Source organism: Pieris rapae, chromosome 4 (genome assembly GCF_905147795.1).
Source record: "Pieris rapae chromosome 4, ilPieRapa1.1, whole genome shotgun sequence".
Classification (NCBI taxonomy): Eukaryota; Metazoa; Arthropoda; class Insecta; order Lepidoptera; family Pieridae; genus Pieris; species Pieris rapae.
The window spans coordinates 7784663-7856751 of NC_059512.1; the positions used below are offsets into that span (position 1 = coordinate 7784663).

General features: G+C 35.2%; 8 protein-coding genes across 9 annotated transcripts in view; 4 read left to right on the forward strand and 4 right to left on the reverse strand.

Annotated features, from left to right (window-relative positions):
- Positions 1 to 15690: 15690 nt before the first annotated feature.
- Positions 15691 to 17430, reverse strand: LOC111003052 (putative inactive cysteine synthase 2). The gene has a single exon (XM_022273404.2). The coding sequence runs from the start codon at positions 17363 to 17365 to the stop codon at positions 16388 to 16390; it is 978 nt and encodes a 325-aa protein (XP_022129096.2). The 5' UTR covers positions 17366 to 17430; the 3' UTR covers positions 15691 to 16387.
- A 3285-nt stretch (positions 17431 to 20715) lies between these two features.
- On the forward strand, positions 20716 to 24733 carry LOC123689155. Of its 2 annotated transcripts, none has more exons than XM_045628081.1 (3): positions 20716 to 21394; positions 21876 to 21970; positions 22062 to 23687. In XM_045628081.1, the coding sequence occupies exon 3, from the start codon at positions 22120 to 22122 to the stop codon at positions 23068 to 23070; it is 951 nt and encodes a 316-aa protein (XP_045484037.1). In that variant the 5' UTR covers positions 20716 to 21394; positions 21876 to 21970; positions 22062 to 22119; the 3' UTR covers positions 23071 to 23687. The 2 variants fall into 2 exon arrangements, with proteins under 2 accessions (XP_045484037.1, XP_045484036.1); XM_045628080.1 differs by having other exon boundaries at positions 20730 to 21394; positions 22062 to 24733.
- A 2344-nt stretch (positions 24734 to 27077) lies between these two features.
- On the reverse strand, positions 27078 to 31015 carry LOC111003050 (juvenile hormone esterase). The gene is made up of 4 exons (XM_022273403.2): positions 30920 to 31015; positions 30580 to 30783; positions 29165 to 30456; positions 27078 to 28303 (listed from the first exon to the last, which is right to left on the reverse strand). Exons 2-4 carry the CDS (start codon positions 30712 to 30714, stop codon positions 28135 to 28137), a joined length of 1596 nt encoding a protein of 531 aa, XP_022129095.2. The 5' UTR covers positions 30715 to 30783; positions 30920 to 31015; the 3' UTR covers positions 27078 to 28134.
- A 4707-nt stretch (positions 31016 to 35722) lies between these two features.
- LOC111003075 (10 kDa heat shock protein, mitochondrial) lies at positions 35723 to 36348 on the forward strand. Its single transcript, XM_022273436.2, has one exon. It carries the CDS (start codon positions 35882 to 35884, stop codon positions 36191 to 36193), a length of 312 nt encoding a protein of 103 aa, XP_022129128.1. The 5' UTR covers positions 35723 to 35881; the 3' UTR covers positions 36194 to 36348.
- Positions 36349 to 36475: 127 nt separating this feature from the next.
- LOC111003074 (glucose-fructose oxidoreductase domain-containing protein 1) lies at positions 36476 to 38033 on the reverse strand. The gene has a single exon (XM_022273435.2). It carries the CDS (start codon positions 37893 to 37895, stop codon positions 36693 to 36695), a length of 1203 nt encoding a protein of 400 aa, XP_022129127.2. The 5' UTR covers positions 37896 to 38033; the 3' UTR covers positions 36476 to 36692.
- Positions 38034 to 41351: 3318 nt separating this feature from the next.
- Positions 41352 to 48026, forward strand: LOC111003048 (transcription factor 23). Its single transcript, XM_022273401.2, has 4 exons — positions 41352 to 41532; positions 42222 to 42309; positions 42911 to 43058; positions 47266 to 48026. Exons 1-4 carry the CDS (start codon positions 41439 to 41441, stop codon positions 47536 to 47538), a joined length of 603 nt encoding a protein of 200 aa, XP_022129093.2. The 5' UTR covers positions 41352 to 41438; the 3' UTR covers positions 47539 to 48026.
- A 4658-nt stretch (positions 48027 to 52684) lies between these two features.
- On the reverse strand, positions 52685 to 69468 carry LOC111003037 (arf-GAP with dual PH domain-containing protein 1). The gene is made up of 7 exons (XM_022273386.2): positions 69229 to 69468; positions 59881 to 60106; positions 58833 to 59006; positions 56631 to 56807; positions 55492 to 55727; positions 54942 to 55136; positions 52685 to 53996 (listed from the first exon to the last, which is right to left on the reverse strand). The coding sequence occupies exons 1-7, from the start codon at positions 69308 to 69310 to the stop codon at positions 53932 to 53934; spliced, it is 1155 nt and encodes a 384-aa protein (XP_022129078.1). The 5' UTR covers positions 69311 to 69468; the 3' UTR covers positions 52685 to 53931.
- A 1027-nt stretch (positions 69469 to 70495) lies between these two features.
- LOC111003090 (WW domain-binding protein 11) overlaps positions 70496 to 72089 on the forward strand; it is a 7094-nt gene continuing 5500 nt past the window's right edge. Inside the window, exons 1-5 of the mRNA XM_022273453.2 lie at positions 70496 to 70692; positions 70763 to 70888; positions 71147 to 71244; positions 71470 to 71616; positions 72066 to 72089. The exon at positions 72066 to 72089 is cut by the window's right edge and continues 90 nt beyond it. Coding sequence (XP_022129145.2) covers positions 70629 to 70692; positions 70763 to 70888; positions 71147 to 71244; positions 71470 to 71616; positions 72066 to 72089 — 459 coding nt within the window. The 5' untranslated portion in view covers positions 70496 to 70628. The remainder of the gene's footprint in view (positions 70693 to 70762; positions 70889 to 71146; positions 71245 to 71469; positions 71617 to 72065) is intronic.

Here is a 72089-nt window from a genome sequence, read left to right on the forward strand (position 1 = left end):
ATCGCAAATAAAAACTTGAATGATTTAATAAAGCCTTGGATCTCTAATGTAACAAAAAATTAAGGTCAACTACCTTCATCGCATAACGTGACGCTTCCTTCTTCCTTTATACAAGAAAATCTGTCCTTTGAGCAGTATGATAGATTTCAATTCCAATAACAAGATATAACTTACATGTTTTAAATTATTTTTTTTACATTAATTGCAATATTTTTGCCACGTCGATACATGTATGTGTGCGGTTTTTGGCAATTATTTTGTTTTGTGTACCACTTATAAAACCGGTAAAGAATTTAGTTATACATATATTTATATTGAAATGTTTAATGATTGCTGCCTATGTTTGCCTCTACTCTTTAGTTAATAATTCCTAATTCCATCACAAACGTAATATACCTTTGATTTAAAACTGTCAGCAAATATAAATTTAGAACTGTTATCTTTACTGGCGTTCATAAGTGTACGTTGTACCATAATAAATGATATTTTTATTGGCTTTATTGATCGTACCTGATTTTTTATTTACCAAACTAGAATTCTCCGAATATTTTATCTTGAAATGTGGCAATGATAACTAAGTTTCGATTTATAAACATGCTGCATGATTTGGCATATTTTAATAAAATATAATTTAAAAAAAATATTATCTATGGCTCACCTTACCTAACCTTCCTATATTCACCGTGGCTATAGTGATGCAATCTGATAAAATTTGGCTTAATTGTGTAGTTTCCGATTTTTTCATAAAATTAAAAACTGCGTTTTTACCAAATCGTTCGGAGACCTTTGTTGCCGGCATGAATGGTCCTTTTGATTTGTTACGAACTGGGAAGTGATCAATTTCGAAATAAAAATAACAAAGTGATTTATTTGACAATTATTTACGGAATATATACGGTATAGTATAAATTTAGAATTTACATGTTAAGAAATTCAACATTCGTGTGTTAAGAATTAGTTTTTTACGTTTAGGCTGTAATAAAATCATTAAATTACTCTAACTGAGACAGCCCTGTATCAAGTAGTTTGTAATAATTACAGAATGAAGTCTCTAACACGATTCTAATAGGAAACGCCTCGGAATGGCCGCACGCCATCTGCTGTGTTGCTCCAATCACAACTATGCACCTTTCCTAACATTACAGTACCTACAATTTCATTCATTTAGTTCACTAATTTATGCAATGACTCAGCCGCAGAGATTTCAATAATCAATGAATAGTGGCAATGAGTAAAGATCCATACCTCCAAGGCTGATACTCTTTCGTCTGTTTCATTTTTAACATTTATTCGAAATATTTTTGGTATTACATATATGGATTTTATTTAGCTGCAGCTTTGAAGAACTAGGCATATTGAAGAAAATCAAGCAAAAGTTGAAAAATCTACTGATGAATACCTACTAGATGAGAAACTGTGTATGAATGTATTGGAATTAAATGTTTTTGAAAATCGTATGGCTGAGACTTTCAGATCTGTTCAATTTGCTTATTTATTTTATGGTGGGAATATCTTAACGAAGTAGGTTTTTCTAATAACTCAAATCACGTTTTGTTTGCTCTACACTTTAACAGTCTCAGTCCTAATTTACATAAATTATTTATTACATACTAGTGTTTCACTCGCAAAAATACCGATCTGGAAAGTCTACTAAGTTGAAGTAAGTATAGATATATTTTTATTATCATAAAAGTTTTATTTTCCTTAGTTTTCTTAGTTTTTAATTATGTACTTCCTTTTAGATTATTAGATACACTCATTCACAATCTAATCAATATACCATGTACGAATATATTATATGCAATACATTTTTCAATGCGTAACAAAATTTACGTAGACTATCCGACTATTAGTAAATTTAAGAATAGTCTATAGGTATTGAAAAAATCAAAAGGTAAAACATTTTTCATAATATTTAGAAGAGATTTATTTATAGAACTTCAGTGACTTTAGAAAATCCCTATGTCCTACGTTTGACGTAGATTTGTTTTGTGGCAGCAAAATGATTTCATGTTTTGGAGTTCCGATTCGGCCAACATACTATATTGCTCATGGATAAAACATTATTTTTGTAGATATTGATCTTTTCTATTAATTCTACAGCGCACGCAATGACAGACTTTTCATGGATAATTTTACCACACCTTGGGACTTAGTTACCTTTTATTAAAAAATAAATTTTAAATTGTTGTAATATTAAACATTAAAATGTAGTCGAATAAATAAATAAATAAATATTTGATTTAGGGAAGTGCCTGGCACACAATTTTGGGTTAAGACCACTCAGTTTCATCAAGATTACACACAAAGAATTAAAACACTATTGATCACTTCGTGAACGCTGCTTCTTGATTTTCGGTTAGGTTTTGTAATTAAAAGAAATTGATTTCTTTCATATTTGTATTATATATTCCTGTATGTCATGTTTGCGTATAAGTGCTGCTCACTTTAAAAATTGTGGGTCTTTTACCAATGTATAAATGTGCCGAGCGTTAGCAAGCTTTAATCAATATAAAAAAGTCGAGGCAAGTATATACCATATAAAACAGACAGCAGTGTCGGCCAAGTGGCTTGAAAGTGTGACTCACTTACCTGAGGTCTCGACTTGTAATTGTTACATCCTCCCTCGCAAGGGGGATGTTTAAACCCGTTCGAGTATGGGTCTCTATCGGGTGGATTGTTTGTTCGCGCCCTGCTGATACAGGGCGGTACGGGGGCGGGCTAATAGCCCTTGGTGGGGGCTGCTGCGCGCGAGGAACAATGGCTCGACTCGCTGCGCGCAGCCGATGGGGTCTTGTCCGGGGTGTCAATCCGGTGGTAGTGTGGGGTCAAGGAGTAATCTCGACTTGACCCTGGTGTCGTGGTCGGTGGTATCGGGCAGCGCGCTGCGCGGCTCGCGGTCAAGCTCCGCCGGGTGAGACCCCCGGTAGCCCCGGGGGAGGCCCAGCGAGGCGACCAGCGGTCGAAGCCGCGGCTGCTGCCCTGGTGTCATGTCCGGTGGTATCGGCATCCGCGGAGAGTAGCTCACGCGGATACCGCAGGCGATCTGGCGGCCTGGAGTGCCATGGCGCGATGTTTTGGAGATGGGGATGCTGAGAGCCATCCGCTCGATCGAACATCCCCTTCGCGAGTCGCGCGACGAACTCGTCGATGGACTCCATCCGCAGGTCTCGCGCTATGGTGGCGTTTCTCACGTAGCGGGGGGCCCCCACTGCGCGCCTCAGGCATGTGTTCTGCACGGCGCGCAGTCTCTGCCGGTGGGCCTCCTTAGTGTAGGAGTACCACGCCGGCGCCGCGTACGTGAGATGTGGGCGCACGTACTGCTTGTACAGCGCGAGCTTAGTACGGATGGGTATGTTGCCGGTGAATAGGGGGCGGAGTTTGCTCGACACCCCCTTCGCTCTTCCTACGATCCTCTTGACGTGGTGCCGCATGGTCAGATTCCGGTCGATGGTGACCCCTAAGTAGGTGACCGGCGTCTTCCACGGCACGTCCTGGTCCAGGAATCGCAGGGGCGGCGGCAACCAACTCCGGCCGAAGGCGATCGCCTGTGTCTTGGTAGTGTTGGCGGCTAGTCTCCACTTGTTCAGCCACTCTGGCAGGAGGTCCAGAGCGCGTTGGAGCTTCGCCGCTGCTGCCTTGGTGTTGAGCGAGGTGGCCACGTACGCCGTGTCGTCGGCGAAGAGGGCCAGGCTACACCCGCTCGGGCAGGGGACGTCGTCCGTGTAAGTAGTGTACAGCAGCGGCGATAGCACGCTGCCCTGTGGGACGCCCGCCGTGATGGGTCGCGGCCTCGACGCAGCCTCTCCCGTCGCAACGTAGAACGTGCGGTCGGTGAGAAAGGCGCGGAGCACGGCGACTATACGGCGGGGCAGTGGAGACTCGGCGAGCTTCAGCACGAGGCCATCGTGCCAGACACGGTCGAAGGCCTTCTCCATGTCCAGCATCACGGCGGCGGCCCCTTCCTTCTTGTTGAGGGCCGCGGCTGCAGTGAAGAGCACCTTCGTCAGCTGCAGCGTGGTGCTGTGCTCGCCGCGGAAGCCGAACTGCTCGGGCCTCGGCTGCAGGTATTTGTAGGTCCTCTGCAGCAACAGCCTCTCGAACAGCTTCGACTGAGTTGAGAGCAAGGTGATAGGCCGGTAGCTCTCCGGTCGGGTGTAATCCTTTCCGGGCTTCGGCAGTAGGATCACCTTGCCCTCTTTCCAGGTACTGGGGAAGTGTAGGGACCGGATGATCCCCGTGAAGAGGCGCGCCAGCGCGACTATCCACCTCATGGGTAGGTGGCGCAGCGCCTGGTGGGTGATGCCGTCCGGTCCCGGCGCCTTCTTCAGTGGCAGCCGGAGTATCGCCTTCCGCACTTGTGAAGGCGAAAAGGCAATGGGGTCGTCATCGGGTGGGATCGGGCGAGCTAGCCAGCCCTCGACAGCGCTCTCGACCTCGGCCACGCGCGCTGGGCATGCCGCGGCGTTCGGTGAGAATTGGCGCTGGAGGTGCTCGGCGAAGATTTCGGCCCGATCGTTGTCGTCATAGGTGATGGCGCCGTTGCCGTCGCGTAGCGGACGCTTCGGCTCTGGAGTCCTATAGAGGCGGCGGCAGAGTTGGTGGAGGCGTGTGGGCTCGGTGGTCGCCTCCCCCAGCGCTTGCTCCCAGGAGCGCTGGGCGTGGGCGGCCAACTCTTTCTTGACCCGTTCGGCGAGGCGGTTCAGCTTTGTCTTCAGCACGGGGCAGCGATTGTGCTGCCACTGCCTCCTGAGCGCGCGCTTCTGTCTGATCAGCCTCAGCACGAACGGGGCTAGGTCCTCGCGTATGACCTCCGGCGGACGCGTGGTCGTTGCTTCCGCCAGAGCTGCCTGGAGTTGCCGCGTCATGGACTCCGCCATGTCGTCAACGGCGCCTGGTGTCGTGTCCGGTGGGCCTGGCGCGGTGGCGCCTTCGAGTATCGATTCGAAGGCGTTCCAGTCGGTGACCCTCCAGCTGCGTGCGGGCGGGGATGGTGCCCCCGCGAGAAGGCACAGCACTGGTTGGTGGTCCGACTGGTACTCATCCATCAGGACCTCCTGCGCCAGGTAGAGATCAGGCCGGTTATGCACCACCAAATCGATAATGTCCGGCCTGTGGGTGTTGTTTCTCGGGTAGTGGGTGGCGGCATCTGGTCCGCACACCTGGTAGCCGCGAGCCTCGGCATGCTGCAGGAGCCGGTTGCCCCGCGAGCTGCTGGAGTGGGATTGCCAGCTGATATGCTTGGCATTCCAGTCGCCCGCGAGGAGCGTCGGCTTCCGGCTGAGCGCGGCCTCCAGCTCGGCCGGTGCGAAGTTGGAGCCGGGGGGAGCGTAGACAGCTAGCACGTCTGTGGGCTGCCCGCCCAGTTCTAGCTCGACCCCCAGCGTCAGGATTTTGTCGCCGTTGACCGGCGGGATTGCGCGGTGAGCGATCCGTCGCCGTATCATCACCGCCAGTCCGCGAAAGGGCGCCCCGTTGGCCGCCTGGTGCTCTGCGCGGTAGACGTAGTAGCCCGCGGCACGCAGTCGGTCGGTGGGGCGCAGGTGCGTCTCGGAAATGAGCGCCACATCCACGTCCTGTGTGCGTAGGATGTGACGCAAGTGGTGGCCTTTATCCCGAAGGCCGTCGGCGTTCCAGTGCAGGAGGCGTAAGTTCATTTTCGTTGCCTCACGCCTCGACTGCGCGACCGGCGTCCTCCGTAGGTCGGTTCAGACGGGGTCGGGTATAGGGCGCCCAGCAATGCGGTGACCGCCCTGTCAACCGCCTCAGCGATCGCCGTCTCGCTGGGGAGCGTCTGGCCCCTCAGTGGGCCCCCGCTGCGGGGGCGTGCGGCGCGCTGGTCAGCGGCTCTGGTAGCTCCAGCAACTGGAGCGGAGTCGGCGGCGGCCCTACTGGGGCCAGCCTCGGCGTGCGCGGCAGGTTCCGCGCGCGGGGGGGCGGGGGGTTGTACCCCCCCGCGTCCTCTTCTTTTCCCCCCTCTGCGGCGTCGGCGTTGGCTGGGAGGCTCCGCGGGGTAGGTGACCATCTCTACCTCCTGCGGCTGCGAGTAGTACTGCCCATGGGCACGCGGGTCAGCCTGCGCGTGTTCGCGCGGCTCGTCCCTCCGCCGTGTTTGGGCAGCTGATGTAGGCGCTGGAGTGGTGGCGCCATGTGTGCCGCGAGCGCCAGGTGCGCCAGGTGCGCCAGATGGTCCCCGCGCGTCGCGGACGCCAAGTGCGCCATGGGCGCCATGTGAGCTAGGCGCGCCAGGTGCGCCAGGTGCGCCATGTGCGCCGCGGGCGCCAAATACGCCCTGCGCGCCACGTCCGCCGCCAGCGCCGGGCGCGCCATGTGCGCCATGTGCGCCGCGCGCGCCGCGACCGCCGCGACCACCGCGACGTCGACCGCGCGCCTCGGAGGCGCCCATGCCCCGTGCTGCAAGTGCCACCGTGCCAGCGCGCTTGTTGCGCGCCTCCTCCTTCAGCACCGGACACGTGCTGTGGTTGGCCGGATGCGCCCCCTTGCAATTGGCGCATCTCGGCGTGGCCCCCTTAGGTAGGGGGCAGTCGGCGGTACGGTGGCCCTCCCCGCACTTCACACAGGCCAGGGCCCGGTGGCATTGGTGCGAGGAGTGTCTAAATCCCTGACATCTATGACATTGTGCGGGGCCCCTTTTGCCCCGCCAGGACTCGATGGTCACCCCCGGAATGCACAACAGCTCTGTTATGCCGTAGATCGCGGGGGTGATGTCTGGAGTGCGGCGGAGTATGACCAGGAAGATACACCCCGGTCTTCCCTTCCTGGCTCTAATGGGCTGGGCGTGTTCAGGCTCGTACCCGAGGTCTCGCAGCTCTGACATGATGGCCTCGGGTTCCGTGTCCGCCGGAATGCCTCTTACCGCCACCTTCAGCTGCCGCTCTGCTGGTAGGGAGTAGGAGAAGTATACCACGTTAACTCCGCTGGTCTCCAACTCCCCAAGGTACCGCTGCACCAGGCGGTACTCCTCCTCGTCCTCTGGTGTTATTTTGAGCCCCTGTCCATAGGCACGCGCGTTCACCGTACGCCCCAGTCTCTTTTTCATCTCCCTGACATGGGTGGTCCAGTCAGGGAGGGATTCTATTACAAATGGCGGGTATTTCGGTGTCTGAGGCGCGGCGGGCAGGGGCGCGAGTGGTGGCCGACGGGCCACCGTCGGCGACGCGGTCATCGCGGCGTATGACGCCGCGTTTAAATTTGTAGTCGCCGCGTCTTGCGGCGTTGGTTGAGCCGTCGCAAGGGCCGCGCGGGGCGCGGGGTGGGCGGAGGGGGGCGCACTCGTCGACGCCGTTGCCATGGTTGTATCCTCAAAACGGCGGCGGCGCGGGTCCCTCTGGGAGAGCGGCGCCGGTTGCGCATGTTGAGAAGGCTGTTGATGTGGTTGATTGACGCCAGGGGGCGTCGTCTGCGCGCATACGCGCTTAGGCGCCGACCCGGCGGCGTCCTCGTCTGAGTCCGGCGGCGGCGGGCGGCGTAGAGCTTGATGCGCTCGTTTCACTTTAACGAGCGCATCGTGTTCGTCGCTCGAGAGCGGCGAAGTTAGGAGGCCCTCGTTTAAAAGGCGCCTGCGCGTCTGCGATAGGTACTCGCACATTGCGCGCGCGAGTCCGTCCGTTGCGAACCGGCCTATGAGTGTCTGCGCAACAAACAGCGCATCCGACTCATAGCCGGCACGGGGCGACACGGGCTGCGCCGGGCGCAGGTCGCCTTCTAAGAAGGCCAGCAGCTCAGCCGGGTCTTGCCCATGAGCGATGTTTTCCTCCTCTTGAATAGATAGAATAGGCGGACTCACCGTTGGGTGCATTTCATCGGGTGGCGCCATCAATGAGGGGCGTGGCCTGTGTGGTGTTGCGGTGAGGGCGCTCTCGCCATCGCTATACCGCGACGAGAGCTGCGGCCTCACATCACTTTCACTTAACACATTTAAAAGGTCCTGCGTGTCACTGTCACTATAACCCGCGAGGGGGGCTCGAGCGCCAGCCGGGCGCGAGTCACCAGCGACCTCGGGGTCATTCGGCGACGCGGTGTACCGCGTTAAAGTTTTTTCCGCGGGGGCGGGGTTGTGGGGGGCCGATACGGCGGGGTATACAGTCGAAGTATACCGCGACGAGAGCTGTTTCTTAAAAACGGCTGTCTCGCCCGGTTCTTCGGCTCCTGGTCCCGGGGCTCGATCGCTACGCGAGCGAGAGCCGCTCAGGGACCGGTCAGCCATGCGCGACGCGGGAGCACTGCATTCATATGATGACGACGGCGGCGGCGGCGCGGCTCCACCGCGCGAGCGGGAGCGTTCATTGGCGCGCGGGCCAGATACGTCGCGACGGGATTTTCGCTCCATGGCGGGAGCTGGAGTCTGCCAGGCACAGCCTGGACACCTTAGCGCCTCCCGCGCATGCGCATCCCCCGGTGAGACCCTCTGGTGGGAAGCCGGGATAGACGCAGCGCGTTCGTTGCTTCGGTGTCGGCGTGAAACGGGTGCAGGCGGCTACTCAAATGGTTTCTGCATATATGTTTTATAATTAAAACAATAGCAGTGATGAAACGCGTATAGGCTCGTGTGCACAAGTAGGCAGACGACCGTACCTTACCTGAGGTCGAAGGTGTAGACCCCTAGCTGTGCACGAATTGACTTTTCTATATATGTGCGGGTTTAACGCGTGTAATATAAAGAAAAATATCGTGATTAAACTGGCATTCCTTAAACTAAAAAAACGACGTACCGAAGGTTGATCACTTACTTACCTATTAGTATTATTATAGTATTTTAACCACGATACAAATAGTGAAACAGAGGCAAGGGTTGTAGCGAGACAGATTTTAAATGGTATAAAATTAAGGGCAATAGATATTTAATTATCTTTTACCGAAAGTAAACAAAAAGATGAAAGAGCTTAAGATGCGATGAAAGTTAGATATGCAAGAGGCCACCTGTGCAAACGTAGGATACTCTGTGTTCGTAGTCAATATTGACATAGATCGTGATTCTCATCTGTGGAATAAAAATATTATTTTAAAGAGGTAAAAAGTTTCCATGAAATTTAAACATACAGTTTGTGCCTATATTAATAAAATTTCCTTATCTATGACCGCAGACTACGATATTAAATGATGTACAAGGCCCTTGACCAAAGGCCCCAGTTGCTAAGGCCGATGAAGTTGTATATATTTGTTGGCGTGATTCAGGATATGACGTTATCGTACTGGTGAGTGAGAAAAAGAAAGCCAGCACAAAAAAATACACATTTTACAACTAACATTTTATTTTTAATATTTTTAATAGATTCCTACAAGTCCGGGGAAAAATTGAAACGATAAATCGGCATATGGCAGTCAAGACCGAAGACAATTTTGACAAGCCTATATATTTTTTTAAAGAAATTGGAATCTGAATTGAAAGAGGAAATTTGTAATTTTAATGCCTATATTTACGGATGCTAGTCACTAAGGAGAATTTTCAGAACATAATATATGTAATATTATAAATTAATATATAATTACGTAATAATAAAAATAATACCTACGATAACAGAAAAAATTCGATAACCAAATATCAGCTATAACGTCTAGTCATAATGAGTTAGCAAATATCAATTTAAGATTAAATATATTATTATTTAATAAGATAACTATAAACAATTTGTATGTACGCTGACAAAAAATATTCCTTGTTAAATATATTAAGTTAGTCTTACACACAAATTCTTGGTTGAATTAAACAGTGGATATCGAATAGAGTCACTTCTTCTAGTCACAGCATAAAGACAAAATTATGAGCCACACGTTATTAAGTTTGAAAACACGATCACCTCTTACCGGGGTCGCGCTGACTTTATACGGTATATAGCTACTATAATGGCATTTATTTAAATAATTAAATCACAATGTCTTAAAGGATGGATTCAATACTATATTGTAATTGCCGACTGGGTACTGGGTTTAATTGTGATTTATTTAAATACTCAAACGACACTTTGAACATCTATAAAATGAAGAATCCTATTATAAAATTAAAATTATATAGCGATAATATTTATTTACTACCTGACCTGCCAATTATATCATATAAAATTGCCATGAAAAAATAGGGATTAGTCATAGTCATAGTCATAATATCTTTATTCATTTAGGTAAACATGTACACTTATGAACGTCAAGAAAAACAAAATTAATTAATCGTAAATTTACATTTACCACCAGTTCGCAAGTCAAGGGCGTAGAGCGGGTAAGAAGAACTGGCAAGAAACTTTCCGCCACTCATTTCAATCGCCAAGTTTTTAATACAAATTGTTTGAACTGGAGCAAATCAATCCCAAGGATTAGGATCATTTAGGTGTTCGTCACATGTATAAAAGGCTTTATTAATTAATTTACTTTTAACAAGGGCTTTGAATTTATTTAGTGACAGTTCTCTAATTTCGCTTGGGAGTTTGTTGTAAAAACGAATACAATTTCCATATAAGGAGTGGTTTATCTTCTGGAGCCTGGTTGGTCGCACACTCAAATTAGTTCTATTACGCGTATTATACTGGTGAAAGTCACCATTTGTTTAAAAAATCGTTTAAGTTTGATTGTAGAGGGTTGAAAATTTAGGGTTGTATGTATTTTTTAATGCGGTAAATACAGTTGATAAAAACATTAAATTTATTTATTATTATTTATTTCACTTCATTGAATTACATAAAAGAAAAAAAATTAAACATACTTTGATGAAAAGGCGGCCTTATCGCTTTGGAGCGATTTCTTCCAGGCAATCACTGATAATTTATCTAAAAATTAAAAAAATATTTAGGGGTGGACTACCCTTAACATTTAGGGGGATGAAAAATAGATGTTGTCCGATTCTCAGACATACAAAATTTCATGAGAATTGGTCACGCCTTTTCGGGGGAGTTTAACCACAAACACCGCGACACAAGAATTTTATATATAATATTTTTATTTATAGTAGGTTATATTTTTTTTTCATTTATTTAATTTATTATTCTCCACATAAGGTACATCATCGTGTTATATACAGAAAGCATACATAAGAGTTAATGACTAATATATTTAAGTAATAAATGTGTTTTATAAAACAAAAATGAAAAATTATCACTAAACATTACTGCCAGTGGGTTCAAACTTTTTAAATGTACTATAATTCTATGTATAGACTTAAAATTGTATATACTGTATGTGTGGTGGATATAATGCAATTTTTGCATTATATCCACCACACATACAATATGTAAAAATAATATAATATACGTACACAACGTAGAAAGCACGTTATCGCATTTATTTTAATGTAAGAGTATAGATGTCGTATATATATTTTTGTAACAGTATAAGGAAAATGTAATTAACAAAAAACATATTTTCACATTCAAAGAAATTGAGATACAGTCGATAAATTTAACACCATTTCATACAGAGGCCGAAAACGGCAGGCAGCATTGGCGTGCTAGGTCGATTGGATAAAAAGAATACCCACGACCGAGATGTAAATACTTTTAAAAATCTTCTATATAAACATTTCCTAACCTCAGGTCCTGATCAACCGTGACCTGTTTAATTCTTGTATCTCCTCTTCTTTTGTATTACATCGCTATTAGCTATTCATGTATATATATATATATATATATACATATACATATTTATATAACATCTGGTTATGCACTCCTTGCACTCATCATTTTTATTTATTTATTTATTTTCTTACTAGGGTTGCCTGGAAGATCGCTTGTGAGCGATAAGGCCGCCCGTTGCATCCCTTGTAATTTTTATATATTGTGTTATTTGTGTTTCTTTGCAACGAAGTGTGAATAAATAAATCCAATATAATATATAAAGTGAATTTAAGCGATCAAGTTAGTTTTGACAGATCAACATCTCTCTGATCTGGTAACGATCTTACATGAGAGATAAGGTCTAGGTTATCAAACTTCTTTTTCTATTCAAGGTGTCTTCTGTTACGACGCTGGGTTAGGTTTACCCACTGAACTGGCTCTGGTGGTTCCTTAAAGGGAGCGTTAGAAAGGCTCTGAGGTCGCTATCGTATTCTACCTTTTGAACCTAGATCTATCGACTTCAATAGATATACAAAAATTATCTGATATAGGTACCTAATTGGTTTAGGAAGTTCAGATCTTAACTCCAAATCTTCATCTTATTGATTGTGCTTGCAATATGTTTATACTGAGATTCCCTTCAAAAGCTATAACAAAGCTCCGAAGACGCTAAATCACGGTGTGATGTGGAGAGCACGTCTTCAAATAATTGGTCAATCTTCGCAAATGCAAACTCCATTAGAGATCACTTGTGTACTGAACGTGGGGGATGTTGTGCTAAAGCTTCATTTACACATTCCAAATGGATACACATTCAGTCAGTGCGATATCACAAATAATTAATCATAATCAGAAAATAAAATTGTTGTCATCATATTTCAGAGCTTAACGGGTAATGTTTTAACATTTAAATATGCATTAGTGAACGAAGAAATTAGCTTCAATATAATACTTACGAAATTATATATATGAATGAAAATATAGGATTATCAATTTAATGCCGCGGCCGAGCAACCGAGCGCCCGAGCCGAGAGTTTTTCGATTTGCTCATAGGTCCCTCATTCGTTTACCGCGCGTACTCTGAAGTCTGAAGGCTCGGGCTTACCGCGCGAGGAATTTGCCTCGCGAGGAGGGTGCTCGCTCTGTGTGGACCCGCGTTATGACGTACGATCGAAAATAAAAATAAAAAATCTACAAACTGTACATAAATTCTAGTATTATTTTAATACTAGACGATAAATAACATTTTGGAATAGGATGTTTACGTAACCTTGGAAAAGAACCTCAAAAAATAGGAATCTAATGCGATTTTCACATCTCGTATTTTATATTTGTTTCTTGTCTTTGGATTACAAGACCAAACAATAGAAACATTGTTTTTTATACTTTTTAGTGTATTTTGGAGTTCATTTTACAGAAATTTATACGTAAAATTATTGCGACCTTCAATTATTTTACCTTAGTTTAATTGAATAAAAACGAAAGTTCTACTCGTATAGCAATCAATCTATACACGAAGGTTTCTGGTAAATTGATTTATGTAAAAACTATCCGTGACCTGTTTCGAGCCTTGTTTGAGCTGCATGGCCTCTATAAACGGACATACAAAAACATTTCAGTTTGAACTAGCAGTTACAGCCTCAAATTCGAGACCTTTATTCAGTCTGTTAGAATAATGAAAGTCGCATATCTTGAACACGTTTTGCGTCATCATCGATACGACTTTTTGCAACTTATAATGACGGGCAAATATCCAAAACACAGGCTAGTAGAATAAAAAGTCATAGTTGCGTAACAACGTACGGAAGTGGACCGGCATCACATCCGCCGAAGAGATGCTTAAACTAGCGCAAGGTATCCGGCAATTTATTGTTAACAACCTTTGGTAATAAAGTGGCACCTGTAAAAGAGAAGATGAATTTATGCAAATATCTTTAGATGCCTTTGTCTTAAGCCACAATAAAGCTGCCTTTGAACATAGTGGCTGGTTAAGACCGCTAATAACCGATGTCTTCGCTAGTAGTATATAAATAATTTTTCATTGGTTATCATTACTTTTACTTTAATATGGATTCTTGCACCCTCTGTGTTACTTATAATAGCGATACCAACAACTATCCCGATCTCAACAATGATTTTTGGTACAGCGCGATCTCAAAGCGATATGAGCTCTACAGATATTCAGAAAACTATATGGAAAATCCAACAAAGTCTGTCTTAAGTCTCAATATGGCCAGCTTAGTTATAACTATTGGGAGTTAGAATACCGTCGAGTATACCACTACCTTAGGAACGCACATGCAAACCTGGTGCCGCAGTTGTCCAAGGCGGCGATAATTACTTAAGTATTAGTGACCCGCCTACTAGTTAAAAAAATAATTTTGTCATAATTAGCATGCCATATACACGCGAAATATCTTATATACTCTGTGATGTCTAGATTTAAACACATAACTTGGCGAATAAAAAGAGTGGTAGAGACTTTATTGCCAGTTCTTCTCTTCCGTTCTACGCTCTTGATTTGAAAACTGGCAGGAAATGTAAAATTAGAAGCATTTCATATATTCTGTTTTTGAGGTTCATAAGTGTATAATGTGTCAACTATATGAATAAATGATTTTGAATTTAAATTAAAATACAAATTTGAAATATTAAACAATTTGCACATAAAAATGTGTTCCGAATTTTATAATTTAGACCTTAGCAAAGTGTGTCTTTGTTTTCCGGACTCGCGGCCTGTACGACTTTACAGGGCAGGCCATATACGTGTAGATTCTAAAATATTTTAGAAATAAAGATATCAATCACTCAGGAATAATGTGAACATTTTACATATTCTTTAATATACAAAAATACAAATCGTATGAGTATGCCCTATGTATGTTATAGATAAGAAGATGAATAGATAAGAGATATAAACGGTTTTATATATCCCAAGATAAGCCACTTGTTATATGAGTGACAGTTGACACTGAACTTCGTTTCCTATTGAAAAGTAGAAACTGAACACTGAAAAGACTATTACATAACGTAGTACTCTGACTCTATTTCCATTATTTAAATAATAAATAAATATATTATGTACTTGGGAAGATTTACCGTGAAAGTCTTTGGAGCTAGACGTTTACCCACAGGCTCGTGTTACATAGATAGAATATTGCAAAATATGCCAAAAAATTTATAATGTAATATAGTAATGTGTTTGTTACATATAAATTAAGACATACGTAACACTGGCCTGTAACCATTTTGGTGCCGGGCCATTTTAGACCTGATTTTAAGCATGTCTTACATGTAAAATGTAATCGATTTTTTTCTAGCAGCTTTAGTTTCCGAGATAAAAAATATAAAAAAAAATTTCATAATAATTACTTATATAATTTCATGGCGTCAAACATTTTTGGCAATTTCTTGTGCCTTTAGAGCGATTTTCTTGAATTAAATTGACTAGGACAATCTTGCATGATTCCCCACAGTCGGCCATAATATGAGTTACCCATCTTCCTTGGTATCTATTCTACATTGTTTTCATGTCTCTGTGAAAACGTTCTCCTCATTTCCGAATTTGTGTTGGAATTGATCTAGATGACTATTGTGATTGTGTTACAGCCTAAATTGTTGAATCAAACCAGCATACTACATACTAAACATACTAATTATATAGTTGACAGCCTTATGATTTCCGAGGAATATACAAATAAATACAACTGCTACAAAAGATTTCCGCGCAAGCCGTTTTACATCACTCTTAGAAGTCTTAAATTTAGTGGTATCTTTTACTACTAATTCACGTTTTTAATGCCCAACAAAGAAACCTGATTTTAGTTGCTACTAATAATCAAAATATGTTGGTACTAATTATAATTGGATACAGCAACTTATTCTATTCAGCCATGTGTTTCATTAAAATCCAATTTTAAACATTTGACTGACTTCGTTGTATCTTCTTCGTAGGATACGTCACAAATCAAGGAGGCCCTATAATTAGATGGATGTAAAAAGTGCTCATGCCTAGAGCGATACGAACACCGATTAGTGTCATTATAAAAATCGGCAAATGGTCAAAAACAAGCGAAACCATGCAAAAAACACCTGCAGGACGGCCATTGTTGTGAAATAAACGAAATTAGACGTTTGACGGTGTCTTTCATGTTTATTGATACATTTGTTATTTAAAGAGGACATAATTACATCATATAAGAGAAATTGTTTCACATCTTAATGAATACTTTAAATGAAACAGGGCAATATTTTATTATTTGCTAGAGCTGTTACCGAATATTTGCTTCTTTTTCCAAACACTAAGCTATGTAGTAAGATTTATATTAAAATAATATCATAGTACATACAGCAATGTACCGCTACTACAACTAAGCAACAAAGATGATTTTATTGTATTGCTACAGGTATTATATTACGTTACACTACTTCTGTCAGACGATAATAAACAACTAAAAATGTATTTATTACCTATTTACCTGAATAATTACCGTTATGAGTTAATAATATCATAATTATGATTAAAATAATTTAAGTATTAACGAGAATTGTATTAATCATTTTAATTTATAAAACGTTACAAAGGATTAGACAATTCAATTGTACATCTGTTTTAAGTTTTTATTAAAACAAATTCTATAAAATAAAGTATTTGGTATCATCACCAAAGCTTATAGGAAGTAACAAATAATATTTTATCTTTCGATGAGGCGTTCTGTAAATATAATTTAATCAAAAATTTAGTACTTTACAATGTGCTCATAATTTACAAAAACAGTGCTCTATGAATAAACCTTATACATAATTAAAATCAGTGTCCATAAATATTACGTTAAACTGTCGGGTACAGGAGTATATTTCAAACCAGAATCATTTAGCGAAGTCACCACCCATGCATCTTCTGGAATGAGACCAGATTTTAACAACTTGACCGCGGCTGCGACGTTCGCACCACTAGTGTAACCAACATATAAACCCTCTTTTTCGCCAATAAGTTTCCTGTACTCTACCGCTTCTTCATCAGTTACACTCAGAGTTCCGTCCATTGTCTCAAAGTTAAACAAGTTTGGAATACACCCGTAACCAGAACCCTGCAGCAAATGCAATGGTTTCGTGATCGGGGTCCCCTTGATAGGCTGTGAACCTTCAGGTTCCACGACAAAGCATTTGATGTCCGGGTTCTTCTCCTTCAAATATCTCGATGTACCCGCGAAGGTACCGGCCGTTCCAACAGTGGCGATGAAGGCATCGATACGGTGCCCACTCTGCCTCCAAATCTCAGGACCTGTTGTAAGGTAGTGGGAGTTTGCATTATCTTCATTGTTGAATTGGTTAACATAGTACGCGCCGGTCTCTTCAGCAATTTTTAAGCCTTCTTCTTCAGCAGCTTTGACGTCATTTATGGTAACATTACCATAGGTTCCCTCTACCTGGGGTACCCTAATACATTTAGCGCCGAGAGCTTCCATGTGAATAGCTCGCTGCACACTGTTACCTTTCGACATAGTTACGGTGAGAGGGTGACCGTAAATAGCACACACGATTGCGAGACCACATCCTTGATTTCCGGAGGTCACTTCTAACACAGGTTGTCCAGGTTTAAGCAGGCCTTTCGCACGAGCTTCTTGAATCATGTGCAAAGAGGATCTGCATTTAATCGATGCTCCGGGATTCATGAATTCACATTTTACTAAAATTCGTCCTGGTCCGGGATGCAGGCGATCAAGGGCGAGTAGAGGTGTCTCTCCGATGATGTCCAGCGCGGACGCCTTGATTTCGTTAGGGACTCCGTTCACTTTAGACATATTGATATTTTATTTATCTTGTCTATTCTGTATTGTGACCCAATCAATACTGAATAGTCTTATCGTTCTCAGCTCGCTTTAAGTGGTCGATTGTCGTACGTTTGTGTGACGTTTCGCGAGCCGATAGTTTCGGATCGGTTGCAAAGGCACGTGAAGTCTTAATTAAATGATACAACTAATAATGCAGTAAATGGCGAGATAAGAAGATGTACATATAAATAGATCACAATAACCATATTGTTACCAACTGGTCAAATAATGGTCAGTATCTGAAGTTTATCAGCATCTTTTACAATAGTTCTTTAGTCTTAATTAAAGATATATTATTCCGAAAGTTTTATTATTTTAAAATATTGATTCTGGTGTAATTTTTTTATTCTTTATATTTTCTGTGATAAGATACCAATTTAGTACACAAAATAATTAGGACTTTTTATAGCAGACTATATAAAATCTCCTGTTCATGATGAATAACAAAAATAAATTAGTAGTCTGTATCAATTTAGACGTAATAAATTTTAAATGCGTAGTTACTTCAGACAGTGTCAATCAACACACCAAATAAGTATGGAAACAAAGAACAAACATTATATTTAAATTGTAAATTGTGCCATGGAAAATTTTGTTAAACATAGTATGAAACATGATTAAAAGCGCAATATAAAACTGCTTAATAATGTTTCTATTTCTGATAAAAAAAAAACTTGCAGATAAGTGTCTTTTGAAAACCCAAACATTACTTGTAAATATAATATTAATAGGAACAAGATTTTTATGATTTATGAGAATAGCATTAGGGCCTGTGAAACGATTAGAAATGAATTAGTGAAATGTTCTTTAGGGCTATGAATATGCTAATTATCAGTAAACCCTAACTAATTATCCAATGTCTCATTTATACAAATGTTTATAAAGTTTAATATTATCCGTAACATTAGTATTATTACTGTTTAAATTATGCTAAATATAAAAAAAATATCTAAAATAACGAACACCTGTGAAAATTTTACGCTGATTAACAATATTCTTTACTGACTGACTTTGACTGAAATTTATATTTATATATGTTTCTAACTGATATTTAGTTTTAATATTGCTTAAAAATATTAAATGATTTTAAAGCAAAACTTCGTGTAGACCAAATGTCCTTCGTCAGCCTACACTTATAAAGATATGATTTTGTTTGCTTAACAAATGTGTGTGTTAAACATCATATAATATTAAGAACGGTAATTGCTTTAATAAACAAACCAATTAAACGAAATCATATTTTAGCTATATTTAGACTTCTGTAAGATATAAATGGCGCCAAAACTCAGTATATCATCATCATCAGCGCACGCGCAAATGCTAATCAGCCAGATTGTAAAAAAAAAATACTAATCGACTAGATTATTAGATTTTTCAACCTTATGTTAAAATTTATTTTTCGCCAATCCATACTTTGTTTTCTAATTAAGTCGAATTGTATTCTAAAATCAAAATGCATATCGTTATAATATTATATTCATCCATCTTTGAACTCAAGAACCTTGATTATCTAACCATTAACAAGCATGGTGGAACAAAAAAATATTTGACTACGTGTGATGAATTCAATTCATCTTTATAAATATTCAGATAATAATTCAGTATCTACGTGTTGACCTTATGTCAAAATAATTATGGAATATGAACTAACTGTTGACTACTGCTTCACTCCTGTATACGTTAAAGCAAAAACAAGTATGTATTAATATAAGGAGTTTATTTGACTTAAACAAAAAAGTTAATTTAAGCGCTAACGTCAAAAATTAAGACTTTTCGTTTACATAATAAAACAAAACTACATTATATATATTTCAACTACATACCGATTTCTAAGGAAAGCCTGGACAATTTTTCAGTTTGAAAAATAAAGTGATATTGAAAATAATCTGTAAAAAACGTTCGAAACGAATTTACTTGTCATTCATCATTATTTTATCAATCATCATTCATTTACAAGACACAAAACGATGACGTACATGCACGTAAATAATACGCCTGCTTTCTAACCCCTCTTCTCTCTAATCTTTCTTAAATCAAAAATGTATTTGTGTAATAATAAACTCGTAAAACTGAAGTGAACGTTTGTTTACGTGTTTACAGGCATGGTACATCATAAGGATTAGTGCGACGCAATTTTGCCTATAGAACCGTTTTGGCTGGTTCTTGAAATTGTGTATTTTTAGATTTAATATTTAAAGCTAAGTAAGTAAAATACTTAAGAAAATTAATATAGAAAAAATAACCAATAAGAAATAGAGAATAATCTAAAATGGTTCTTAAAATCTTGTCCAATTGCTGATTAAGGCCTTCGGGACTGATACATTAATTAATAATATTATAACTTACGATGCCAAATGATAAAATATGTGTCAAATATTTGCATGGAAGTATGTATTCAGTTTTACACGCTGCAACCACGAAGTAGTAATTATTTTCCAAAAGAGGTTTTATATACATTGATAAGTACGGTTTTTTGTATGTTCAAAAATAATTTGTTAAAAATATTCATGCGATTACCATAAGTATTTTTAAAATAATACATGTAACACTATGTTGACTTAAAAAAACGTATACACAAAACGCCAAATCATTGTGATTCGTTCATTTTTTATCTGTTTTACTTATATTGATTTAATGTGGATAGTTTACGATATATTATTTATAAAAAGTAGCCTGTTTTTTAATACATACTTCGTTCGTTCATATAAATTCTTCATCTGCATGTAAGCGGTAGAATGTGAATTTATTTGTAATACCGCGTAAACCGGGTTAATCTTTTTTGGAAAGTACCTCTCAAACAAGTGAAGGTGCAGAAGGAAATACTTACTACATAAAATTCTTTAAACCTACCTACTAGGTCAAGAATTCTAAATTATATTTTATCAATCTATTATGTAGGTATTACAGTCAAGTTTACGCATTCCTACTTATGGGATTCAGCAAATAAATGAAAAAAAAAAACAAAATTTTTAACATTAATTGCTAAAACTTATCAGAACAATTTCAATGAAAAAAAAATATGAAAATTTACGCGTCATCATCTTTATCATCAACAAACTAAAATCTAAATAAGTACCACATTGTTCCACAATTTTGACCACAAGACACACACGTCATCCTTAGCCGAAACCGTTTTGGCGTCAGGAGCAATTACCTTAAGGCGCTGTAGGAAGGCTAGTGCCGAGTTTTAAATCTTTTATTTATTTAATTCTTATGCATAATACTGAATTGATCACATTGTGATAAATATATGATAAAATTGAGAACTAATACTAATTAGTGACTAAGTCGAAACCCCAATTTTATTAAATTTTCTCGATAGAAAAAAATTGCAAAGTGACCTCTAAGATTGTACAATAAACCGATAGTATTCAATAAATACTTCGAATTAGATCATAAAACTTTTCATAATTATTGAACTCAACATTCTGTAGGTAGTGACTGTTTTATTTTTTTTAATTATTCATTATTTACACTTTTAAACAAGATTATCTGATATAGCAGGCGTTGAAACCATTCTTACTTGGACCGCCGCGCCTCCCGGCTCCCAAATCAGTCTGGCTTCAGCCTTCGTACGAGAAACCTGTGTCGCTTTGCGCTCCGTGATAGAAACTGATCCGTGACTAATAAATTTACTAAGTATAATTTTAACGGTTGTAGTAAGCAACTTACTTTTGAAGAATTGTAACAAATGTAAATTTATATTGATTTCGTGCTTAGTATTAATAATTCTTAATGTTACTATCCTTGCAAATTGCTAATGCGCAGGAACCTTGTCACATTAAGAGCCACGTGACGTCACCCAGAATAGAAAAGTACAGCTTGCAAAAAAGAAATGCAATTGTAAATTTAATAGGTGAAGTGTGATAGAAACTGATCCGTGACTAATTACTAAGTATAATTTTGTGACTTCGCAAAAATGGGAAATAAATGCAACAAGAAAAGGAAGAGCCTAAGTTGTAGAAAAAAAGCTGCTCAACATATGCTTAACGTAATAAAGTAAGTACCACTTATATATCTACCTAAACGTATTTATGTGTTTTATTTTAAAATAAATTTGTCACAATTTCTGTATAATATTTTTGTATGCCTCACTCATTTACCTACTTATAAGTCCCTCCTCCACCCAAAGAGGCCTGTTGTGTACTATCTAGCTATACGAGTAATATCTCTTGTTATTTATGTTTTTCTGATGTACGATATACATAGTTATATTCTATACTACTACTACCTACCTATCTACAAACTTACCATAGTAATATAGACCCATTTCATAGACCTGCCCCTATAACGCCGTCTAAAAGTGGGTGCAGCAATTCACCTCTTCCTACGCCGTACGTGATGATAGGCGTGAGTGCTTTATGTGTAACTAGCTCACTCAAGGAACTCAGGAAAGAAATTACTCACTACACTTATCTGGTTCACATGCCATACACATACGATAGGTACCTACATAAATACCAAATATTTATAATTCCAGAAGACGTAGATTAGACGCTGATGAAGATAGTAATGCAGCCTGCAGCCCCCACCGCGGCCACCGCAGCCGCCCTCACTCCCGCCGCCGGCAAAACCGTAAGCTCGAGTAGCATTGCATAATATGTATAATATTCAAAAATTTCTCACTTGTCCGGTGATATTTAATTGAAACCAACTTTTTTTTTAGAGGAACATCCGAAGACGTGCCAAATGTTATTGAATCTCTACAAAGTAACTATGTAACAATGCAGGAAGAAACAACAGATGACTTGCCGTATATTTCAGAGGCTGAATCGCAAAAAGATACAAACTTACCAATGCAGGGTCGGAGAATTGTAGATATGATGCACTTTATACAGCAGCTTAAAAAAATATCCAGCCATGGTTCTTTGTTTAACTGTAATTTTAATGAAATGTCACTAATCGGGGAAACCAGAAATGGTTTGATATCTAAATATAAGTTTAGATGTAACATGTGTCAAAAAGACTTTCTTATCACATCCGAAGATCCTGTTAGCGAAGAAAATATCGACGTAAATTTGGCGGCGGTTACAGGAATTACATCTGCGGGTATTGGCTATTCACAGTTTCAAGAAATAACAGCGTGTATGAATGTACCCATTTTTTCAGAAAAAACTTATTGTAAATTTCAAGATGTCATTTATGAAAAATGGGAAACAACAGCTGTCGAAGCTATGGAAGCGGCTGCTATGCGTGAACGTGATGCTGCGACAGCTGAAGGAAGATTGACCAAAGACGGTGTTCCTATGATAGATGTATATGCCGATGGGTGTTGGTCTTCGCGGTCTTACGGCAATAATTATAAAGCATTGTCCGGTGCCGCAGCCATCGTGGGTCGCAGATTTGGTGAAGTATTGTTTATAGGTATTAAAAATAAATACTGCCTCGTGTGTGCTCGTGCCGAAAAAAAACAAATAACGATACCAGAACACGCGTGCTATAAAAATTATACAGAGTCATCTAGCAGTATGGAGGCTGAAATAATTTGCCAAGGATTCGAAACATCAATAGCGATGTATAATATCGTCTATAGCAGGATTATTGCAGACGGTGACTCTGCTACTTACTCAAAAATCCTTGCACGTAATCCTTACCCCTTTTTTACAGTACAAAAGATAGAATGCAGAAATCATCTATTGCGCAATATGTGTAACAAACTGAGAGCTGTAACCTAAGAAACAAAATATCCTTTAGCACACAGGAAAACTTTATCAGAAGTCAAGATCATGAGTATGCGTAAAGTTGTGATCGCATCAATACAAAAATATAAATCGGAAAAAGAAAAACCAGAAACGTTATCAAGTTTTAGAAATGCAGTGCTAAACTCCATATACCATGCGTTTGGTAACTATGATAAATGCGAGGACTATTACTGTTCGAAAGACAAAACGACACAAAGTAGCATGGAAATAGAAAACACCATCTTCTGGTTTAGAATTAAGATGATTATTCAGACAATTATTTCAAAATCCAGAAGTCTGCTTGAGGATGTAGACACCAATGTGGTAGAGCGCTTCAATAGCGTAATCGCAAAGATTGTCGGAGGAAAAAGAATTAATTTCTCCCTTCGTCGAGGGTATCGTGCGCGTTGTTCTGCTGCAGTCGTTTCGTTTAATAATCCTTATCCACGACATTCTCTTCAAAAGAAAATTTTAGGGCAGAGTCCTAAAAGCATATTAAAAAAAATCGAAGAACGACGAATACAGAAAAGAAAATTAAACAAAGGAAAACCTCACAAAAAGAACCGAACATTAAAGAAATGCCATACAGTTCAACATGATTATGGTGATCAGAGCACTACTCCTGATATGGGACCAGACGAGCTAATTAAAGCCAAAGAGTCATTCCTTGAAAATTTAAGGGAATTAACTGCGGACAAAGAAAAAATTCAAAAAAGTACTATACATCAGAGAGATAGCAATGACTGGCTTGAACTACGAAAAAATATGCTAACAGCATCAAATTTTGGAATTGTGGTGAAAAGAAGAGAAAATAGTAGCAAAGCCAAGTTAGTCGAAAATATTTTATATAAAACCAATTTAAGTCATGTAGCGGCAATCGCACATGGCGTAGAAAATGAAGAACTAGCCTTGCAGCAACTCGCTAGTCAAGAAAAAGTCATGATTGAGCCCTGCGGATTATTTGTGGACCACGAGTACCCTTTTGTTGGCGCTTCACCAGATGGCCTGATAGGCCAAGATACTACAGTAGAAGTTAAATGTCCTAAAGTGGCTTATAAAAACAGTCTGGAAAAAGTTATAAGGGAAAACAAAATACAGATATGGAGATATGACAAAAAAGAAGACATAATAAAATTGAACAAAAACTGTAACTGGTTTTATCAAGTTCAAGGGCAACTCCATGTTACACGTAAAAAGAAATGCTTGTTTGCTGTGTGGAGTGGTGAAAACAAGCCACTCAAAACAGAAATAATAAATAAAGATGACGTTTTCTGGGAGACGAAAATGAAAGTAAAAATATTAACATTTTATATGGACTGGCTATTACCTGAAATAGTTGACCCTCGTCGAGCTCGTGGAATGCCACTTAGAGAAAATGAAGAGTTATTAGTCAGAACTGATAATGTGAATCAACTCAGAGATAACGAAGCATCAACTATTGATGATTGTTCATCACAAAATGAGGAGAGTGAAGAAACTGGACGATGTCAAATTATCGGTTGTAGTAGGCAACTTACTTTTGAAGAATTGTAACAAATTTAAATTTATATTGATTTCGTGCTCAGTATTCATAATTCTTAATGTTAATATGTGATTTTATCATAAACCTGCGACATATATCTATATTATATATGTATATATGATACATAGAAATTAAATTATTTTAAGTTTACGTGTCGTATTATTTCTTTGTTTCCAATTATCTGATATTGATTGTACAGAGGTGTCTAGATAAATATGACACTGGTAGTCAAATTTAACTCTTACGATGCAAAAAATAAAATAGCGGTACAAAGTACAAACTGTAAACCAATTAAAGTTAAACTCCTCTCAAGTTTGAAATTGTCACTTTCAGACCTACTGATGGAAACAGTGAAGTGGCATTATTATTTTGACTTCTTAACTTTTTTGAATATTTAGTCGAAAGTTTTATTAGATAGGTACATCTCTAACTTAATTAATAAAATATAAAAATCATTCTCCGTAGTAAAAAAGTCACGTGACCAACAAAGTTTCTATGGAAAATGTTTTTTTTTCGCGAATTTTGACATTCTGATTTCATTTCCGGGCTTAGATATAACATGCTGCACTCGTAGGTTTCGGCTTAGTATACCCTTTTTGCAACACCCTGCATATTATGTAATCCTTGTATAAAGTTTATAAGCAAGAGTTATTTTACATACTTACCTTCATTTTACATTAATAAAATAATACCTAATAAAATATTCAGCTCTCGGAAATCCCGGCAATATCGGATAACTGACCGGAATAAGGCCGCGCGGACGGCGCGTCGGTGCAGAATCAGGCTGTTAGCACGCGGGGAAAGGCGCGGGCTCCCCGCAGTGGGAAGCCTGCCCCCGCGCCATTTCCCTACTTCACCTCCTTTAATTCTACAATTTCCCTTACCACAGCGCCTTAATAGTGGAATATACCTTACACCCTTAAAAGCTTTTTAAAATCGCTAACACAATCATTAATCGCATTATGAGCATATCAAACATGCAAATTACGTATCATGTTTGCACCAAATGGCAAACATGGCTGTGCAAATAGCTGTCAGTTGTCAACCCTCACAAGCCGTAACAAGTGGCAATTTTGTTTAACAATGCAATTTGTAAACAGAAAAATGGACTCAGCACTTATTGCATTAAAAACTATATTTAAATGCATAGAATGAACTCTATTTCTATATTAATAAAGGTGATACGAGTTTTTTCGAATAGGTCCGTATGTCGTCTAAGGCACATGTCAACATTGGTCTATTGTTAACGAATAAAAGTACAATTGTGTACAATGCTAGTCATCATTATAGTATGAATGGTGCCAAATGTCAGCAATTTGATAATTGATGTAAAAAAATACTAGGAAATAACTTTTAATTATGGTTCATAATTGCAAGTATTTTATTACGATTAGATTAGTACGATTTACATCCACATTAGATAGATACCCCTTGTGGCCTGGGATGTATTTACTCATATTTTGCTTTTAACGTATATTCCAATTTTTATATAGGGATATAATACTGCAGTGTCGCAATAATTAGCTGGAACCACTTCAAACGATAATAGTCCGTACTGTTCCTTAATAAAGGGAAGTCGATAAAACTCATTTATAAACAAAGTATGTGCTCAAACAGGATTAAGAAAATATCGGGCAAGTTGGATTCACTGAAAATCAGATCTAAATATCGCGTTCCCACGCCGTGCGCACACCTGCAAGTCCAAAGACAATACAAGCCTACATTCCACTAGTGCCTAACCCGCTAAACCTTTTTGGTTGCCAGTTGCTACGCTTGGTGGCACAATAAAATAATATTTCATTAAGATTGGTTTATTAATAAAGGAAAATCGGAGACACTAGACTTCATTTTAGAGAAACCACTAAAAAGTAGTTTAAATTTGTGGCACATCACTTAGATTAGCGAAACAATTACGAAAAAGTTAGGCTCGGGTTCAATATAAAAACACCAGACGTAAGTAATTGTTACAAGTCGTATTTTTCTACAAAACGAATAAACTACTAAAAAGTACATATCCATTTTAATGCGTTTCCTATAGTAATGGGATTTTTCAGAAAACATTTATTGATATGTATTTACAATTTTAAGAAAACATTTGGTTAATAATATACTTTTGACAAATATTTGCGATCCAAGAGGATGTTCGAATCATAATAATGGTTATAATTATTTCGGGAAATAGTCTCAAGAAGCGCCTACGCATTATGTAACTTCTAACAACAACAGCGATACCGATCCCAACGTTTTTCAATTTAGTTGTCTCAATATTATGAATGGTGCCGTGGCAGCATCTTGGAATATAAAACTGTTTATTCGTATCCGGTATCGCTATTGGAAATTCCAATGTAAGAGCTCTTCAACATGTAATATAATAAATTAACATGTTTAAACTGAAGTATCAACTACTACATAAGATATATATATTACGATATCTTAAGTATCTGCTTTTAAATTTTTTTTTTCGGTTAAAAAACACAAAATTTCTTAAATTTTTATTAAGAAAATAATTACCACAAAATACAATATATTGAGTAATTTGAATAATTATTTTATCATTCAAATTAGGATGCTATAGCAACCTTTATTTATGAACACATACATATAAAATTTAGTATCCTAAAAACACTTTGTGCCTGCTTATTATTTTGTCACAGCCAACAAGCTTAATAAGCGGTTCAATAACCAGCCTAGCTTTTTAACTAAACAGCGCTGTTCAACTAACAGCCTGAATCATGTTCAGCCAGTTGATCAAACAGCTAGACAAATGACTTGGATCTATGATGTTTCTTTATTTCTACTATGATGAATATAATGGTGTTTTCTAAGGTTAAATTAAAAACAGCAAGTACATATAACAGACAACAGATAGATCAGATATTCAGCCCTAGCGTTTGTTAACAACATTTAATAAACTGGCTGGACTGGAACTGCCATTCAAAGAGATTAAACATCTGACATTAACAATATTTCTTTCATCAATTAATTGCTTGAGTCAATCACAGCTAAATTCACATTATCATTGTCACTACACGTGTACAGAGTGGCAGAAAGTGAAACGAAAATTAAATTAAGCAAGTAATGAAACATTATCAATGCAAGTAATTTGCGTAGGTGTTAGATTAACTGGCTGATTATCTTTCAGACCGCTAATTAAATGTCACTGCTTAGTTAGGTAGCTAGGCTGTTGATGAATCGGCTAATTAAGCTAGTTGTCTGCGACATATACAAAAATGCTAAATTCAATTGTAATATTATAATAGATATAATTTGAGTCCTTTAGTGAAATTCCAATTTCATAAAATTTAGGAACCAATATTTATTAGATACAATCACATTTAATCACATACAGATTATTTTATACCTAAAGGTATGAACAGATTCTATAAACACTGTTTTATGTTACAAATGTTTAAAACACAATAACTTCCTAATTTAATTTTGTTGTATCTTTGTGTAATAATTATATAATTAATCTAGCAGGCTTTTCATGACAAACATGCACAGAAGATTTAAATATATAAAGATGTTAATGTAACCTATGATTTATTATAACTTTCATACAGCTCTTTGAAAAGTTTCATACGTTTTGGGTATAACTCTTGCTTGTTTGTCAAATCTTTATCAATTTTTAAATATGTCAATCCAGTTTCGGCTATAGGCTCCCATATACAAGGTAGAGACTTGTCTGTCTTCGGTGTAGGATTCCTGTAAAAAAGAGTAATGTATTTTATGAAAAAGAAAGTAGGCACAAATACATATGTAAACGAAACAAAAGACAGTCTTGAACTAAGCATCTCTTTCCGACTACATACATCAAATCTCTTTCAAAGTTTATATTTTAGCTTTATATAAATTTAAAGATTTTGAAGTTGTACTGGTGTCACAAAAAACATTTCTTAAGACGGATAAAAGAAATTATTATTTTAAGTGTACAACTACATATAGTGGTAGGCTTACTAACAGGCTTTATATGTTAGTTTTACCATGCGTAATCAAATATTTGTAATATTTAATCTTGACTAATAATTATCAGTAAGCGTACAGCTACTCATTAAACAATATCCAAATATTACATTATTCAAAAAAGCCAAAAAAACAGAATACACATTCAAACAAACATTTAAATATAAAAAAAATACAGTTAAATTTTTTTTTACATATTTATACAAATAATAAAACAAGTATAAAATATACATTTATGATAAATCCTAAAATGCATTGTTCATTATAATATATATTTAATAAAAAGGAAGAATAACAAAGGAATTATCAATAAAATGTACCAGAGCTTTTTATATTATTTGTTCATTATTTTTAGTTACAACAAATCTCTATTACTTGTTATCTGTGTTAAAATCTGAAGATATGCAATACATGACTGGATTACGTAAATACTTTGTATTAGACCAGAATTTGAAATAGTTGGGTTTGCCTTGTATTGTATGAAGGTGTGTGAAATAGTGTATGAATATTATGATAACAATATATTACTTGTTCATTTATCTGTCTTAATAAATGTTCTTTTGGCAGATACAGGAATAGATAATTTATACAAGAAAAACTTACCCAAATTTAGCAAAATTAGTCCACATAGTACATAGTCTCTCCTTCACTAATAAATCTGTTTCTGATAAAGGATCTTTTAGAATTTTGCTCTTCACAAGGTAACCACCATCATCCCCATGGCATGCACCTTCTCTATCAATCTTCATTTTCTTTTTTAAATAATTCAAACTTCCATCATACGCAAACTCATACAAGTAAACTGGTGAATTGTGTTTTGCAATTAACATTGTGGAAACATAAACACCACCAAGAAAATCTACATCTGAGAAGAAATCAATTGCAAAGGAATCAGCATCCTTGTAATTTTTTTCACCCTCCATATAAACGCATTTTAGTTTAGTTTCCATCTCAACCTTTTGTGTTGCATCAATCTCAAAGGGAAGGTGAGATAAAAAGTTTTTCTCCTCTGTCAATTTTTCTAAAATAGGGCCGCCATGAGACACCATCAAAAGACCTTCTCGGTCACAAAAGCCAGCTATATAAGGAACTTTATTAAACTCACCCTGAGCTAATAAATTATAAGTTGACTTAGTGATAAAAGGCTCCCAATCACCGTCTTCTTCAATAGTTGGGACAAAACCAAAATGAATACCTCCTCTCCATTTATCTAAAGCCAATACAATCATAGAATTACTTATCAACTCATTAAGTGGCATCCCTTTAAGGTACTCTAATAATTCTTTACTATTATTTATAACTTTTTTCTTCAAAATTGGTATCATTTGGGCTAGATCCTTTACTTTTTGGTTCGTTGTTTGCGCCCAGTGCAATAAGGAGGATCCTGACTGAGCTATTGCTTTATGAAATAAGCCTTTCGCCATAGGTGAAAGCATTAAATATTCAACAGATGCTCCACCAGCACTGATACCAAAAATGGTAATATTTCCTGGATCTCCACCAAAGCTTTTAATGTTTTGATTTATCCATTTTAGAGCTTGTACTTGATCCTTAAGACCCATGTTTCCTGGAGCATCTTTAGTACCCAAACATAGAAATCCTAATATACCTAAACGGTAATTTAAAGATACAACAACCACATCTTTCTCAACTAAATAGTCAGCTCCATGAATAGAGTCATCTGTTCCACTCCCAAAGACAAAGCCACCTCCATGGAAAAATACCATCACAGGTAGAGCCACACCATCAGTAGGAAGTTTTGGAGTATATACATTTAAATATAAACAATCTTCATCCCCAACCACATTCATTGTCTCTTTGTCAAACTGGGCACAAATGTTGCAATCTTTGGTAGCATCACGGACCCCTTCCCAAGAGTCTGGAGGTAAAGGTGGCTGAAAGATACAAATTAAATATAATAAAAAAAAATACTGTAAATATTTATACAATTTGAACTAGAAAAAATACAACAACGTAATGAATGAAACAAGAAATAATTAAATTTAGAGTTTACTAACAGAAAATCTTAGTTCATTTATTGGAGGTTTAGCATATGGTATACTTTTAAATGTATAGAACTTGGTCCCACTATCACTTTCACTTAATAATCCTTGTAATTTTCCTTGTGATGTTTCTACAATCGGATTCGACATCTTGGCGATAAAAAATAAAAATATTCTTGCGTTTGTTCTTTATAAATAAATCGTCGGGCACTGCCAAGTCTGAAAAGAATATTAAAACGTTTTAAAATACTTAAGGAAGTTTTTTATTGACCTATAATTTATTACTTATTTATAGATATAATTTATTAATGTTTTTTTTATATATTCTACTTCAGATTTAACATTAAATACTAACGTTTAAATTCCAGAATATTCGCCAACTTTCCGAGAATCTAGCGAAAGGCAAATAAACTAAAGAGTAAAGCTCTGCCTCCAGCATGTAAGGCTAAACTTGAACGGCCAAAGCCGGCTGTCAGCAATCAGAACGTCAGTGTCAACTTGTCATCGTCATACAGACTACAACCACAGAATATAGTAATATGCATTAAAACATTCTGAATGTCTGATAACAAATAAACGTAAACCTTTATGCACAATGTCCACGTGGAGACTCGAGCGCCAGAGTGTGACCGGTATGTTCGTGTCGCTTTGCGAGAGGTAGAGTCTCCGCGTTTTGAAAGTTTCTTGAAACGGGAGTCAAAGGGCCCGAGAGGGTGAGGCCAAAGCATCAACCGAACGTTCACGCTTGGTGACTTTGTACTTAAGTACTGCACTTTAAGGGCGTCGTGGTAATTGTTACATCCTCCCTCGCGAGGGGGATGCTGAAACCCGTGCGGGCATGATACACTTTAAGGGCGCACGCATTTTCTTATCATGGAGTGGAGTGTTGTAAAATTATAACAAATAAAATAAAATATTAAAACTAAAGACGCCACACGTGATAAAAAAGAATTTAAATTAGATTAGTCGCCTCGCGAGAGTAGAGCGGGTTTATACACCTTGCGTAATTATGCTATACCGTGGGATTTTTTTGATGTAGTACCTTGACCATTAAACTTGCACAGCAGCATTTGGAAGAATCAGAAGTTCTTGTAACATTCTGAAGTTAAAAAAAGAATGCATAAAAATAAGGTTCTACTTTTTTTTAAAGTAATAGAGGTTCAGTTTTGAGACATCAGGAGAGCGGAGCAGGTTTTATCCTGCAACCTCTCTTCGAAACCGCATCAAATTATTATAATATTGCTAAGTCTTAATTACCGAGGTGTGATGATTTTGACTGGAAAAAATCCTAACGATGCGAAATTAAGATAAAGATAGGTTTTATAGGTCAAATTAATTCATTAAAATATATAGTAATAAAATATAATATATATTTTTTACCTAATATAATATAATATACATATAAGGTAAATAATCTGTTTTCTGACTACACTTGCCTTGTTATTGTAACACAAACCAAACAGTCCCTTTCCCTGTTGCAAAATGACTTTAATGCTTTTAATGGTGCCATAATTCTGGATAATTAAATCGATAAAAATAAAATCTCCCTATTCTCTTCATTCTAGCTCCTCTCAAGGCACATTATAACCTGTTCAGATATAGGGGTTGTAATTAAATATTGATACCTTAGTATAATTATAGACAAGACGTTTTAACTGGAAACATCATGTTGGACATACCTACGTATATAATAAATTACGACACTTTCTTGCAGATAAAATAAATGTATTAAAGTTAGAAAAAGGCCTTACCACGCGCCAGTATTCATATCGTACGAACTTAGTAATCACGGTAGAACTTATATATATTATAAACTACTTAGACAGTATTAGTATTTAAAAAATTATTCAGATTTTTTAAAGAACTACTGTAGACCCTAAAGTAAAAACCGTATATTAATAATAACCTAAGATTATCTAAACCTTAAGAATAATAGTGGATTCAGTATTCCCTTCTTATAGAAAAATTTTTCGGGTCTGCCCTGAAGTGTAGTGTCGAACATTTAACGCATACACGAGCGATAAGCAACCTAAAACTTCAGACAGTCTGCACAAATATAAGGGGAACGAACAACCTCATATATTGTTCCATGTCTTGTTAATTTTTTACCCTCAAGTCTCCAAATGACACCCAAAAATTGGAAGGGATTTCCTTAGATGGTATTTTGATCAGCGATTGCTTGGCTCCGAAAATTTAACAATTTAAATGTATATGGTATAAATACGTTTATATCTCTGTGTCTTGTATTGTTTTCGTTTTCTTATTAAGGTTCTTTAGTTTTAATTAAAAGTAATTTGTACTATAGTGTAGCTCTTCCGGCGTCCCTTAGTGTTATTGTACTCTTATTAATTATATTGGGAGCAATGAAAAGAAAATATATTTTGATAAGATTATCGTCTCACTAGCGATGACTGATACAAGCCCCTTAGTATTAGAGAGATAGTAGTCTGCTACGACACCCGACTTTCGATTTAGATTACTTTATGAACATCTATGATCTATGCTATAATATATATCCTTAAGTTTATACATAGCAGCGATAAAAGGGATGCTACGTGCGGCCTTACCTTACCTGTTTTTTATTAGAACAATATACATATTATTTAAAACTAAATCGATAAATATAAATTATTATTTTATAAAATCATTGTAATTGGTTGAGCGCAATTTCTATCCAGCATTCCTTGGGACTGAGATAGCCGGATGCGCACCTGTGAACCGTTGCCGTGAGAACAACGATTTATCCTTGTAAAACACATTGAACATATAGGTGTGCGATCAAAGGAATTTGGGCTTTATAACCCCTAAATAAGAGCTTGTGAAAGAGGTTTGGAATTAGCGGTAAAGCCTTTACAATGTGGGCTGTTTGTTGTGTTATTTTGTACGATTTGAACATCCGCGTAAGACTATTACTACACGATACCACAACTTTTTATTTACATTGTGACCATGTCCTATAGTTTTTGATTAATTACTCCAAGTTATATGTGCAGTTCATAGAATCACTTCTTATATATTTACCTAACAACAGCTAACAAGGTATCTGTGTCCCCTTTTCTTGGAAAGCCCTCCTCCAAATCCCGCCATCCCTGTCTTCGCTGTGCCACTTTCTGCCATGTACATGTTTCCTTAATTTAGTCTATACACCTTCTAAATTGTCTTCCTCTGTTGCGTGCGCAAATTCTTTACATGTGCGCATTAAACATTAAAGATATGTCGTGAGGAAACTGTGCCTTTGTCCCAAAACCTCATATCGACGGAGTGTGTTGGCCACTGAATCAATTGGGCAATTACAATTTTTTTAATTAAGTAGTTACATTTTGTGCACCTTTTCTTCTATATCACAACAATTTTCTTTTGCGAATAGAATTGCTAATACTGTTCTTATTATTTAAAATCAACTATAAAATGTGTCTCCCAGAAACATAAATTATAGTCACCGTGTTTGTTGCACGTGTTTCTGAATAATTCAGATGTTTGCGAAATTCGGTTCGTACTTAGCCGTGTGAACCCAGTCGCATTATATCTTTTACTATACATTTGAAGAGCGTTTTTTAGAGCCTTCTATTAAATATTTTCAAAAGAAGAAATGTTCAATTAAAGCCTACGGGTATACTGTAACCATTGCGTGATAATTAACTTTGGTAAAATTAACGCATTCGAGGCACTGACCCAAAATCCTTTGTCATTTGCCGGGAATTAAACCTTGGTCGTCTGGGTTATTAGAACGCACAATGCACCACAAAGCTCAGAAAAGCTATATTCAACTCACGCTATAATTACTTTAGTGGCAAAGTTCTTTATGTGTTGTGTTATTTTTATTTCATATTAGTAAAGTAAAAGTATGACGTTGAAATATTAAAACTATAATATACTATTTCTACTTTTCGTACAATATTTATATATGCTAATGTGATGATATTGGATGCCAATTAAATGTTAAAAGGTATTTTAAACAATGGCACGATCGATAAGTTTATATGTCATCGTGGCTGAAAGATAAAAGAGTTATAAATCGTGACATGCTCGCGAGCTTGTAGTACAATGTACATGTACGAGTTCAATATTGTAGTTTATACCTTAAAATATCGATATTTTTTAATCAGAGTCCATGTATTTAGGACCAATTTACATGGTTTAACAATTAATACTCATTCGTATAACGAAAGATAAGATGACTTCTTATACATGCGCTATTTGTTTGTTTTATCTTACCTTATCAGAATCAGAATTTCGCTGGAAAAGCATTCATTATACGTTTGCTAGGTATGATATTAAACTGTCAAACTGCATTTTGATATTTGTAAGTTTTGATGAAGTGCTTTACTATAAAATTGACAGATAAATATACATCATTTTGGTATTATGTTACAATTTATTCTACCTAGACGAATGAAATTTTGGTTACCTATTTATAATACAAAGAACCAACCAACAAGACGTAAGAGGTGGTTAGTCCGAATAAAGATCTGTATGTGTGAGTGTCTGAGTAAATGCTGCGCGCGCAGGTGTGTCCGAGACTGGCCGGCGCCGGCTACATTCCATCGGCGGTCACAGCGCGGCGCCGAGAGCGTACTTGACAGTTATGGGCACAGATTCAGTGATTTCTAATATAGCTCCATTGTTGAAACTTAATTGTTTTGGTTCCATACAGTATTAAAATCCATTTACTACTTATATTTATACTGACTTCTAAAAGTTATATTCTTATTTATTTTAAATTTTTATTTAAACAACGTAGATAATATAAAATATTTTTTGTAACCGTCTCTGCTCCTCACTCAAAAGTCGATGATAGAATATATATGTATTCATAATAATTCACATCACCATAATATACACTTAAAATTATCATTAGCTGTCTGACTAGTAACGCCATCTTTGTGGGAGTAGATATGAAAATGGTTATTATCAATTGGCTCTATAGTGACATCTACAGTTATCATGTATGCAATTCGAGAGGAAGTCCGCTTCGCAGTTAGTCTATCTGCCAAAAGGTGACGCCTTACTGTTAAGTGGCTTGATAGATTTAATTATTTTTCTATGTATATACAAATATATACATTTATTTCCGCAACAACAAAACAACTATTCGTTATTTTAAATAGAATATATAAGCTTATCTAAGTTAAATAATATAGTTTTAATTTTCAACTTAAATGGCAACACAGAAAACGCATGGACTTCGAGCTCGTGAAGTTTTTTCGTAGAGATTCTATTGAATTTTCTGAGTAGCCGGCTACGAAAGTTCTAGATTTTCGATTTTCACAATTTGACTTTTCTCGTCAAGCAAAGCTATAAACGATCGTTGCAAAAAATGGCAAACGCAATGAAACGCCTTATTCCTCTTTTGGACCGTGTTCTCATAAAAAGGGCTGAAGCAGTAACCAAAACCGCTGGTGGTATTGTTATACCAGAAAAAGCACAATCTAAAGTTCTTCACGGAGAAGTTGTTGCCGTGGGACCCGGAGCTAGAAAAGAAAATGGTGAATTTGTTCCTGTACTAGTGAAAGTAGGCGACCGAGTTCTTTTACCGGAATACGGAGGCACCAAAGTTTCGCTGGAAAGTGACGAGAAAGAATACCACCTTTTTAGAGAATCTGATATTTTGGCCAAGATTGAGAATTAATTTTAGATAGCTTTAGTTTCGCTTCGAATTACATTTTGGGTTAGATTTTGTTCATAGTAGTTAGTGGATGTGTATGCTGTGGTTGTGTAATGTTCAATTCATTGGAATTGTGAAACTTACTGTTATCTCTGCATTTATTATAATATTGTTATAAATTGTGCTGTATTATTTATAATTTAACCCTTATACCTATTACATGTATGAATTTAGAGGTTAGTTCGAACCTAATTAGATTCAATATTACACAATCTTTTCTTAAATTACTTAAAAAAAACAACAGAAAACTAATATTACTTATATTGTATTTACATAGATATACTGACAAACATGATGATTAACATGTCGAAATAATAAGTGTGTATCACAGTTTACAGATCTTTTTGTACAATTTCTTGCTTACTCAATATGGCATAAAATTAATTAATACTGGCAAATTTAAACAGCATAGTACAGAAATTATAAAGGCACATATAAATGGCTAATATTAGTGATTATATAACTACTGTAATGAAATAGCTGTACGTCTAACTGCTGCAGAAAATGCTGGATTTGGGTCTGGAGTTTCTGTGAGAAGTTGGACTGAAGTCCACCTTCCATCCTCATTTGATTGCCGCAAAGCTTCCATTGTGGCCTGTACTCTCTGTCCATCTTCAAATGTTGCAGCTGATCTCACAGGTTCTTTTATCCAGTCCATTTGCTCTTTGACTGGTAAAAAGGCTTCCTTTAATGCACTTATCAATTTACAAAGTCCTTTAATATATGGCTTTGGTATGACACTAGACGTGCAACTTAAATCTTCAATATCCACAAAGATTACATCTTCCTTATCTTGTCCTCTTTTAATTTCATCCTCACCAGCTTTAACTGCAGTTTTATGCAATTTTCCATGCAAATCTCCACCTCGTACAACCAAATATCCCCTTTTACTGTAAACATAAATCTCTTGATGAAAGCACATGCCAGGTAGATGGTTGTTTAATGTTGCAGTAACTAATAAACCTTTATCCATTTGTAATTGGAATGTACAAAAGTCAGGTGCAGTTACTTTTCTTATGCCATTAATTTTTGAAGTCTCTTGCACAAATGTTCTAAGAATACCATGAACTTTAACAACCTTTTGACCACTTAAATATGATACTAAATCTATTACATGACTTCCAACTAATGTAAGTGTTCCTCCTCCCATTGTATCATCACACAACCAGTTGTATGTATCTCCCAAAAGCGATCCCATTTGTACTCTCACATCTATTAAAGTTAGTTCACCTGGATTTCCAAGGTAACCATCCGCTATGCATTTCCTCATATGGGTAAAAGCCGGCAAAAATCTTAAAGAATGATTTATTATGGAGATTAGAGTTGGGTAATACTGGGCAGCACGCACCATTTTTAGGGCCTCAGCCTGGCAAAGCCCAGCTGGTTTGTCACACACTACATGTTTCCCAATACCAAGTGCTTTGACTGATATCTGAGCATGTAGATTGGGTGCACATACTATAAATACCAAGTTTACATTTTTCTTTAATAAAACATCATCAATTTTGTTTGTAAAAAAAGATATTTTAAGCTCTTTTGCTGCATTTTCGGCTTCTTGGAGGGTCACACCCCATATAGCTTCCACAGGAAAACCCTTTTCACGAAGGAATGGCACTAATACCTTGGCCACTGCGCCCGTTCCAAATACACCTATCCCAGGCAACATTATTTAAATTCATTAACTATGCCACAATCGTCATTCATTACTACTATCATTCATTGAATAATTTTGACACAGTACGCATTAATTGCAATAAATTAAAATTCTCAACAAATTACAAAAACAATTATTGTTTTTTTATTGGTTAATGCCACTGTCAAGCCTCAAATGTCTTTGATATTTGACATCGGTGTTTGGCGTTAGTGGTCAAAGACTGCCAGCTGCCATTTCAATTTAATGATAAATTTATGGTAAAATACTATAATTTACTGGTTGGGTATTTAAAAGATTTATTATTGTCTTTAATATCTTGCGCACAGATTATACAGCTTATTGATTCGATTATTTGATTTAATCACATCTCGTCACCTAACAAAAGTTGTATTTTATTACTTTCAAAATAATTTCAAGGCTAATTAATAGTTATACATTTAAAAATAAATATTACTCATGTAAGTGGTAGAAAGAATAATATTTGTTAAGAAAACATTAGGGCATCGCCGTAAGTCAAAGTGGATGGCGCTTAAAATGAACAGAGCGGGTAAACTCCATTCCATGATGTGTTACACCTGGATCTTTAGGGATGTCGCTATTAAAATTAATTAATTGATTGTAACTATTATTAATTATTGAGACGAAAGTCGCCTGCAGAACAAACAAACACCTTATTTATGCTCAATTGAATAATCTCAAGGCTGGTTCATAAACCATAGGGTAAATGAAAACACAGTTCAAGCGGTTTTTGAAAGGAAGGGAGAAATCTCTTGGTCATGATCTCCGTGAATATGATTTATGTTTACCGTAATATGTATGAATCTCCCAATTTCAATATCTAAAAACGAGGAATGGATATAGTTTTACCTTTGATAAAAAGACAAACTAAAGAGTATGAAAAGCAGTATAGAATTTTTTAATGTATGTGGTTTAGGCCTTCTTTGTTAAAGTAAGTAAGTAAGTAAGTTGTTAATTCATTCTTTGTCAAAAAGATTAGTAGTATATAGTAACGTATTGACATGTTGCTTGATTAATGAAGAGCTAGTAATAAGTTTTAATACTGTAGAGGGAGGGCTTCCTTACGGGCTGGTTGAATATTACGTACAAAGTCGTGTAGACGAAACCAAGGTCAATATTATTGTATAAATATATTATTTTATTTATAGTAAAATTGAATTTATAATATATGACAACCCTAGCAACATCCTATAAATTGCCGCAATCTTCACACCTCGGCTGGAAGTTGACTGGTACTTGATCACTTCCACAATTAGGATTGAATGACGTAAATGAAAAAAAAATCGTCTGGAGACAATGTGAATTGAAAATATAGAAATTTAAGTAATTTTCGTGGTACAACAGGTTACTTATATTAAAGCAGAAGCGAAGTGATTAGTTTTAAAGACGTCTATTTTATTTGCATAAAATAACATACTTACTTATGTCACTTACATGAGAAAAAAGTTCAATTTTTTTATAGAACAGGGGGCAAACGGGCAGGAGGCTCACCTGATGTTAAGTGATACCGCCGCCCATGGACACTCTAATTGCCGTAAACGCGTTGCCGGCCTTTTAAGAATTCGCTCTTTTCTTGAAATTCCAATTTGTATTCATAAATAATCCTTCTCACTGGCGAGAAACAAATAAAGTGTTGTGTATATTAAAGGGTTGTAGGAATTTTTTATTTATTTTAAAATTTATACATAATATGTACTTACTACTTTGAATACGAACCTAACCTTCAAAGTCGTTCTTTGAATGATACATTTTCAGTATTTGTCATAAAAGTCTACTCAGAAGTCCCGAAAAAAACTCAGACTATCACATTGGTAACGCCTATACTAATTACTAGCAATGTCCCGCGGTTTCAGCCGCGTAGACAACGATGTCGTGGTAGTGTTCCTACTATAGATATATTTTTGTAATCATAAATATTTTCCATTACCTTTTCTTAGTTTTAATTACTTCCTTTCAGATTATACACACTTACATTTATAATCTAATCAATATACAGATTTTACTCTACAACAAATATATATCTAATAGATTTTTAATTTGTAACATCATTTTCACATTAGTAAATAAAAAATTCTCTACAGCTATTGAAAAATTCTTGATTTCAAGTAGGTATGAAATATTTTTTTAAAACAGTCCAGAAATTTTTAGCTTGGTAGATAAATTGTTAAAAATTAAAACGAAAATCAAAGCAAAAACAAAGCTTGCAAAGCTTTCTTCTATAACAGAAGAGACGTGATTTATTTGTAGAACTTTAGTGTCTTAAAACTTCCCTATACACTACATTTGACAAAGTTTTGTTTCGTGGCAGAAAAATAAATTTTCGTCCAGTACAAACAAACATACAAAACACAAATATTTCCTCTTTATAATATTAGTATAGATTAGAAGCAAAGTAGTAAGTGGTGTGTGTAGCACGTGGTGACAAAAAGTATTGAATTCCACGGATGTGACCCCGCGTACCGAACTGTCAATCGTTTTGTGGTGAGAAATTAGTTACGTAAATCGTAAACCATCTAGCTTTGGCACCAGGGGGGGGGTCACATAGTCGTGGTCAAGTCAAGAACTACTACTAATAAACTAATACGTTTGCCATCATACAAAGTTATTATATTACTTATATTAAATTAATTAAATATTGAAGATATGTATTTACAAAAACAAAATTTTTGCGTTGCTGTTCATTTGTCTGGCTAAAACTAGAGGATGGATGGACTGTTTTAGCTAATTATGATCTTGAAATATTTGATAAGTGCTTCAGGATTGGAAACATAAATATTAAGTAAATAAAAATATTAATAAAATAAAAATAGATATCTTCAGGATTTGTCATAGCATCATCTTATATTATGAGGTCCGATCTCTTTAGTCTATTTTAAATATGTATTAAGTTTTGAGACAAATATATATATAAAGGAAATAAACAATGCAAACAAAAGTGAATCTAGCATTGGTTTATATAATTTGTGTATTAACAAAAACAGGATTCCGTGTCCGTTTCGTGATCATTTGTTTTTTTTTGCTGTCAATGTTGATGATCTACATTCTGTGCCTGACACACGCCATTGATTTTTGTCGTCTAAGTCGTCGCCATTTTTGTTTCCTTACCAAGATTCCTTCACTGTACGAGCGAGTGTTAAATGCGCTCAGAAATAGGAAAGTTTCAGAAAATACGGGGGTTGAATCTACGATATCATCATCAATGAGGCGTACGCTTAAGCCAACACAGCTCTACTATTTAAAAATATGAACATATATAACATATCCGTACATTTAGTATGCCCTTTTTTCTTAAAATGTAACGTTAAGTATAAATAAACTAGCGAATATTTTTTTGTTTAAAAATTAACATATTGGCTATAAAGAAATTAAATTTTACAAGCCTAATAAATATTCCTGAAATTCGGGCGGGGCTTGCATCAGCAACGCCCAAAATGCCGCCCGCCCTGCGCCGACGCATCTTGAATTATACACGGTACTCATCACGAAGGAACAACACCCCTTAATGACTTGATTGTGTAGTGAAGTGATTTTTGTGAAATGCCTCGTAAAAGAGTACACAAATCGCCCTCGTTTGATAAGAAGGATGATGATGACGATGATTTCTTCTTTGATGATACACAATCAAGTTCTGGTATGTTCAGTATTCATATATTTTTATATGCGATAGTTATTTAATTATAATAGCGTTAAATACTCTTCGTCAGGTATATTCGTCTATTGTTTAGTAAAATAGTTTTGGCAAAGGCCAAATCTATCTATCTCTTCTGGCTCCTATCAAACGGGACACGGAAATTTGCTCCAGTCATTTGCATCCCTTTAATTTCCTCTTCTCACTTTGTTATTTCGTGTTCCTATTTTCCGTTTCCAATACCTTGGTTATCGGAGTATTTTCTTTTATAACAGCGGGAAAATTAAAATTGTTTTTAAAAAATTAATTCTCTATTTAATTGTAACAAATTAAAAATATATTATTATTTTTAAATTGAATTTGAAATTTTGACTTTTTATTGTTTACCTACAGTTTCTGTATGTATTTTAATCAGTTTTATTTTTATAGCCTAGACGGTAAATGGTAATTAGCATTGAGAATGAATATTAAAATTTACTTTGTAATAAATTAAATATAACACATTATTTGTAATTTATTAAGTAAATTAACCTTTATTTAACCTTGCTTTTAAATATTCTGTAATCCATATATCCGGTCAATAAAAATATATCCGGTCAGGACTTACCATATCACCCAGTCCGGGTGCATGTCTATGCGTATTCCATTTTTAAATTCGTGGAAACATCTATATAGGATTTTTTTTCCAACAGGGAGAAGTGGCCAGGAACCTCAGCACAGAAACGCAGCTAATGCCAGGGAACGAGCTCGAATGCGAGTATTGTCCAAGGCATTTTGCCGGTAAGATTCAATATTATTATATTATTTGAACGTAGGAAATGTATAAACAAACCATTATTTAACGAATATTTTTAAAAAATATAGTAGACATATAGTAGTACGATTTGTTAGTAAATCCCAAATATTCAACAGTTTAGAACGAAGTTTTACAGTAAAAAAAACCTCTGTTACACTTAAAAAACATTTTTCGTTATGTACTTTAATCGAAAACCGAAGGAGCTAGCAAAAGTACCTACTATAACAAATTTACCGATGAATATTGATAGGAAAGTAAAATTCAGTAAAGAAAGAAGAGTACGATTATTATATTGTTCAGGATTTTCGTAGCGGACCCAACAGACGTTGTCGGGTAAATACATGTAAATTTCTAATATAATCTCAAATCCACTTGAACACAACATTAAAATTAATTAATTCATCAGAATAGCTCCAGCCGTTTAGAAAGATTTTAAGTGCAAACATACGCACAGAAGATTTATGTACACGTACATAAATCACACACGTATATGTTTAAGTAAACAATAGCTAGTTTAAGAAAATGAATATATTCCATATGTTTTCTAAAAGCGTTATTGTAGCAATGTTTTTTTTATTCAATCAGATTGAAAACAACGTTACCCTGGGTTCCGGCAGACACCAAGCTATCGAAGCTGGATACTTTGCGACTAGCTGCGTCGTATATAGCTCATTTACGAGCACTGCTCCACGAGCCACGCTCGCAGCATACACCGCCGCATCCATTAAGTTTGGTTAGTATTTAATGAAATTATCTCTGAAGAATTTTTGGGTATAATACCTGCGGTGAATTCAATCTTTTACGTCGACGCAGAATACAAAATTTCATCCTCTCCGTCTCGGCTTGGCGTTCCACAAAACAGCCCCTTTAAAGGCATTTTCTACCGCACACCAGTTCTTTGTAGAAGCAGCTGCCGATAGAGGAACCGATACCACTTAGGAGCTTTCCAGAAAAGAGCGGACCAATACCAAAAATGTCGGCAACAAACCCGCTAGTCCCGGTGTGCAATGTGTCAATAGGCGGCTTATCACTTCACTTTAGGCCATAAAATAGTATATTATATATTAGTTGTTATGTATCGAAACTATCGTAGCCACCAAGATATTGACCAGTTTTGTATACCCATAGAAAATTATAATACAATACAGTAACAGTTAACCATCATACGTTCGAACGTACAAAATACGTTTATTCTTCATCGTTATGAAATGACAAGAACGATGTTAGAAACCTGGCTTTAATATTTCCCTAGTGTCATTTCACGCTGTCCGTGAAATAACACCCCAGTTTTAATTTTCCTATGCATACAGCAAAGAGAAATGATAAGATAGCAAAACCCACTGGATCCCATATGTATATTTTATTTATTTTTTAACACTTTGCATACAGAAATATAATTCAATTAAATGAAAAGGAAGCCAAAGGCCGCCTCATCGCTTTCGAGCGATCTCTTCCAGGCAACCACTCTAGATTTTTCTTGTCCGGGAAATGAGGCGATTTCAGTGTCATGATGCGCAAAAGTCATCTATTTCTTCCTGCTAAAATAAATGCGTGAACTGACCAGACTAGGATTTATTTCATTTGTTTTTTATAGTTGTTAAATTTAAATTCCTATTGGAACTTCGTACCTAATATATTTTGAAAATTCAATTTCTCTAAACAAAACTAATAGACCGCTGATCGAGTAATTGTTGACAATTTATTATCTGTCGTCGAGTCTTGCATTTATAAAGTGACAATAAATAACTGGCTTTGCCAAACGCCATCGGGACTAAATTCTGTCAACGGAAGATTAGAGGCACGTTCCGCGAAGCGATTGATCTATGGTAGGATTAGTTTTTATATAAACACCAATTTTGGTTTAAGTTTTTACTCGTTTATCGTTTAAATTTATGGATTTTGTGGTTATGGTTGCAGACCGTAGAGTAACTGTCATATTGAATATAACTTTTCCACAGAAGGCCTTTTTTTTGTAAATGTATGCTGGTTTGTTATCTTCATATATTTATATAATTTTTGCCCACAATAAACATGTATTATTCATTTTGAATTTAGACAATCTACGTCTTTTCCAGATAATACGTGCTGGAACAGACGCATTTGTTGTTTTATTTTTATCATAATTACAAATACATCTTTTACGTATAAGAAATAGATCTCCAGTCCTTGAGACCTTCTATATAAATATATATGGAATAATTTTAACAATAATTTTTCGTTTCTTCTGTCGGAGCCAATCACAATTTCAATGATTCAAATTCTCCTTTTTAATTTACCTACAGTTGTGCTAAAACAGCTGATAGATTGATAATATTGTTTTTAATAATAACTTTCTACAATTTTCTAGTGCCTTTAAATATCTTTAAATATATTATATATAAATAATGGCTTGTATAAATGATTAAAGGGTAGAAAAACATTACAGAACGTGGTATCGAACAAAGATAGAAACAAAAAGATAACAATAATAAACAGTCGTTTGCGCGCGCGCTGACCAAAAGTTTGCAGCTGTTACTGGTATAAATAAAGTTTATCTCCGGACGTTAAGAGATGCTCAAGTTTTATTGTTCCTTGCCTTGAGGTTTTAAACAAAAGTGTAGCCGGAAAAAACATTATGATCAACCGTTGATTTGACAGTATTAAACGAAATTTGTTTAAAACTTTTAATTCGCTTGAAAAAGAACGGGTGTTGCATTCCTTTATGTGTAGCTAAGAAATCTCAAATGAGGCTCAATAGGAAATACGGATGAACTTATCCGGGGTGGTTTAAATAAAAGACGATTTTATATTTACTGTATATTAACCAGTCGCGTACAATAATGAAATAGGCATACAGTTATAACTGTTGCCATTATATATAAAAAAAACAATGGAATAAATGTGCAATAATTAATTGCTTATTACTATGAAACGAATGCTAAATGAATGTAATGTAAATGTAAAATGAGTACCTTTGTCTGGCTATGCTCTCGGAGGGTAACTCGGACAATTTAGGTCATTGTCACGCTTATAAATCTAAGAAAACCTGAGTGAGAAAAATTTACAGTCTTGGCTCATACAATGTAGATACATAATGAAACTAGAATAAATTCCTTGGAAATGAGAGCGTATGTCTGATTGTTGCGAGTAACAAGTACCTAAAAGTGGAATACGTGTGTGTGTTAAAAGAGGATGTTGTGACAAGGATAGAATAAGTGGATGTGTGAAGGGACAGGTCAAAGGTTCTCATAACCGTTGAGCATTCGCAGTGAATGTCATGAAAGTGGACGAAGCGAGAAATGTATGTCAGGACGGTAGCATGGGGAAATCCATGGCTTCTAGCCCTGTCCTTTTTCTTTTGGGCCTTTCCATACACTTGTTTTCAAACTCCATATTTTATTTGTGTTCCACTGCATCTCCTTAAGTAAGGCGTCTATAAGTTTTGGTTTGAATGGATTTTTTTCTATTATCTATTGTCTACGGTTCAAGACAAGTTTTAGAACATTTTAAATTCCTGTAAATTTTCCTAATGCAAATGAATACGTACACATATGCATTTATCATCTATTGAAAATATGGTAATGCCATAGTTTATGGTTTTGGTTGTTCATAAATTCATAAAAATAGGTCGGACACATGTTTATTTGTTCACAGAAGGGTCAAACAAGTGTTTTTCACACTTATGATATCCGATGGCACTGTGTGAGGTCCGTCCGAATATTATTTATTATTAATACAACATAAAGAAAATGTTACTAAAAACCATTGATAAATCGGAAAAAAATCTATCTTTAAGGTCCTATAATATATTTATATAAAGAAATATAAAACATTTTGTATGTTCCATGTATTACTGTTAGAAGTTATTGACCTATTTACCGCATAAATATTATATCTCTACATATATTACTAATGCGATAGAACTACTCAATCTTATAATTAATAAAAAAATATATACCAACATGTTATAGCTATCAACAAGCAGATTTTGTGAACCCCGCCGGAGTAAAAACAAATAGGTCTACCTCGATAGAAATCTTGCCGTGTATCACTAGCGTAAGCGGCGCACTAACCAAGTTGGATTATGTTCGTCCAAGTTGCAACATTCGAAGGGATGATGACCCATCCCTGCAAGTACTGGACCCGATCTCCCCTAGCTATTTGTAAATGCGTATGGCCCGGTCTGTGAAAGATGCTTGCTGTGTCAAGCATCCTCACAAATCAACAATGGGCGGGAAGAGGCGGACGCAACCGCCGCATCGCGTGTTGGGAAGCGGATAAGGCTCTGCTGTTACCGCATCCCGCATAAGGCGATTGTTGGTGGCACCTTGGGGTTTTAGTGGGTATGCACAATGGCGAGTCCCACATAATCCTTCTGCACCAAGCAGTCGCGCCGCGGAAGGGTATGCGCAAAGCATTTCCCCAAGTAAAAAATAAAAAAAAAGTTGCAACATTCGCCTTTCTTTGTCCCCGTAGATCCAGTCTCTCCATTATATCTACGTTATTCACCCTACTTGTCAATATCCTAGATGGGTATTTATCATTGAGACATCATTTAACATCATGATCTAGCCCAACTTAAAACTAATAAGTCGTAAGTTTTTTTTCATAATGATAGTCGTGAAACGCAAAAAATAATGTTTATCCTACCAATAAATAATAAATAGCTAATTTGGAACTTATCCAGACATTGTGGAACAGACCCTAAATGTTTTTAAACCTTAGTTCTTCGGATTATTATTAAAATAAATAATAATATGAATTGTGTTAAAAGCATATTCTAAAAAACTAAGCGGTCTTTTATTAAATATTTAACGGAATTCGTAAGTCTATTAATTAATGAAGTAAAATCAACAAGTTCTATTGTTAGCAATTTTACAAAAGGTTTAAAGAGAAGGCCTCTTGATCATAAATGCAAAATATTATGAAACAATTTTATTTTAAAGATTGTTTTGTTTCAGGCATGGCCATTTACATTTCAAAATGGCGGCGCGCTCAGCTGTACAATTTCCCAAAGATGGAATCTAAACAACGAAAACACAAACCGAACTTCCCAAAGAGATGTTGGCGAGGAGAATTATCAACAGGACTTTTCGGAAAATGATTATGAAGAGAGAAATTATGATGAAGCAGCAGAGCCTTCGTATTCTAATACATATTGTAATTATGGATATAAGGAGAATTATTATGAAATGAGAAACACATATTCTTCTGATGTTATGCATAATATTTAAATTGTAAAGGAAATATATACTCAAACGACTTTTCCTCAGATTTTTTATCGCAACAGTTTAAAAAAAAAAATCCAGAGAAAGGTTTATAAAAAAATCTATGTAGTTTAAAATAAAACCTCTTATCCTTACCTCTGCAGTTTAAAAGAAACGGGCGCGTATAACTATGATAATAATCTCAGAAACCAATTCATTTTTGACTATCGGAAAATCACAATAGACGGTAAATCCACTAATGCACGTCTATAATATTATGTCTTACCTTTTAATCTTTTCGCTGCGGTGTTTCCACGCTGTCGAGTTAGTCGGATATGTTAAACTTAAATGGGTGGAATTGCGATAAGGAAAAGTCTAGTGATGTGAAAAGTACAGTTTTTATCGAAATAATAACGATAATATTTGCATTTATATAGTTTACAGTGAGCGATACAGTGATAAACTAAATATGGTCAATTTGTAAAATGTATGTAAAATAAATAATATATAACTTCGTTACATTGTTTTCTTTGCGTTCAAGTAATTTCTGTCACAAACCAATTTCAAGCTTCAATTATTTAGGGACTGAGAGCGTGCATGAATTATTTAAATAATGATTCATGATGCAGGCTAAAAGCTGATTATATGTTGACGTACGCCAGATACCGTCTTCGTCGAAAATCTTCCGCTCGAAAAGGAGAGCAAGCTCATCGGTCTTGCTTAGGGCTCAGCTTTCAGAACCATAAGTCAGCACTGGTCGCAACAGAATTGCACAAGCATAGTATTCTTCCTAAGAAGTCGCGTTCGGAAATATCTACTACAGCCAGAAATTCGCGACTATTGATATCTCGGCTGGGATTATTATCTTCTTCTAGTGATTTCAAATTACATTAAACATGTTTGGCATCGAGCCAAATTATTTAGCGTGCATAATTTAAAAATCGATTACGAATCCGGATCTTAGACCTAATAAAATCTTAGAAATTTCCGTGTGAATGAGTGAATGTGAATTGAACTTTAAGTGTTGTATTATTTTAATACTTTATTGATAAAACCAATTACTACTTCTGCTAATTGGTTTGGGACGAAAATAATGTCATATGATATTTAGAAAATCAAAGATGTCCAAACGTTTGCGCTTATTTCACAAAATAGCATCAAAGTGGTAACGTGATAGTTTCCCGAGGATCTGACAAAACAAACCGAAATAGTCCGCAAAAAATATCACACGTCGGGACTTTTGAATTTTGTTTAAGACAAAGCGAATTAGTAATAATTTTATAATACAAGCTGATCTGGTATACGTTATATAAAGATTATTACAATACTAATATCGCTTAACTGACCTAACCAAAAGAAAGGTAGATTTTTTTTTAGATTTGATTTAGGCGTCTACTTATTTTTAAATAGGTATTGTTTTTATTAATAAGTAAAGAGAATAATACACACAAGTATTCGTCCTTTTTTCTTAGATTTTAGAATACTAATATTTTTATCTGAATCCTAAAAATGGCTAGTGTGTTCAAAACGAACACTAGGAGTTCTACCGAATTATTATAATACACGTGTGCCTTTCAAACCCAAGGTATTCGTAGTAATAAAGACTCAAACAAAGCGTGGACTTTCTCTGTGCAGCAACATCTATTATTTGCTGTATCAAAGACGAAACAGGTAAGGACGATGACGTTTACTCTGAAACGCGCTGACAACACACTCCGACTGAAGGATATACCTACACAACTTCTTGACCTATGTTTACTAGTCTTCGACTACTGTCGATAATTAATCCTGTCCTGGGTACGGCTACAGCCCACAGGTGTATGTAATGTAGAGTCCATGGCGACATAAAGTTTTTTTGCCATCAAATTATATTGTGTAAAATTGTTTTAATTAAAAATAAAATAAATTTCGTCCACGAGCTGACATTAGTTGCAGGGTTAAATAAAAGATATAGTCTTGTGAATGTTATATCAGTTGACATAAATATATTTAATCATAATAATATTATGCCAGAGCACACAAATGAATTAAGAACTAATAAATCATGATTGTAACTTAAGCGAGGCAACATTTTGGTAAATTTCATTAAATAATTACGCTAAAATTAACTACAGCGATGATTCCCTAATTCACGCTTACACCACAGATATAGAATACAGTAGGAACAATAGAAACCTGTCAATTTTCGATATGTCAAAATATTTTTTTAATCTTGACTGAATAATAAAACAAATATGTAGTTAATTAATTTTAAATAAATTGTTAACATTTTTTTGTATAAAAGTTTTTTTCTCAGACTGTCTTCTATGAACAAACGAAAGATGCATCGTTTTCAATGTCCGTACTGTTCACAATACCGTGCCTATCTCCAGCATTACAATAAATATTATAGTTACGCAATGTTTATACAATGTCAATATAAAAACTATTTTAAGAATTTCACTATGATAATATCATATAAATTATTGCTTTATAGCTAAAAATTGGGTACAAATATTTTCTAGAAATCTAATTTTGTCTATAGATATACGAATACATCTCCACTACAACCTTTTTGGTCTGTATAAAAAAAAGTCTACAATTAAGAATATTTTTGAATTTCGAATACAATTTGTGCAATTAATGGTTAAGTGAATATTGGCTCAAAGAACGATCGATAATACTATAAGGACTCGGCCTATGTGATTTTCTACAGATATAAAATCTACCATTATCTAGACTCTACATTCTACACTATAGAATATAGATATGGGTACAATCGGAACATCATAATGTTTTTCAATTAGAAGGAAACTTTTAGCAAACTCTTCATATCTTTTACCAAATTAAAAGGCATTTAATTATGTTATCTGAACTAAAAAAATTAAAAGGTCCCGTTTGTGCCTTAAAACAAGCATGGCTTTATGTTATCCTGTATTTTTTTAATGACTTCATAGAATAGGCTAGCTAAAAGCTTTTGTTAAACATTTTCAATATTAGGTTTTTGCCTTTCCACATATGACAAACTAAGACTGATACAAAATTAAAGTAATAATTAAACAGTCATGCTAAAAGTGGCCATGGCATAGGCTCCCATGTATTAATGGAACTATTTTCTATTAAATATAATTTTTACGCCAAGGGCATTGTCATTCGGCCACCGATTCAATATTTCGGAAACACATACCAAAAATACACCGTGTAATTAGTTACTTTTCATAAGTGGAAAAGTCCGCATAACACTACAAATTTTAGCTGAGTCATGAACGATATCTGCAAAATTAATTTTAACCTTTACGAACTCATCTTGAAAAGAGGATACATACCTATATAATGACATTGACAAGAGAATGACATTCTTTGCCTTCCATAGTTACGACCATTTCTTCAAATAGGACTAATGACTCAAAAGCCCTACAATGGCAGAGTATTAAACGTTACGTAACGTATTTGACATTCGAGTTCGACTCTCGACTTTGAATTTTACCCTAAATATTAAGACTTCATATGCGAAACGTTTAATACTTTGTAAAACACGGTAGAGCTACTGTTGCGTTACTATGGTAACAACCCATAACCATGGTAACGCTAGACACGACACGAACGCTATCCGTCGCAATTTTGATTCCAATTTCAAATATTTTTTATCCAGCGCAGCCTAATCTAAGTTTTACTGCCCAATCAAAAGCACAGATAGTTGAATTTCATTCACACCATCAAACATCCTGTATTATCAAATCCGATAGTATACTCGCATAAAAATATAAATAAAATATTATTTCTACCATGTTTTTGGCAGTCTCCTAGCTTTAAATATCCTATTTTATTTCTAATGCTTAGTATGTTTAAATCATTATGTATAATTGATAATGAAATTTGTTATTAACATAATATAGCTGTCAATTCATTCACACGCTTTAAGCAATTTAAAATATTTCGCATGCAAATCTTCAACGACAACCTAACATTAGCAAAGTATTTTTGATGTAATTAAATAATACACAACTTCACTCTGCGATTACACACACACAATAAATAAATTATTGACTACATAATTGTGACAGGGAATACATTGGATTTATTAATATTAATTATTGCTATAGCGTACTAAATAAGATTTATATTTCAAAAATTAAGTTATATTCCCTGTAGAACGTCTTGTAATGAAAGAGAGCAATTACAAAGAGATTGTAAGACAAATGTTTTTTTAATACAGTTGCTCAAAAAGTGGCATATTGCAGGGAGGTATAGCGTTCGGAAAGTGAGCTATTACACACTCGTGCTTTTTCTTTGCCTTTCCCGCACTCGTGCGTTTTCTTTGCCAACTGTCAAAACAATGTGTATTAAAAAGAAAAAACCAACCACGAAGGTTTTATTAAAAAACATTCATAGAAGTTTTTATGATATATGATTTCTAAATATTATAATAATTGGATTCAATAAGTTCGGTTAGGTTTCTTTTCATTTCATATCAATGAAAAAAATATTAAAAAGAATTTTATAATATATGCAAATACGTATTTTTAAAAAGTTTACTAATAATTGGATTCAATAAGTTAGGTTAGGTTTATTATATTTCATATCAATAAAAAAAATATTAAAAAGAAAAAACTAACCATGAAGTTTTTACTAAAAAAAATCACAGAAGATTTTATGATTCATGCAAATATTTTAAAAAGAAGCTACTATTTGTTTAAATATCAGATTTAATGATTGGACTCAATGAGTTAGATTTGGTTTTCTTTCAATAAAAATAGTCTACTGAAGAATTGGCTGTATGGGCCAAGTTCCCTTTGCCTACCCAGAATGGCGCCATTTGCCAAAAATGTTCTTTCGAGTTGAGTTATTTGTTGCACAAAATGAGTAATTTTGGCGATATTTTATTTGAATGAATACCACCCGATCGCAGTATAATTGCATAAAATGCTTCGGAGAACAATTTACCGGAAACATATCTACGTGCAATGAATTTATTCCGTAGATAGAAGAGAAAAAAAGTAAATAGTTTAATTAAATTGCTTAATTTTTTCGCAACTGTATTAAAAATAGTCGTTCAGTACACGTGCGGAACCGTCATTGCAACTTGTGCCGACTGTCAACCCTCACCTTCGGCTGCGCCTCGGCTCGGGTAGACATTCGTCGGAACTCGTTGCAATGACAGGCTTTCCGCACTTGTAATGAAATATACTATTTTGTAACTGATAGTAACAGTTTAATGCATATCGTATCACTATATTTTATCATAATACGATACGATTCTTGATACTATTTTTGTCTGTGGTTACCTCTATGGAAATTGATTAATAAACCTTAATCGTAAGTATAATTTCGTAAACCGTATTTGGTGGTGATGTATAATAAAATCAAGGAATGAAGAATACGCTCTCCGTTTCGGTTCGGTTTATGAACAGGGCTATTTTGTATCTCAGTTGAAAACTTTTTGCGAACATAATATACTGAATAACGATGTCTGTATTGTCATGTGCCGAACTACGATGTAGTGTGAAGCTAGAACGACACAATCAAACCATAGGTTTTTGAACTATATAGCAAAACAATATAAAGTGTGCAAAGTATAATATCTTTATATTATACTAAATATCGCAATAAGCCAATAACGTCATTAACAATAGTGCTATAAGATGGCGTTATTGTTAAAACCTACATTATTTCTACATACAATTGTAAGTCTCTTAATCACTGAGATAGAAAATAGCCCTGTTATACTTTGACAAAAATATGTTAAAGGAATTTTAACCATAATTTTTCTGTTTTCGTTTCACTATACTTTATATGTAGCTGCCATTTAGAAATGTCGAGATTAATTTCGGAGAAATGTTTTTGTGCGTTGTTAAAAAGGGTTGTACAGTTTCAAAACTAAAAAAATATTTCAAAATTGAAGAATACGACAAGGATACTTTTTTAGATTAAAAATTAACATAACCGTCAAACTGGAGTATGTACTTAATGTACAAAATCAAACCATGATTATTTTGCTATTACATAATTATACAAGTTATTATGTATATACTATTGACATTTCCAAGTACAATATAGTAAAACGAATCATATTTAATCTGTAAATCTAAATAATAACTATACAAACCATACATAAAACTCAAAAGATTCAGTCCGTCACTAAATTACACATAAAATAATTTAGAATATTTCATTATAAATTAATATAAACATTATAAATTCATACTGCGAAATTATATACAAATGTAAAAACAATACCGGAATAAATATGTTATCACGTAAATTGAAAAATAAGTTGATAAGTCTTATAGATACGACTAATATAATCTGTCGTACGACATCTAAATCACTGTTGAAAAGTTGCCAGAAACATATATATTTTATATATCAAATTATTGCTTAATTATTCCGGCTGTCTACAACCACTAAAGTATTGCTTATATTAAGTTTCGTACAACATAACTACCTTCCCGAAAATATGCTGATAGAGTTCGATGTCGTCCTTTTTCTTACAAGTGTTGCCTCAACTGAAAATTAAAATTATGATGTATTAAAAAACGTCAATATGAATTAAGTTAAAACTGGATTAAAAAAGCATAAGGAGCAATTATAACTATGTATCTAAGAACTATTACATAATTACTATTTAAACTTAATTAATTCACGTTTTATAGAGTAACGGACTAGGTCAAAAGACATGAAGCAGACACTTCTGTCTTTAGTTTCCTATACAGATATGTAGGCGATTCTGTGACTCATTTAGAGGTTTTTCTTCACTGTAAAAGCTAAGCTAACTTAGAAAACTTAGCACCGCAAACATTCCCCACAAAAACCGCCAACAAACTTAATTCACGCTTGGGAGTTTATAGTTTGGATATAGAGATATATATATCTATCTATATAAAGTGTTTTTTATGAGAAAGAAATTTAAAAAAATACCTACCCTTTAATTAAGTATCTGTAAAATTGCCTCTAAATTTGGGGAGAAACCCTCCAAGTTGGTATCACTGTCTTAAAAGGGTTTTAAACGTAAGCAATACGTATAGCTCCAAGGGAATGACCAACAAATTGGGGCGTTGTTGGAGAATTTGTTCGTAAAGAGTATGCTTGTGAGATAATGTTTGTACATTGTAACGTGTAAAATGACATTGTATGGTAATACGATTGACGTCAGATTTTTCAGTCGTTATAACTATGGGATTTTCTGTCGTGACGTATTGTCAATCCACGTCAATGTGACGACAGTGTAAATGTCGTTTTGTGACGTCAGGCTATTGTATTGCATGAATAACAGATTACGCAAACGGGATAGATTATACAATCTTATACATAGATTTTGAATTTGTGAAAAATTTAACAATGTAAATTAGAAAATAATTACGTAGAAGAATTTACAATAACTATTTTATCTGCTTAATTATATTTTATAAGTAATGAAATGAAGTATATCTTTAATTTGTAGAAGTACTTACTGGTAGAATCCTGAGGTGTGAGGGGTCGTTTAAGCGTATGCTGGATAACCGTTAACCAGCCAGCTCGGTCCTCATGAGTAGCTGCAGCAAGGCAGAATGTCCTCTCTGGAGTCACCAGATAGAAGGGAAACCTCGCCTCTTTACAACCGTTGCCTGTGTTCGATACTTTGATGTGGTACCCAGTTGACTCGTGACCTGGAATTGTTAGTTAAAAAATTATAACTTAATCAAGAAATCAGTCATTAGTCAGATATAACTGGTGTTATATAATAAATAGTATGTCTCGCAAAATTAAATAAGGTCAGCAATGCACTGGCGAATAGAGTGATTTTCTATGGGCGGGTGAAGGCACATAATAAGTTTTCTGAAAGTTCTGAGAGAGTCGTATTCTTAATTGCTGAGAGTAGCATCACTGTAAGGTGCGTTGCCTTCTGCTTTGCTAGTGATATCTCTACATATAAAGATAATATTATAAAAAATACTGTTCCACTTTTACTACTTATATTCGATATAAAGTCAATAAACGACACTTGTATTTTGATTGACATACCGATAAATATCTCTCCCTTTGGGTAGGCGTCTAGTGGTTCGTCGTGGTACATCAATTTTCTGTTGTCCAACGTGAACCATCTTCTTCTGTGGACATCTGATGCCCTGGGTCCCGTCTTCCAAAGCCAGCCTTCACGAGCAAAGTCTTTTGGTAGACGTAGGAGTAGGTCTGATTGTGGTGTTGAGGGAAAAGCCACTTGTAAAAGGTGGAGTTTAGCGCATCGTATGGCTGTATACCTAAATAATGAAAAACATATTTTAAGAAAAAAAAAGGCGTCTGTAAAGTCGGTTTACCGACGATAGTTGAACGTGACAACGTCATAAGAAAATACTGTTGGAATAGTTGCATTTTTCAAAATAATATTTTAATTTTATTTGTTTGATAGATATGTATGTAATATGTATGTATATTTGTATGGATATATATATATTATATATAGAGATGGAATAAATGGAAATCACAATTGAATTCATCAAGTTACATTCATTTGTACGCATAAACACAATTATGTAATTTTTTAACGAACGACCCTTCATGCCTTAAATATAGAGGAGGAGGTAACGCCGCATGCGTCATGAGCGAGGTAACACCGCACCCATCCATCGAATTATAAACGTTGTCACGTCAAATATATATATAAAAAATCGAATATCAATTAAAAAAAATCAAAAAACAAAACCCATTAGACTTTAAAATACTAAAATATATAGGTATGCGAAACGTAAAATAATATTTAGTTTAGCACTAACGTCATCTATTGATAAAATAAACTACATACAATTATAAAAACACTTCTAATGTAATCAAATAATGGTGAACAATGAATGGTACGTACGAATGATCGCATTCCTATTATTTGTTACATAAGAATATAATTTGTTTGTAAAATACCGGTAACGGTATTTAAATCGGATTAGTGGATAGATGTATTTTATTTGGTGTTACTATATACTAATATACTATATTTAATATAGGAAATATTTGTTTGTTGACTCAAAAACTACTGGACTGTCTATCAGTTTTGCAGCTTTATTACTAAAATATTTTTAAATATTCAGCCATCTTTTGATATACCGATAACAGTGTTAAAACGACATTGTGTGTTTTTGAAGTTACATTTATTATATAAAAATACGCACCAGCAATTAATTACTTCGGCATCCTCATGGTACACATAGATGTGTCGAGTTGAGCCATCCTTCATAAATGTGAGCTGCATAGAATTCATGTGACCAATCTTCGCTGGGGCGAAAGAAACGTTAAGTTCAGACAACTTTAGGATGCCCTTTGGTTCCTTGTTCTCTTTTACGTGGTACCTAAAAAGACAAAAATATAATGGTAATGAGGGAATATTATTTTCTATAGGGATGGAACATTACTTCATTCGTTCTTTTATCGATAAAGGTTTTCAATCTATCTATCAATATCCTGATTCCTTTATCCCGAAGGCTTAGGCAAAGACTAAGGATATGGGTAATAATATATACCTATAACATGTTCTATACTCATTAAATAGACGTATTTAGTAATAATAGTTCGTGACGAATATAGTTGAAGAACTTTAGTAGTAGTAACACTTTTATCTGATCTTTCTTGTTGTACAAAGATCACATACTCCTTATCTTACCTGCCGCTGAAAAACGTGAATTATTAGACAACATTTTAAGCTTTGTGATTGATCGAAGCATGCAATTGATAATGAAAGCTGACGAGGGCATGAGTTGGACAATTAAGACCTTTCTTATCGATTATTAATCACATTTTGAAGTAGTTATGGTTTCGTTTAATTACCGGTATTCATGGTTTAGATAGGCCTTTTCGTACATTAAAAGGCAAACGAATCCTAAGATTGCTTTAAATGTTTTAGAAGTCTTCCTGATATGTTTTGTACACAATGCTATAAATTTTGAATCGTCAATACTCATCTTACCTCAAACGATAGTTTTTGAGTCGTAGCCGATTGAATAAACGGCCAAGACAACCCGTTGCACCAGAACAAGCGTCAGTAGGGCGCTGATACCTAGGAACCATTCCGTTGTTTGAAATTCTTATAGAAGAGCGTGCAAAGGACAGGGTTGATTTTAGACGCGTTTTTAAACGGATTTTACGTTTTGACTGTGATTGGTGTATCTCAAGGTCATGGTGACGTCGAATCCACCAATCACAAACAAGAACGTCAATGCGCCCGAGTCCGGTGTATCGATATCGATCATTCGATGCGTTTAGTACCGGTTTTAGCAAATCGTTTGATTTTATACCGATTAACCAATATCGATTTCCTCAAAAATACCGTTATTTAATGTTTTATATAACCCGGATGTATATAAATTTATTTAAAAAAAAACATTTATTTATATCAACTATGCAAATATCAAGGCTCTAATAATAAATCGTTAACAGTTGTTTACAGAGTATTAAAATTGCCTTTTTACGATTGCGTAGGCTCTGGTGACGTCAATAGGTTTTCCTTACACCCGAGAAAATTCTAAAGGCGTCGTTTTATACAAGCCTCGGTAACCGTGGGCGATAATTGTATTAAAATTTTACACCTAGTTACAATAACGCTGTTACGTAGAGTAAATATCGGCGATGACGTTTTGAAACGTGGAATTTTTTTGTCGTGACGTTGGTATTTTGTAGGTAGGAAAACTAATTAGGTATGAGATATCGTAATCTCTTATCGCGCTGGCAATTCGGTAAACAATGTTTGCTGTTTGTTGACATTGGTAGGTAACAGATAAAATAATGATGTAGATAAATATTTCATCATATAATGAAACGATGAATATAAACGGTCATGATAGTATAAAGGTTGTTTGAGAATAAACACAATATATAATTTAGATGTTTTAATGCTATATTAAATTCGAAAATGTTAAGTATGCGCGTGTAAATTTCCGCATGTATTAACAAATTTCTGGAAATGTTACATAGGATTTTGTTCAAATTTGGTATTATAGGTATTTAGAGTCGGTTTCATTTTTAATCCACTATGATTTTTTAATATGATATGCTGTATGGTGAATGACAATGAAACATGCATTTTATATGATTTGCAAAGCTGATTTAAATACCATTTGAAAACAACCTTTTAATTAAGATTTTAAGAGCTCTCACTGAACAATTATTTATACACATACATTCCTAAATCCCAACTATCAAGTTGTCAAGCCATACTCAGGATCTTTAATTAATATTATTAATAATTAGTAGATATAGATTTAATACCATAGACCCAATCAGAAACAAAAGGAATCAATATATTATTAACTAATCAGCTATTTTTTCGTTCTTTAGATATATAATTGACGAGTCACGGCTGCCCCATAAGCTTCACTTACTTTAAAGTATCCTCGTTTTCATTTAGAACAAACTTCCTTAGTTGATATCTACTGTCTTCCTTTCCCCTCTTCATTAGAAAACCTTCCATGGAGCCAGAGAGGTAGCTTTGGCGCTCTGGATGGCAAAATTCTTCTCGCTCGTATTTAGCGCGAATCCACTGCTCTATGAGTACCCTGAAAATTTGTTCTTCTTCTTTTAGTGTCGAAAAAATATCATGAAAAACATTTTTTTTCTATCAGGCCGCCAAAAATTGTATTAATATATTGTTAATCGTATACTTAATATATTAATAATATAATAATTTATTTCAAGTTTGTTTCACAGGAAAAACGTATATTGTATTAACGTATTGCGCTAGTTATATAAACAAAATTAGTGAGGTTTATCTGACGCTGAACTAGGTGTGAACCTGTATTTCAGCATAGGTACAGCGCCTAACCCCTATATTGTTAATCGTAATTAGGTACTGCACTATATAACTAAAGTTTCGTCTATTTCTCTGTTTACTCTGTGATGATGAGACAGATAGCTTTAGTTAAAACGGCAGTATATGATCGAGTGATCATATACTGGTGCATGATCATCTATTTGGGGTTTTAACTTCGTACGAGTAATAATTAATTTATTAAGAAGTTTTACTTCTGACATGTAATTATTTATACTTTGTAATTATTTTTTTTATTACGTTTTTTTATTATATTTTTTTTGTATTATTGTATTTTTTTTTAAATTCAAAGGTTAACCTTAATTTGGAATATATAAATATTTTGAACGAACTGGAGAAACTCTACGTCAATAATTTGCAGAACATTAAAATTGTATTGAAAATCTTTTGTTATTAAGAAGTTTTCCACAATATTAAAGCAGTTATGTTGAAACATTGTTTTCCATACTTCTAACTTGTTTTTCGGTTGTGTTTTGTTCCGAAGAATACGTTTAGTGAAAAGTAGGTTCTTAGCCAGGTTATTAAAAATATATATATATATTTTAAGTAGAACGATCTCTTACGAGTGCAACGTAGAGATTAAATTTTTTTCTAATACTCACTGAGGATCACTCTTAGCGGGTCGTCTGTAGCAGGGCGGTACACGATCCTCATACTTGTTCCTAGCTGCAACATTACCAACTTCCTTCATACGATGAACTTGTGAATCCTCCCATCGGTCGAGCTCCAAGTGTTTGACCTTACTAATATGAGCGCCCATACCACGATGTATGCTGGCACATCGCATGCATATAAAGATACCGAGGTTGTATGATGCCCAGTCTGGATCTGAAATATTGAAGGCGTGTTAAATTACGTAGAGACTCCAGTTGGTCGCAAGCGAACGACAGAATCTCAAGTAGAAGAATCTCAATCTCAATCTCTTTACTGAACTCACAACCCGGTGGCAAGAGAAATCCCGTCAGACCGAAGCTGCGTTGGTGGGATGGAACTTGAAACAATAGGAGTTCGCAATTGGAAGCGAAAAATACTAGACAGATTGGGATGGCGAAGTGTATTTGAGGAGGTTAAGACCCACAAGGATCTGTATAACCATTGATGATGGTAGTAAGATAATGTAATTATTTTGAGATATTTTATGAAAACTAAATTATTACACACCGTTTCAATTGAATAGTCGTGGTTTATATCGGCCATTATTATTTTGGTTTGCTGCGAGATTAACATATCTAGAAACTTCTTAATTTTTTCGCAATTCACACTCCTATATCAATAATCGAATTAAAGAAGTTGTAATACACTTATGTTTTAAAAATTAAATTATTATGCACAGTTTTAATTGAAGTCCTCGTGGTTTATATCAGCCATTTTTATTAACGTACGGTTTGAGATCTAGAAACGTCTTCTAAATTTTCTCATAATTTACACTATTACTAGCGGATCCGACAGACGTTGTCCTGTCTACACGTCTTTAATTTAAAAATTTCAATTTTTAATAAGCCATTTTGATGAAAATTATTATTCAAATGTTATGACAATATCTAACGATCCAGCACATGGTCACACACGATATAACACAATGATAACAAAACTTTTTTTAAATTTCGGGACAGACTAAAATTAAAATTCGAATATTATTTAAAATTTGACACTGCGATGGTAGCGCCGTCTGTCGGATCCAATGTAAAACATTCCAAAATCAACAACAACTAATAAATTGAAAATTAATTAAAAAAACATTGTCCAGCGGACAAAATTGTGAATCTAAACCATTCCCAGATCCCCTCGAACACACACAAAAAATTTCGTCTAAATCGGTCCAGTCGTTTAGGAGGAGTTCAGTCACATACACACGCACACAAGAAATATATATATATTAAGATATCAATAATCGAATTAAAGAAATTGTTTCAATCACGTAAATGAATACGGTATAAGATACAGCGTCAAATCTCTCTTAATAAACTTTATTAATAACAAAATATGGTTAAAGCTAGTCCCCACACTAGGGAGTTGTGTAATTAAGACAGGGGATGTGGCTTACTAGATTACAACTCTACCGTAGTGCATGTTCAAAGATAGATAAAGATATAAGATATATAATTTGAAAAAAAGGTGTAATAATGTTAAATATAAACAAAATCGTGTATGACCAAGTATTCGTGAGTGTGTGAGTACGTAAATGGCTGTGTGTGGGTGAGAGATGTTAAATTATTAATAGATACTGCTTAAAATGTATATTATTAATTACATCTATAATACAATCATGCATTTATCACTTATTTCGGGTAAAAATGCAGGATGCCAAAAAAGTTTTAGATAAGATATATAGATAAGTCTATAAATAACAATTTTCTGAATTTATTTTTGTAAGTTTTAACTGATAGCATAATCTATAAAAAACCCAGTGGTGCTGCTTTTTAGGTCTGGGCATCAGATTTCTTTCGTCTCATGATTTGTGAATCTAGCCGAGGTGATCAACCTCCTAACATAGGAATGTTAGATACACTCTGTCGACTTTTTGCATCTAATGTTAAATGCGCTCTGAGAAAGTGCATTGGTGCACAGGGATCGAACCTACGACCTCAAGGATGAGAGTTTTACCCTGAACCCACTAGGTCAACACTGCTCATAGGCTCTATAGCAAATTTGAAATACATATATCGAATTGAAATTACATAAATATTATTAAGTAATTTAGTGTTATTCGAGATCAGCAATTAAATAACACGTGTAACAATGATGTAATGGGCAATTTTGTTATTCTGCAAATCATCAAATATTTGTTATAATGATGATGAAATATTTAACATTTTTAGTAACTATAGACAACAATATTGTTTATATTTATATAAAGAGGAATTAAAATAAACTAAAATACTGGACCAATTTAACAAAAATCTTTTATTATCATAACCCTTCGTTATCTCTGATAAACATATACTATAGTTAGGGTTATGTATTTGTAAAATAACCATAGTGCAACCCCAGATGTGAAAATGCCTATATTGCGTACCCTACGGAAACTATTGACAATAGAACATAATAATGTACAGTTATATAGAAGACATGAATATATAAAAACAATTCTGCGGTATGATGTCTAACAAAAAATATTATTTTTGTATTGGAAAGTCTATTTCCCTTTTCTGGCGCCACAGCCCTTTATGGATATTTGACTGCCTTTCTGCGTGGCGCGCGCTTGAATTTATATTTAAAATGATTCGTCTCTAAGGGCCAAATTCTAATAATTATATAAATCAGTTTGTTAAATATGTCAATCTTCATATAGAAGAAATGGTTTGACAGTTCTTGAAACTAGGGTTAAGTTTAATTGACGCTTCAGAACACAGGCCGGTTTTCTCACAAGACGGCATACTTCACTAAATTATTAAAAAACGTAATACTGAAAATAATTGTATAGTATATAATAATTTGTAGCAAGAAATTATTCTCAATTGCGACTTAACGTTTCATTTTACGTAAATACGTAAATAATTAAAGCCTTACGTTAATAATTTGTATGTGGCGATTAATTAAGATAAATTGTTGAGGTCATTTACCTCGAAATTCACACATCATGAAATAAGTAATTTTTTACAAGTTCATTTTCGCGGTCTGGTTAAATTGCGTTAATTATCAAGTCCAAAAAAAATTTGCAAACAAAAACGTTATTAAGTCGCAATTAAATATCTAAAAAGCCGAAGAAAGTAATTGTAATATGATAAGTACGAACTCACAAAAGTTTATTTGACAGTTCATTTTCCGATAGTCATTTGACGGTTGTGAGAGTCTCTTGTCTCTGTGTAAAGACATGCGGATTCCTATTAAAATGCCTGAATGCATCCGGAGATTTTAATAAAAATTCTTTATCGGATATAAACGCGAATTTACTACATTTTTACATAACTCGACGTTTCGAGGGCCCTTGAGCAGTCAGCGAGAGGTTGCGGTTTATTAAAATGTGTACTATATACTAAGTATTCGCGGAAACCAAAGATAATTTTATACAGCCATATAACTCTTCGGGTAAGATTCAAAAATGATTGTTAGCGCTAACCCTAATTTTCGTACGTCAAAAATTTAATTGATTTTGACATTTCGGAGAACTTACGTTAGCGGTAACATTTCTGAATTTCACTCTAGGAGCCTGAGTTCTAAGATAAAATTCGAGGTAAGTTATAATGAAAGTTAAGGTTACGGTGTGGGCTACTTAATGGATGTGGAAAGCTATTACAGCAGAGATTTAAAGCAATATAGACAAGAAGGTAATCGGAAAGGAACTGGTAAATCTACTAGTCAATTCGGAGTAAACTTTACTCCCGGGAATATATAGGACTAATATGTCAAAAACGTTTTGAATTTATTTACGAAAGTTGAATTGAATTTGATATAAGCGATTTGAATTGAATTTAACCCTGAGTCCGCACTTAATCTGAATATTCATAACTAATCATAATATCCAGAGACTGCAGTTACGGGGACTTACCGGCCGATATCTGTGGTTAGTCATACCGACAATCTTAACGGTAATTGATAATCTCAAGTACAAATGTTTTCAATGACGAACCATTCATGGTGGGGTAGTCATAGCGATATAATTAGTTTCAATTACATTCCTAAAACAAAATGTTTTGTTATACAATTAATTAAATCAAGCCCCTTGCATTTTGCGACGTATAACTTAGGACAAACAGACACAACAACAACACAACATAGAAAAAAAGAGACGCATGCCACAAGAAATGATTAAACAATTTGCTGAAAAATTGTTTTCTTAATATAAACCCCGGTCACCTCTGAATCTCTTTTATACAAGGGTATGAGTCTCTACTGACGTTTATAATTATACTTGGTAACCTCCAAAAAAATATTTTGAGTTTGAGTTCGGTCTCATGCCGACTCCTATGACATTCTCTGGTAGGCACGACTGTCTCGCCGGATTCCTTTGAATAAAATAAAGCTGTACGAAGACAGTTCTTTGGCGTCTTTTAATTGTGATCGTTCCTTGGATTAGTATATTTATTTATTATTGCAGACACCTGTATTTTAAAATATTATACTAAGTGAAGTTAAACACAGTTCAGCTAATGACTAAGGCCAAATGATACTCCTCCAAAAGAGCATCAATCGCCCATCATTGGAAACCATGAATTACGTAAATATTGACAATAGCAATTAGGGACGTACAGATAAAGGGGCCTTACACTTCCAATAGCAATCCTAATGATGAGATTTTATACCGTGATTCTCAAGGTTGCGACATTACCGCGCTACATCGAACTTGTATACAAAAATATGGGGATCGGTTTTACTGAAAGCAAAGAGTAAGGATTCTGTTGTTTAAACAAAATATCGGTAAAGTCCGACATTAGACAAATTTCCAGTTCTAAATATCAAATATTCTAAACGCTTCTAAAACTAGTTTACGTGTTATTGATTTAGGTAATAAATTGTTTTATTAGTTTATACAAATCTATTGGTTACTGTTTGTTTATCAATTCATATCACAGTGGACACGATAAGAACGATGTAAGTTTGGTCTAATATCGTTCAACAACCAATGCGCCGAAAAAAATATAGGGGGAAATCCCATCAGATCAAGGGATGGTGTTAAATGGCAAATAAGTATTCAAGATACCACCGAGGACATTGCATTGGATAAACAAAACAATTTATTTATTTTCGCTTTGTTGGTACAATGCTTCAAGTATAGGAGATTGAATAAATAAATATTCGATAATGGAAAAATAGTAATAACCTTGTACTAATCGTTGTTATTGTAACATTTTATTCTGTATCGATTAAATCACGTAAAAAGTTAGCAGCTAGGTCACACTTAACTCCGCGGTGGTTCTCCAAAAATAGGCGCTCCCGTCGAGTGTTTATTTAGTAATCAGTTAAAATTCTAAATACACAGGTTGCATTGAGCGATGAAGAAAATAGCCATCACATGTTTACACGCCAACGTCACGCACAGTGACGCACACAAGCGCCCGTGGCCTCTTCAATGTGTTCATAGACGTCGTAAATAGCAATGTTTTGGTCGTAACAGCTGTGGGTGGATCTTCTCGCACGTTCGAATAGCGAATTACGATCGTTAATCAACACGAAATCGATATTTATATAGGACAGTCTTATGACTATTTTTTATAGGAATTCAAATGTTGGAATTACAGGATGCATTATTTCATGCATTATATTGTTGTAATAACATGAAACTTCTTCGATACAAAGAGTCGCCTAAATATACAATAAAAATGGAAACATCTAACTTGAAATCAGAATTAAATGATTTCGCCAGAAATCGTCCTAAAAACTATCCACGAAAACAAAACTAAAAACAGAAATAAAAATTCATGAAATTATTGTTTTCGATTGCTGATAATTATCTTTTAAACGGGTTATATCCAGTTAGAACTCTACACTAGATAGAGATAGTGAATTAGTAATTACCTACACTTTGAAATGTTAATTTAATATCGGCCCAAGTCTACTAAATGTCAATGAACTTTGCTAAGATTAATGTAGATATAATGAATTGGATAAGTGTATAATTTAATATTTAGTGTGAATTATATTTTTTTTCAACAAAGTTTTAGTATTATTATATTCTTTCCGTTTGCGATTGAGGCGCAAACTAGCTGCTGTGGTCTCTGTCAGAATGACCAGCTCTGTGGAACAATTTACTAATTAGAAAGGGTCCGTTTATGGCTGATATACCCCTGATACGATTTTTGTACAGTTATTACAAAATGTGATATAATTTCGCCAAGTTTCCGCGAGTAATACATATTAAAACAATAAAACCTCTCGGCTATAACCAAAAATACATTACACAATTTATTAATTACACATTTGCACATGTTATCAGTCGAGTCGAGCATTTCTCCGACCACAAATGCTGAGTTTAATACATACAATATTGCTTATTCAGAGGCTAATTTAAACGCGACTCTATCTATCTTGCATTTTGACGGATGACAGAACCGCATCCTAAGGACCGTCTTTTGACAATTTAATAATCCTTATATATATTTATAATAATATGTATAATGAACTTAGCTACAACATTTAAACACTCATTAGTTAACTGATTTAAAATCACAGCGGGAAATGAATCATTGTTCGATTGGATCTTTAAATATCTAACACTTGGAACCGTTATTTTAGAGTTAACGGCTACAACTCTTAATAAACGACTCTGAGTCAGATATATTATATGTATTTATCACACTGTATGATATATAATTTGCTACAGTATAAGCTAAATATTAAAATTTGTTTCAATTATGGTGAACATATAATTTTCGAAACATGTTCAAAAATAGGTACCTACACAAAACAGAGAACAAACATTTATCTACTTAGTACTTGATAGGTCTTCTAATCTCTCTTCTTTCGATCGATCTTAACAACGCTTTTTTTTAATTAATACGCTTATTAACGAATATATCAGTTCATTATGTTGTATGAGCTACCGATCGGGACCAGCGTTGCGCGTTGTGCGTTGTATCTTTCTGACATATTTGACAATTTTAAGGCAGATTAGAAGCAGACAATTTTAGGCCGCAATCTGTACTCAAGCAACATGCCAGATAGCCCATCCCGAGATACCCTAATGTCACACTCAAGCTCCAAATAGCACCTGGCACTCGAAAGTCGGATAGTCAACAAGTAAACGAACCCCTTATTAGTCGGTTCTTTCGTCACAGTCGCAAATGGGCCAATTTTTAATCTGTGGTAATAGTGTCAAAATGCCCAGAAACCAGTTAGTCTCAAAGAATTTGAATTTTTAAATATTTTGTAATGGTTTTTAGTAATTACTAACATTACAGGACATTTACCATTATGCGGTAATTTATGTAAAAATATATTGAATATTTCGATAAGAAACTCATAGTAGGTACAAGAACGAAAACATTTACGTACTTTCATTGATAAAGTATTGTAATTAAGAATTAAAATATGCGAACGTTAATCGATTTGCTTAATTAATGTCAAAACGAAATTGATAACATACATCCGATAATGTCACAGACAAAAATAAATCCGTTTTTTAATTAATTACTTTTAGCATGAAGGTTTTATATTACACTGTTTAGTCAGAAATTAAATCACAGGGCTCCAAACGTCGTTGTTTTACATTATATAAATCTTTCAAAATCAAATCTGTACGAAATATGATTTTAGTATATGTTTTATTCGAAATTAAATTCGGATGAAATTTTGTCAGGTTTAGGGCTGGCAGAGATCGAAGAAACTGGTAGTCTTGGAGGTATACCATGAAGTCATCGACATAACAATTAAGTGTCTATTACTTTAGAATGTATCTTTTGATAATTAAAGGTTGTTATTTTTTTTAAATATTAACAGCAACTATACGAATGACCAAGTATCACAAAGGCTATGCTTTCATCTCTGACCATTCACCAAGCTGCAGATGATGAGAGATGGAAGCAGCAGTCGAAGGAAGGATATATGTATTTTAAAATATATAGATTGTAACTTATACTGTAGACTTGGTATTATGTATGATGTGGTGTAATAAATAAATATATTATATCATAAGAGTTAACGGCTACAACTCTTAATGAACGACTCCGAGTGCAATTTAAATAAGTTCACATACGATCTTACCGAAAGATAAAAAATAGAGTAATATAAATTTCTCTATTAAATGTTTCACACAAAAAACGTTAACGGAAAAGTGGAAATTATTAATCAAATTGTAGCACATTCCCTAATATGGTAAAATTGTTATGATTTTACTCATGCTAAAAACAGCTGATTACTTTTTTATCAAACGTATGTTGAACCTCGTGATTAATATAAAGATTATAAGTTTGGTATGTCATATGCAATATAAATAATTATTATTACGTGATGTAAGTATTTCTGAAGATAGAGAAATGTAGTTAACTGAAAAGAATATATCTACGAAAATCTATTATCAAACTTCATACTATTAAAATCCATCCCAAGTTAATATAATTTAAAACTTATTTTTATTACTGATAAACAAAAGGAAAGGATTTTTTGCAAGAATTCAATGTACTCCAAGTGTCAACCTACTTTCACTTTTAAATGGAATTCTTGGAACGTTATATATACCTGAGTCATGAATTTCGCGGAATTTTTAAAGGCTTTTTATGGCATTAGCGGCCCGCCCCTAACTTCACATCGGTTTGCATACAAATTTATATGGATAACTGATAGTTTTTAAAATAATAAAAATAATTGTGTCTCTACTGCATTTATTAAACATATCTTTATAACATAAATCTTTATAAAATATGTTTGTTAAACAATTTGAGGAAAATCCGCTATTAACGAAAAAGCTTAAGATAGGTGAAGCGTTGATAAGAATAATAAAATATAGGTGATGCATCATGTTGTATGAATCATGATTTGTTATTAAGGTTTTATGGATAGTCAATGAGAAACACTTCGTGAAGTTCGGTATAGGCTTTAATGGAATAGTTAAACAAAATTAGACTTACTACGACTTCATCGGAAAAAGAAAAAAATTAGCTCATGTCCTTCGACAAGTTAATATTCTTTATTTAAACGTTAAGCTTTTTATTTTTTAATTGGTAAACAAATGTTTGAATTAGGAGTATCTTAACAAAACGGAATGTATAAAACAGAATTTTAACCATTTCGCTACGTATAGGTATCAATTTACATTAAGCGTTCCTTCTACGGAATTATAACCGGAAACAATTTGCTCTACCACATAAACCAATGATAACTTATGACTTATTCTCATTCAGAATAGCAATCTATCTTACCAGTTGATGTCGATTTGTTTTCAATGAATGCATTTTACTTTGGGGTCACTGAACTCCAGAGCATGGACGCACTTACGCCCCCCGCCTATACACCATCCCATGGAAATACCACGCTTTTACAAGGCGAAATGAATCATTATTAAACACTCAACATACCCTCGGCTCCACAATCTGCACACACTTGATTTCCGGGTTTCTTTAGCAATTCCTGTAATATTTTTTCGTTGTGATCAACCATCGTGGAACTTTTGCATCAATGATTAAAGACACGCTGTAGCGTTTGTCGCTACCAGAAAGTCGAACACACGCTTTGAACGCGTTCTTTGCCACTGCGCGAGGCCGGAGGCCGAAGGGGCGACGAGCGAGCGAGACTACGACTGCGGCTCGAACCGAGAGACGCGACGAATTAGTTCACAGCGCCTTTCCGTCAGCAACATTGTCCCCATTTCACTCACACCTTTTAAAAAGAAGTTAGACAGAAAGAGACAAAAACAGAGGTCTAGTTTCAATACATGAATGAAATCAGTGAGTAGTTGATTATACGTATTTGTGCAGACGTAGTTGATGTCTCGTAAAATTGTCAATGTGTGTGTTTGGCGTAGTACGTGATATACGTAATACAAGCACCGCCGTCGTCTCGCGTAAATACTAAAATACTATCCAAGCACCTATATATTCAGTCTGGCGCTAGGCAGACGCAGTGCTCGCAAAACTAGAATATATAATAGATATTCAGTAGATTTGATGTAGTTAGTCTACGTATGTTTTTATATCTTAAAATGAGACGACGTATTATATAGGTACTGAAAAAGTTAATGTAATGAATTTTTTTATTGTTGTTGTCAGTTTGTACCTTATAGATAAGTCATTTAATGTGTTAGATAACGATAAAGTTTAAAATTAAAGGCAATATTATACCTTATTAGGATAAAAATTAACAGGAATACCGATGTTTTTATTAAATTGTTATAAGTGAATGATTAAGACTTCTATAACTTTCAGTAGAATATCGAATGATGCATACATACATTTGTTAATTTAATAATATACTTCAAATACAAATGTTCTACACAATCATAATGAATAATATAATACATTTAATATAATACACATGTTAATAATGTAATACATTTTCGTATACGATAGACATATTTTCTTAAAATGTTATTACGTGTGAGATTTATAATACATTATGTAAACATCATCTACCTGCTGGTTAGGTAAAAAATAAAGTAATAAATCTTTCTATACATATATAGTATTTTTATTTATAACTTATTTGAAGAAACATTTTTTAGGACTTTTGGCGCAATATATTTAAACGACGTTGTATTATTGACGTGTGATATCAATAAACGTCAATTAAATTAAAAGCTACCGTTCCACTCTGTGGTTGTAATATTAACTGTCGTTCTGCCGAAAGCTGTATTTCTACATAGTCTGTGAAAGAGATGGAGCTAAGTTAAGAGTTTGCAAATAAATGTGATAAAATTTGTTATTATATTGATAGCGAATAAAATTTTATTTCTTTTACTGTTTAAATATATCAAATCAAAATGGGTCGACGATCAATAAATACCACCAAGAGTGGTAAATACATGAATCCTACGGATCAAGCTCGTAAGTATAAGCATCTCTTAATTCTGTTGGTTATAAACAAATTATTAAACTTATTTGAATTGTGTTCAAGGCAAGGAAGCACGAAAGAAGGAATTGAAGAAGAATAAACGACAACGACAAATGGTCAGGGCAGCAGTCCTTAAAATGAAAGATCCCACACAGATTCTTGATGAGCTGCAAAAAATCGATGAAATGGGTACCCAATAGTTAATATTCATACGCTTTAAAGTCTATATATATTATCTAAATTGGCTTAGTTTCTTTCTAAATTGTATTGTATTGGTGTACTTAAAATAAACTCAACCACCATAGTAAGTGAGATTGATAATAAGATGTTAATTATTTTGTTCAGTGATAATGGTTTTTCCAACATCAAGATATACATAATGTTTTTGATACAATAATAATTCTTTACAGATTATATGTAATATGAAAGTAATAATTTAACTTACAGAATATAATGTATTACAACCCTCGCCGCTAAATGAAAAAGTGTTGAAAGAGAAGAGAAAAAAATTAAAAGAAACATTTGATAGAGTGTTAAAGATGTATGTAAGTAATAATGACTGGTTCATTCATCGTATTTCATTAAATTAACATATTTACATGTTTAGTACAGATGGTCCTTATTCTTGTGTCATTCTGGAGAGTGCAGATCTTAGTTGCATAAAAAGGGTATTGTCTATTAAGATGTTAATTAATTAGTTTTAACAGCCCTTTTAACAATTTCTAAAACTATTTTCTATTATATTCAATATTTTTTGTATGTGATTGTAGTACAAGGATGATCCAGAAAAGTGGGTTGACTTAAAACGTCAAGAAGTAGAGTATGAGAAAAGAAGAGCTCATTTGATATCTTATTATGAATCTGTCAAACATGCACAAGCAGTGCAAGTTGATGATATTCCATTGCCAACACTACAGGTAAATTGTATTTTTTGATGGAAATTTTTATTTAAGAAATTAATTATTGTTAATTTAAAATCTGTATTTAAATAGAGACAGTACAATACACACACTAATCACTATTATGTATGTCACTCAAAAGTACATAGTTAAGTTTCAAGTTTAGTACTTTTAGGGATCCTACAAAAATTACTTTTTTTGTGTTGGTAAGTATAAAGTTTCTCTTTGAGTAAACTATGTCTATATTGTAAAAGTGTTGTTTACAAACCAATTTTTGTATACATTTACTTATGTAATGAAAATAGATTTATACCTATAAGAAAATTTAAGCTTAGAACTAAGCTTATTTAGTCTAAGGGGCAAAGAGGAATCAGATAGTTCTGAGATATATTTTGATTTTAATAAAAACACTAGAATAATTATTGTTATAGTGAATTACAATTATGAAAACATTTACATTATTTCAGGTCCCTGATAACTTGATTTATGGG

Coding starts and splice junctions, on each gene's coding strand:
- LOC111003052 (XM_022273404.2), bottom strand. CDS start 17,365: ATGTCTAAAGTGAACGGAGTCCCTAACGAAATCAAGGCGTCCGCGCTG.
- LOC123689155 (XM_045628080.1), top strand. CDS start 23,122: ATGAGTATGCGTAAAGTTGTGATCGCATCAATACAAAAATATAAATCG.
- LOC111003050 (XM_022273403.2), bottom strand. CDS start 30,714: ATGTCGAATCCGATTGTAGAAACATCACAAGGAAAATTACAAGGATTA. Junction 30,457..30,579: donor TAAATGAACTAAGATTTTCT/GTTAGTAAACTC, acceptor TGTATCTTTCAG/CCACCTTTACCTCCAGACTC. Junction 28,304..29,164: donor ACTAATTTTGCTAAATTTGG/GTAAGTTTTTCT, acceptor TCTTTTTTACAG/GAATCCTACACCGAAGACAG.
- LOC111003075 (XM_022273436.2), top strand. CDS start 35,882: ATGGCAAACGCAATGAAACGCCTTATTCCTCTTTTGGACCGTGTTCTC.
- LOC111003074 (XM_022273435.2), bottom strand. CDS start 37,895: ATGTTGCCTGGGATAGGTGTATTTGGAACGGGCGCAGTGGCCAAGGTA.
- LOC111003048 (XM_022273401.2), top strand. CDS start 41,439: ATGCCTCGTAAAAGAGTACACAAATCGCCCTCGTTTGATAAGAAGGAT. Junction 42,310..42,910: donor TTGTCCAAGGCATTTTGCCG/GTAAGATTCAAT, acceptor TTATTCAATCAG/ATTGAAAACAACGTTACCCT. Junction 43,059..47,265: donor CGCCGCATCCATTAAGTTTG/GTTAGTATTTAA, acceptor GTTTTGTTTCAG/GCATGGCCATTTACATTTCA.
- LOC111003037 (XM_022273386.2), bottom strand. CDS start 69,310: ATGGTTGATCACAACGAAAAAATATTACAGGAATTGCTAAAGAAACCC. Junction 55,137..55,491: donor AAAGGGAGAGATATTTATCG/GTATGTCAATCA, acceptor TAACAATTCCAG/GTCACGAGTCAACTGGGTAC. Junction 53,997..54,941: donor CACACCTCAGGATTCTACCA/GTAAGTACTTCT, acceptor TTTAATTTTCAG/TTGAGGCAACACTTGTAAGA.